Source organism: Coregonus lavaretus, assembly GCF_964263955.1.
Source record: "Coregonus lavaretus genome assembly, chromosome: 37".
NCBI classification, from domain to species: Eukaryota; Metazoa; Chordata; class Actinopteri; order Salmoniformes; family Salmonidae; genus Coregonus; species Coregonus lavaretus.
The window spans coordinates 29388916-29453091 of record NC_140024.1 but is presented as its reverse complement, the minus strand read 5'-3'; the positions used below and the strand labels follow the sequence as shown (position 1 = coordinate 29453091).

General features: G+C 45.0%; 3 protein-coding genes across 5 annotated transcripts in view; 2 read left to right on the top strand and 1 right to left on the bottom strand.

The window, feature by feature from the left end:
• The first annotated feature begins 3587 nt into the window (after nucleotides 1-3587).
• LOC311111797 (DEP domain-containing protein 7-like) lies at nucleotides 3588-15706 on the top strand. Its single transcript, XM_084154641.1, has 9 exons — nucleotides 3588-3691; nucleotides 8312-8771; nucleotides 10098-10228; nucleotides 10357-10549; nucleotides 12782-13002; nucleotides 13361-13503; nucleotides 13615-13740; nucleotides 14530-14608; nucleotides 14779-15706. The coding sequence occupies exons 1-9, from the start codon at nucleotides 3673-3675 to the stop codon at nucleotides 14991-14993; spliced, it is 1587 nt and encodes a 528-aa protein (XP_084010767.1). The 5' UTR covers nucleotides 3588-3672; the 3' UTR covers nucleotides 14994-15706.
• Nucleotides 15707-21016: 5310 nt separating this feature from the next.
• On the bottom strand, nucleotides 21017-38345 carry LOC311111796 (cleavage stimulation factor subunit 3). The gene is made up of 20 exons (XM_084154640.1): nucleotides 38149-38345; nucleotides 37155-37256; nucleotides 36877-36972; nucleotides 32292-32324; nucleotides 31412-31509; nucleotides 31132-31198; nucleotides 30978-31012; nucleotides 30756-30882; nucleotides 30541-30618; nucleotides 29373-29535; nucleotides 29083-29192; nucleotides 28832-28948; nucleotides 28160-28378; nucleotides 27718-27820; nucleotides 26836-26905; nucleotides 26543-26738; nucleotides 26176-26329; nucleotides 22129-22223; nucleotides 21681-21741; nucleotides 21017-21578 (listed from the first exon to the last, which is right to left on the bottom strand). Exons 1-20 carry the CDS (start codon nucleotides 38173-38175, stop codon nucleotides 21379-21381), a joined length of 2151 nt encoding a protein of 716 aa, XP_084010766.1. The 5' UTR covers nucleotides 38176-38345; the 3' UTR covers nucleotides 21017-21378.
• A 4500-nt stretch (nucleotides 38346-42845) lies between these two features.
• The window catches only part of LOC311111795 (homeodomain-interacting protein kinase 3-like), a 77085-nt gene continuing 55754 nt past the window's right edge, over nucleotides 42846-64176 (top strand). Inside the window, exons 1-2 of one of the 3 annotated variants that reach the window (XM_084154639.1) lie at nucleotides 42846-43200; nucleotides 64094-64176. The exon at nucleotides 64094-64176 is cut by the window's right edge and continues 1196 nt beyond it. In XM_084154639.1, the coding sequence (XP_084010765.1) occupies nucleotides 64096-64176 (81 nt within the window). In that variant the 5' untranslated portion in view covers nucleotides 42846-43200; nucleotides 64094-64095. Of the gene's footprint in view, nucleotides 43201-60321; nucleotides 60420-64093 lie in introns of those variants that run through there. The other 2 variants (XM_084154638.1, XM_084154637.1) reach the window with 2 other exon arrangements.

Below are 64176 nucleotides of genomic sequence, written 5' to 3'. Positions count from 1 at the left end.
TTCCATGTCTTTCTTCTTTGGAGTTTTTTTGTTGTCTTAATCATCCATCTCTCTAGAACTTTTCTATCTATAATCATCTAGGAAATGAGGTGACAAGGACAGGGAGGAGACTCAAGCAAATGCACCCCCCACACACATACTCTCTCTCTCTCACACACACACACACCCTCTCTCTCTCACTCACACACACACACACACACACACACACACACACACACACACACACACACTCACACACACACACACACATAAACAATGTTGGAGAATGTAACCATCCTCTGTCAAACCGGTTTCCCGCCGGCACAGTTGCCTTCTTTGCTCTTCTCCAGTATTGTGTCTTTGAGAGATAATCTGTAATATTCAGTCTTCCTTTCAGTACTCATGACGCACTGTACGCCTTGAGTTCACTGTATCACCTTTATGGATTTCCATGTCAGTGGATTATGTTTCTATAGAAATGGGTGCTTCTCCAGTGAGGATCTCAGTTTGTGGATCTATCCCCTTCAGACAGGATCTATCCCCTTCAGACTGGATCTATCCCCTTCAGACTGGATCTATCCACTTCAGACTGGATCTATCCCCTTCAGACTGGATCTATCCCCTTCAGACTGGATCTATTCTCTTCAGACTGGATCCTCCAGACTGGATCTATCCCCTTCAGACTGGATCCTCCAGACTGGATCTATCCTCTTCAGACAGGATCTATCCCCTCCAGACTGGATCTATCCCTTTCAGACTGGATGAAGTGTGTGTGGTTGTTTTTGTGTGTGTGTTTCTGCATGGGTGGGTGAGTGCCTGCCTTCCTGCATGAGCGTGAGTGAGTGTGTGTGGCCTCTCACAAGCTGCCAAACAATCCTGAGATTCCGACCACAATGGATGTTTACTAAACTGTAGAAAACATGTGGGCTGTTTTCAGTCACATCATTATGGCTGCTTTGTCACCTGAGGGTGTCTGTGCACAGGTGTTAAGTTTCAGATCTGTGTCTCTCTCTCTCTCTCTCTCTCTCTACCCGTTCTCTCTATCTCTCTCTCTCTCTCTCTCTCTCTCTCTCTCTCTCTCTCTCTCTCTCTCTCTCTCTCTCTCTCTCTCTCTTCTCTCTCTCTCTCTCTGTGTACGTGCTGTTTTATGCATGAGACTGCTGCTTCTGTTTCAGTTACTTTGGGTGACCACTCACCTCAGCCCTGGCACCTACCCCACACGTTAGAAACTGTTGCTGTCAACAGCATAAAGGTTTACATGACATGGTTGCAGTAGTTTATAGAAGGGATCTAGGGAGAAGGATTGACATGAGAGAAAGCAGACATGAAGTGGGGTATAGATACAGTCATCTGTCATTGACCTCATAATTACACAAAGCTGAGGCTATTCCAATGTAACCAGCTTGTTTACGATGCCTCCTTAAAACACTCTGACCTCAAACCTCACCTATAGGACTATATAATATTTTTACATTTACATTTTAGTCATTTAGCAGACGCTCTTATCCAGAGCGACTTACAGTTAGTGAGTGCATACATTATTATTTTTTATTTTGCATACTGGCCCCCCGTGGGAATCGAACCCACAACCCTGGCGTTGCAAACGCCATGCTCTACCAACTGAGCTACATCCCTGCCGGCCATTCCCTCCCCTACCCTGGACGACGCTGGGCCAATTGTGCACCGCCCTATGGGTCTCCCGGTCACGGCCGGCTACGACAGAGCCTGGATATAATATTGTAGCAACCTTAACCCAACACCTAGCGATGCGTGCATGTGAGGGACTTGGTATAGAGAAGCGTGGGGACACACTCTTCCGACGGAAGGGGTTTTAAGGTAGCGACCTTAACCCAACCCCTGGTGACCTTGTCGGGAGGTTCAGATCTGTTGGCTAAGGTGTTGGGTTGACAGTCGCTGGACCGGGGTTTGATTCCCGGTCGGGGCTACCCCCCAAATTTGCTACAATATCATGACTGTGGTAGTCATAAGTCCATCTACCACAGTATTTAGATTTGGAGGGTCTGAATCAAGGCTCATTCTCACTCAGTCAGCAACCCAAGACTTTAGAACTCCAATCCAAGACTTTAGGACTCCAACCCAAGACTTTAGGACTCCAATCCAAGACTTTAGGACTCCAACCCAAGACTTTAGGACTCCAACCCAAGACTTTAGAACTCCAACCCAAGACTTTAGGACTCCAACCCAAGACTTTAGGACTCCAACCCAAGACTTTAGGACTCCAACCCAAGACTTTAGGACTCCAACCCAAGACTTTAGGACTCCAACCCAAGACTTTAGGACTCCAATCCAAGACTTTAGGACTCCAACCCAAGACTTTAGGACTCCAATCCAAGACTTTAGGACTCCAACCCAAGACTTTAGGACTTCCTTTCTCCTTTGTTCCTTTTCTTCAACCTCTTTCTCTAGCTGTCTCTCCTCCTCAGTAACTATCCTCCCTCTGTCACCCTCCTGCTCTCTCTCTCTCTCTCTCTCTCTCTCTCTCTCTCTCTCTCTCTCTCTCTCTCTCTCTCTCTCTCTCTCTCTCTCTCTCTCTCTCTCTCTCTCTCTCTCTCTCTCTCTTTCTCTCTCTCTCTCTCTCTCTACTCTCTCTCTCTCTCTCTCTCTCTCTCTCTTTCTCTCTCTCTCTCTCTCTCTCTCTCTCTCTCTCTCTCTCTCTCTCTCTCTCTCTCTCTCTCTCTCTCGCTCTCTCTCTCTTTCCACTCAGTAGAATTAAATGGTCTTGTAAAAACACACAGAGCGGGGTGGCATCCAAGTGTTTTGCATGCTCCTGCTCCCCTCCCTACGCTCTGTCAAATAAAAATAGTGGTTGCTATCAGCTGTTCTGCTATCAGCGTTTTTATACTGTATGTTTAACAAGGTGAGGCTATGAGAGGGAGAGGGAGCACCACAGAGCCTGGAGACTGTAGCCAACCTCTGCACAGATTTTGCCTCAGTCTTTTGCCATTTGAATGGTTTGCCTTTATGGTGTCTAGGAGGAGTGAATGTGGTTCAGTGGTTGAATGTGACTGATTGTAGCTATAGCTGTGATTTCTCCACTATAATGTAATAGAACCACGGTGTTCATCTCAGATGCATTGTATAATGACTAATGCTTTCAGGAAATGAACTCTGTTCTAGGAAATACCTTTAGAAAGTTTGCTGATGGGAATTCTTTAGGAGGTAGCCTAACAATAGTTTATTGCCTGGTTAACTGCTGACCAAACATGTCTCTGTAATTTACAGGTGACAGGCTAAAGGTAAGATGTCAATTCAGAACATGTAAACAGCTAAAGTGTATAAACCTTTGGTCTCTGTTAAAGAATTTGAAACCTATACAATTAATGTGTGTGTGTGCGCGCGCGCGCGCGTGTCTGTGTGTGAGCGAGAGAGAGGGAGACAGAGAGATGTAACACTTTTAAAACATATTCTCGGTCTTTTCATAGGCTAAATGTCTAAAAAGCCAAAATACTTATCATGTAAATGAGGTTGGAGGTGGAGGCGTTATTTAACGTTGTAAATGTGTGTCCTAAATAACATTGAGAGAGGGAGGCGGTTTCGGGGTTGACCCTGCAGTTGCGTCACTGTGGTGCGAAAAGGGACTTCGGAGATAGCAAGAGGATAGACGTTAGTAGTATGAGCCAAATGATACGGAGGAAAAGAGAGTTAGCTGTTTAGCGCTCCGGGAACTTTTTCATGCTGCACAAACAACGAGGTAGGCATAATAATATATTTCCTCCTTTATGATAACTTTGAAATGTTTTATGTTGTTGTTACGAAATCATGCCACAGCTTTTGTTTCGTTTTCCAATAAGCCTATCAGAAAATGTTAGAGAAAGTGATTTGCTTTTGCTACAGTTTCAATGAATGTGTTCAATGAATGTGTTAATGCATCACTGTTTAGGCTATGGAGCTGAATAGATACAAATGATTTATAATTTAAATGTATCCTAAGCCTATGGCTCCGTTTTTAGTTGTAACCTAGATTGATCACATCCCAGTCAACTAGGCTATATAGCCTGTAATTGCTAAACATTGTATATATTGTTTCCTAATGTAACAGTTAACAGTTCATATGTTCAAATAATTAATTCATTACCATAGCTCTATTAATTATTAGACTACTGTGAGGGTATTTTTTTATTCGGAGGAACTACAGTATTTCTGATTCCCAAGGACGTATGGCAATGTAGCTTTTCAGCTCTTGTAGGCTAAGGCATATCCTGCCGTGAGATGTATTTAGATTCAAATTCAAACTGCATGGGTTTTAGATTTACATTAGTGTTTTCCTTCAGGCTCTATCAATTGTGACTAGTCTGAGCGCGTAAAGGAATGAACGTCACAGAACCAATCCAAGCCTACTTTCTGTCTGATGCCTGTTGCTTTTTGGCATTCTTCGAAATCTCCTTGTTGGTAGGCTATAAAAAATAAGCTATGTAAAATCATGAAAGAATCATGTAAAACTCCAAGGTCTTCTACCTGAGCCTAATTCTTTCCAATAGGTGCACTTACGGCTACAGCAAATAGTCTCCCCTATCAGTCCACAAGTCAACACGTTCCATTTGTGAGTAAGTATGCGGTGATACTGTTCCCATTGCGATTATTTACCTGCATGGTGTGCAAACACACCGCTCTTTGTCGCCCTTGAGCGAATTCCCACCTGATGCAACGCGCCCGCGGGAGGAGAGAAGCAGAGCTGGGGACTGAGGGAGGGAGGGGAGGTGGGATGTTTGGCGACAGCTATGCAAACTGGCTCCAATCTCAGTCGGGGCGGGCAAACCGAGGTGACATACCATTCCGATTCCCAGGATTGTTTTCATCCGCACATCGACCCTGTGACCTCTGTGATATAAGTCTATGACCTCCTAAACCTGAGTGATGCTGACATTGAGCAGATCCGGATTACTGTACCAGGACCCCCAGAAGGTTTTTCCAGATGGTCGCACTCTAATACCCCTTTCTTAACTCCCAAATAAAGGATTCCATCCTAATGCAGTTTAGTCATTTATCCAGTAATGGGGTTTTCTGGGTGTTAAACCAATTAATGTCTTGTAATCGTGTGTAATTGTATTTCAGCCTCATGTCTTTTTTAAGGCCTGCATTAGGCTAATATTACATGGTCATAAACATTAGCCTGTAGGTTCTTTGTTTTTCACTTCATCATTCTACATTTTAGTCATTTTGCAGACATTCTTATCCAGAGCAACTTACAGTAGTGAGTGCATACATTTTTGTACTTTTTCATACTGGTCCCCTGTGGGAATCGAACCCACAACCCTGACGTTGCAGGTGCCATGCTTTACCAACTGAGCTTCATCTCCCTCTGTTTGACATCTATTCAGTTGATATCTCTCATGCATAGTGTCCTATGATTTTGGTCCATAGTTTATGGATCAACCATGCTGTGATGGTCATGTCAGGCTATCAACCATGCTGTGATGGTCATGTCAGGCTATCAACCGTGCTGTGATGGCCATGTCAGGCTATCAACCGTGCTGTGATGGTCATGTCAGGCTATCAACCGTGCTGTGATGGTCATGTCAGGCTATCAACCGTGCTGTGATGGTCATGTCAGGCTATCAACCGTGCTGTGATGGTCATGTCAGGCTATCAACCGTGCTGTGATGGTCATGTCAGGCTATCAACCGTGCTGTGATGGTCATGTCAGGCTAATATATTTTTCTTGTTATTTTATCCAGAGTTGTGATATTATTCTGGCTATCAACTGTCTGTCAAACAGCTGTAGTGACTGGACAGTGTCTGTTACACCATAGGTCATTGGTTACATCCGTTATATGCAAAACCTTCCAAGCGGTACAGGATATTTTCTTGGCTGAGTGCCGTCCGAAGAGGGAAACTGTGTTTGACATCAATATCAATGGGACACATCAACCTATGGTTCATCGAGATATGATTCATCCAGCACACGCCTTCTTCCTTATGGACCTGTTTTGTTATGTGAATGAGAAGAAAGTGAATGTCTGCTCACTGCCTGCTACCTACGCTCCAGGTGGAAGGTGCCCTTTGACACAGATCTAGAATCAGATTACCATCCTCAAATCATAACCTTAACCATTAAGGGTGAAAATGTTATTAGATGATGTTAGATCAACTTAGGAGCAACTTTATCCTACTCCGTCTGGTGCTGTCAAGCATGGTCTTCATTGAGCTAGTAGTGTGTTTTGGGGTCATAATGGTCTTTATCAGGTCGTGATGTCATATGAGCCTGTAGTGGTGCTGTGAGGAAGTTATTTGTTGAGCTTCAGTCCCCAGTGTTCTATTCTCAGCTCCTTCCTGAAGACTACGCTAACATTTGCTTACCAGACTTGAAATGGTTCCCGCTGGGGGAGGCATGAAAGCCTCTCACAGACCTACCACACACAAACACAAACACACACACACACCCTTTTCCTTCCACAACCACCAGCAAAACCAGTGTCAATGACAGCAGCGGAGTAGGCAAGCTGTGGCCCCCCTTCATCTCAACGAGGACTTCACCAGCCCCTCCCCCCTTCATCTCAACGAGGACTTCACCAGCCCCTCCCCCCTTCATCTCAACGAGGACTTCACCAGCCCCTCTCCCCTCTTCATCTCAACGAGGACTTCACCAGCCCCTCTCCCCTCTTCATCTCAACGAGGACTTCACCAGCCCCTCCCCTCTCTCCCCTCTTCATCTCAACAAGGACTTCACCAGCCCCTCCCCCCTTCATCTCAACGAGGACTTCACCAGCCCCTCCCCCCTTCATCTCAACGAGGACTTCACCAGCCCCTCTCCCCTCTTCATCTCAACGAGGACTTCACCAGCCCCTCTCCCCTCTTCATCTCAACGAGGACTTCACCAGCCCCTCCCCTCTCTCCCCTCTTCATCTCAACAAGGACTTCACCAGCCCCTCCCCCCTTCATCTCAACGAGGACTTCACCAGCCCCTCCCCCCTCTCCATCTCAACAAGGACTTCACCAGCCCCTCCCCCCTTCATCTCAACGAGGACTTCACCAGCCCCTCCCCCCTATCCCCTCTTCATCTCAACAAGGACTTCACCAGCCCCTCCCCCCTCTCCCCTCTTCATCTCAACAAGGACTTCACCAGCCCCTCCCCCTCTCCCCTCTTCATCTCAACAAGGACTTCACCAGCCCCTCCCCCCTCTCCCCTCTTCATCTCAATGAGGACTTCACCAGCCCCTCTCCCCTCATCTCAACAAGGACTTCACCAGCCCCTCCCCCCTCTCCCCTCTTCATCTCAACGAGGACTTCACCAGCTCTCCCCCCTCTCCCCTCTTCATCTCAACGAGGACTTCACCAGCCCCTCTCCCCTCTTCATCTCAACAAGGACTTCACCAGCCCCTCCCCCCTCTACCCCCTCATCTCATTGAGGACTTCACTAGCCCCTCTCCCCTCATCTCAACAAGGACTTCACCAGCCCCTCCCCCCTCTCCCCTCTTCATCTCAACGAGGACTTCACCAGCCCCTCCCCCCTCTCCCTTTCTCTCTCTCCCTTCTGTTCCCCTCTCCCCCACTCCTCTCTTCTCTTGGTCCCTGTGGTTGGTGACATCAGAAAAACAAGCTGTTTATGGTGCAGTATTGTCAGTGCAGCAGTTGAAGTAGAGCCATGCATTGATGCACAGCGTATTGAGGTATACGTGTGGGTTACTGTGAGTGTCTGCCTGTAATTATATCTGCATGTGAAGATTACAGAAGGTTTTTGATGAGTTTGAAATGATTATCCTCACTGGTGCGATCTTATGATGTTCATTCTGTGTGTGTATGATGTGTGATGTGGGATACGGCCCACCCTGTTGATGTGGGGCTGGATAGGAAAGAGCATGCTGAGACAGCCCTGGAGACGAGGCTGACAATCTGATCATTGTATCAGAGTTGGATGAAGAGGGATGGGGGCGGCATGGTGTGTACATCTGGTTTGTGTGTGTGTTTATCTGTTAGAAGAGTGTCTGTGCATGTTATAGGGGATCGGTTGGGGTGGGACATTAGTCCCAATGGTGCCATTACAAGGCTTGTTAGAGCATTACACAGTGTGTGTGTGTGTGTGTGTGTACGTGTGTACATATTCCACATGTTGCAGTCCTTGTTGAGATGAAGAGGGGAGAGGGGGGCTCATAAATAACAGTGTAATGTCATGGCTGGTGAGTGTGCTATTGTTCTTGGCCTGCAACGTTCTTTACTTTGGAGATGTTGAACTGTTGGAAGAGCTCTGTAAATTCTACTACTCAGATATAAAGTGTGGACTTTAGAACACAGATCTGTGCTGAATGTACTAAGTGTCCAAACTGGCCTAACGTTCCATTGTCTCTAAACCCCCCTCTCCTATTCCCTCCCCCAGGAGAGCAGGGCATGGCCGGTAAGCCGTTCCGGGCCACCTTAATCTGGAGCAGCATCATCGCCAACCTCCAGCAGCGCGTCGAGGTCAAGCGCCACCGCCACAACCTCAAGACCTACTATGACTGTTTCCTGGGGTCAGAGGCTGTGGACGTGGTGCTGGCCCATGTCATCCAGTCACGTTTCTGCGGCGATGCCGAGGTGCCTCGCTCCAAGGCCGTACGCCTCTGCCAGGCCCTGATGGACTCGCGGGTGTTCGAGGCGGTGGGCACCAAAGTCTTTGGGAATAAGGAAAAGTGGCGTGCCACCTTCGAGGACAGTAGCTGTAGTCTGTACCGGTTTCTTCCGCTTCCGTCTAGTCCCACTACCATGACCAGCTCGCACTCGACGAGCACCATCACCATCGAGAGTGAATACGACTCGCCGAGCAAACACCGGAACAGCTATAGCCCACCTCTCAAACGGTACGGTAGGCTGAGTTTAAAGCTATGTTCATGAGTTGATATGTTTCGTAATCATTCCCAAATAGCGGATTAACAATGAATTAATTTTATGAGGGCTTTCATCCCAAAACTCAACTCATGTATCGCCAATGAGTATCAACCACTGTGACCTTGTTGTTACTCTCACTGATTGGTGCTTCTCAGTTGTCCAATCAAGGCTCTCCTTGCTGATGATTGTGATAATGTTCCCGTAAACCTAATTTGCATGGCTCAAACTCTTGATTCTTGCAGCATAATTCCTATGATTTTTTCTTTCTACCCAAACATGCAGTTAGACACTCGGTTAGAGAGCTCCTTTTTAGGCAGTGAGACAGGGACTGTAGGTTTTGACTCAGAGCTCTATAAGTGGTTATGGGTTTAGAGAGTTTGTCACAGAGCCTGCAGATTTGGCGCCGTTGGTCATTATTCTGGGAAGTCCAGAGATAAAGAGGTGATGTCAATGTTTTCAGTATGTGTTGTGGATGCTATGTGTCTCTCTTCTGTCTTTAAGAGTGTAGAACAGTAAGTAGCTATTCTCCATGAAACTTTTATTTTTTTCTGAAGAATTCCTTAAGGACACTAGAGTGTAGAGGACTGAGATCTGCACTGAGATCAACAGGAGAACTGAAGTGGTGTGAGGATAATATCATATGGCCGTTGGCCATGGTGGCTCTCTGGTCTCCCCCGAACCATGTAAAGTGGTCCTAAGTGACAGCTCAGGACTGTACCCATGAAAACCTGCTGCCTCCAATCTGTCTCACTGAGATGAAAGAGTGGAGAGAGATGGAGAGAGCGAGAGTAGAGAGAAAATGGAGAGAGAGTGAGAAAGAGAGGAGAGAGAGAGTAGCGAGAGAGTGAGAGAGAGAGGGTAGAGAGAGAGAAAGAGAGAGAGGAGAGCGAGCGAGAGAGAGGAAGAGAGAGAGTAGGTAGAGCGAAAAAGAGAGAGCGAGAGAGAGAAAGAGAGTGTTATTGTAAAGCCATACTTTAGGTGAACTGTGCTCCCAAGGAGTTTTATATAAAAACACACCAAGCACACTCTTGAGGCAAAGTATGATTGCACCAAGGACAGCGTTTAAAACGTAAAATGTAATGATTCTATCAAAATCCAAAGAGGAGTGTGGAGGTAAATTGGAAGATAGTTTTTGTTTTGCTAAATGTGTTTAACACCAATTTCACCAAGTAGACATATTCTGGTCACCTGTGATTGAAAAATAAAATTTTCTAAATGCTACTTTGGGTTCCGGTAATAACAGGTCTGTGATTGCTCCAATCATGTCCACTGATTTCTCTCATTATGTTCATCCTCAGTAAAGAGGATCAGTACTCCAACAACCACTCTCTGGTCAAAACAGACAAATCACTAGAGGACGTGTTGGGGAACCTCAACGTCACCTCAACCATCACCCCACAGATGATCAACCTCGGCCTCTCACAGGAGTGTAAGTGTCCATAGAAAATATATGTTGGCATGTGTCCCTGCATGATTATCAGTGTGTGTTTGTTACTTTGGATGTGTGTGTATCTGTGGTAAAGTCCCTATAGTGACTTCTCTTCCTGTCTTCCTCAGTGGTGGATGAGGTGTGGCGCCAGCAGACGGTGTTCAGGCTGCTACAGCTGATAGAGCTCCCCCTGCTGGAGAGTCTGTTGGAGGGCGAGGAGCGGCCCAGGCCTCCGCTGCACAGCATGGACAGTGACCCAGACCTGCTCTACACATCCAGCTACCTGGACAGAGAGGTCCTGAAGGCCTTCAGCGAAGCACAGTACGTCTCCTACTACTAGTCCTACTACTACTAGTAGTCCTACTACCACTACTACTACTAAAACTACTACTACTACTACTACTACTACTACTAGTCCTACTACTACTACTACTGCTACTACTACTATTACTACTACTAGTTATACTACTACTACTACTAAAACTACTACTACTACTACTACTAGTCCTACTAATACTAATACTAAAACTAGTCATACTACTACTACTACTACTATTACTACTACTACTACTACTACTACTACTACTACTACTACTACTACTACTACTAGTCCTACTACTACTAGTCCTACTTCTACTACTACTACTACTAGTCCTACTACTACTACTACTACTCCTACTAGTCCTACTTCTACTACTACTACTACTAGTCCTACTACTACTACTACTACTACTACTACTACTACTACTACTAGTCCTACTACTACTACTAGTCCTACTTCTACTACTACTAGTCCTACTACTACTACTACTAGTCCTACTTCTACTACTGCTACTACTACTACTAGTCCTACTACTACTACTACTACTTCTACTACTGCTACTACTACTAGTCCTACTACTACTACTAGTCCTACTACTAATACTACTACTACTAGTCCTACTACTACTACTAGTCCTACTTCTACTACTACTACTACTACTACTACTACTAGTAGTCCTACTACTACTACTGCTACTACTACTAGTCCTACTACTACTACTACTACTACTACTACTACTACTACTACTAGTCCTACTACTACTACTACTACTACTACTAGTCCTACTTCTACTACTAGTCCTACTACTACTACTACTACTACTAGTCCTACTACTACTACGACTACTACTACTACTACTACTACTACTACTACTACTAGTCCTACTTCTACTACTAGTCCTACTACTACTAGTAGTCCTACTACTGCTACTACTACTAGTCCTACTACTACTACTACAACTAGTCCTACTTCTACTGCTACTACTAATAGTCCTACTACTACTACTACTACTAGTCCTACTACTACCAGTCCTACTATTCCTACTACTACTACTACTACTACTATTCCTACTACTACTACTAGTCCTACTACTACCAGTCCTACTACTACTACCACTAGTCCTACTGCTACTTCTTCTACTACTAATAGTACTACTACTACTACTACTACTACTACTACTACTACTACTATTAGTACTACTACTACTACTATTACTACTACTACTACTAATAGTTCTACTACTACTACTACTACTTATAATACTAGTTCTACCTCTACTACTACTAAGACTACTACTACTACTACTAATACTAGTCCTACCTCTACTACTACTACTATTAGTCCTACTACTAATCCTACTAATCCTACTACCTCTACTACTAGTCCTATTTCTACTACTTATCTCCTTCTCCGTCTCTCTTTCCCTCCTTATCCCCCTACCCTCTTCCATTTAATAGTTTGTTCCAGGCATAGGTAAGGACAGTGAAAGGACACCTTCTTTAGCTACAACAACCCAAAAAATTCCCAGGCATGAGGCTGATTGACTGACTAGCTACAGTTAAAGCTTGCTGAGCACATTCAATAACTCTCTCGTCATACATAAAGCAGCCGATTTTGATCTCCATTATCTCTCACTCCCTGTGAATCATAGTCTATATATTTATCTGACTGGGCAGAAATGTATGGCCGGTAGTCTTGTTAAGCTTTGGTTGGCGTGTGTACTGTACGTCCAGCCTTTCAACATGTTGCAGCCAGACGCCTAGCGTAGCCTCTGTCACAGCAGGACAGTGTTATGTAATGGAGCTGGCTGGTGTGTGTGTGTGTGTGTGCGTGTCAGTGAGGGCCTCTCTCTGTATTGATGCTGCCCCCAGGGCTCTCTGGCACTCAGGGACAAATGGCTAACTGACTGCAGTCTCTGGGCTGTGCTTGTCTGAAAGTCAAGGGCAGCTTGATTGAACATATCTGTCTCTCTCTGATCTTTCTCTCTCCTCTCCTCTCTCTTGCGCTCTCTCTCTGATCTTTCTCTCTCCTCTCCTCTCTCTCTCTCTCTCTCTCTCTCTCTCGCTCTCTCTCTCTGATCTTTCTCTCTCCTCTCCTCTCTCTCGCTCTCTTTCTCTCTCTATTTCACTCTTCTCTCTCTCTCTTCTTCGCTATCTCTCTCTCTCCTCTTTAGATTGGCTTCATTTACATCATCACTTATAATCTCCCCCCCCCCCCCCCGCCTCTCTCAGGGCTGATGAGTGGTTGTCAGCAGCGGTGGACTGTCTGGAGTTCCTGCCAGATGACTTGGTGGTTGAGGTGAGCAGGGGTCTGCCCCGCTGTGGTGAGGACCAGGGCAAGTGTAAGAGACTGGTGTACGGGATCCTGGCCCAGCACTATGGAGAGACACAGCACCCTCCACTACTCAGCAACCACGTCTTCGACATCCACTCCAGCATCTCTGAACTACTGGGTAAGACAGCCATATACAATGTCTATGTGCTCTAGGGCATTTCCTGTGTATAAATGGGTTTAGACTTTTACATAATAAGTATTATGTAAGGGGTTCATTGAGCTGATTAAACCAGTACGTGAAAGCCCAAACGTCATGACTGGGGACAGAAAGGGGGGGTTCAGATTCCTCTACTGACTCTCAGCGAGGACGCCTCTTCTTCCAGTATTATCTAGTAAACTGAAGCCACACCTGGGTTTATCAACTAGTTTTGCTAAGATCCTCTCTAGCTATCTCTCTCATGAATTCACACAGCTGTGATTCCTCCCAGCCTGCCAGGGGCGCTAACACCTATCCTGTCCTCTCTGTGTGTCGATAGTGAATGGGAAGAGGGAGCAGGTTCTGGAGGCCCTACAGCTGTGTCTGAAGCTACAGGACTCTCGCAGTAAAGAGGAGCTACGCAGACTGCTGCGATTCATGGCCGTCGCTGCCAAACCACAGGAGGTCAAACTGCACAAAGAGGTGAGTGGTGTGTGTGTGTGAGAGTAGTGTGCCAAACTACTCTGAGGTCATATCTACTAGCAGCCACTCTCTATATATGTAGGTAGATGTGAACGTTGTGTTGTTTTCCAGATAGAGAACCGGATGGCGGTGAAGAGATCTTTCTCTAGTGCCATCGTCTACAGCATGAGACTGGCCAAGGGGAAGGTTGACCTACTGGTGCTGTTTATGGTGGAAAACCACTGTGACGTCTTCAAGGTGTGTGTGCACTAATCTTTTATCAGACGCTGTGTGTGTGAATAGGTGAACGGGTAGGCGTGAGTGTCCGTGTGTGTGTGTGCATGTACGTGTATGTGTGTGTGTGTGCATGTACGTGCATGTGTGTGGGTAGGTGGGTGATTAATATGATGTTTTGCACGTGTGTCTAAACTATATAGACTAAAGACCACTGGGTCAGTGCACTGAGGCTCTTGACACCATCTGTTAATAGACTGTTTACTACTCAAACAGTGGGATGGAGTTTGAATGGGACTTCATGAAAGACACTGATCTTAACACTCTTAGAAAAAAAGGTGCTATCTAGAACCTAAAAGGGTTCTTCGGATGTCCCCATAGGAGAACCCTTTGAAGAACCCTTCTTGGTTCCAGGTAGAACCCTTTTGGGTTCAATGTAGAACCCTTTCCACAGAGGGTTCTACATGGAACCCGAAAGGGTTCTACCTGGAACCAAAAATGGTTCTACCTGGAACCATAAAGGGTTCTACCTGGAACCAAAAAGGGTTCTATGGGGACAGCCGAAGAACCCTTTTGGAACCCTTTTTTTCAGTGTGTAATGCCTACATCTCAGCAGCATGAGGGTAGAGAGGACGCGATAGAGAATTGCAACACTAGAGCCTAGCCAAGCTGCCATATCTCTGATAGCTTTAATATTGGAGTCGAGCTCAAACAGTGACTACAGTTTGTAAACACAGAGTTCTGTGTGTGAGATTAAACAGATGAAAGCAGCCCTGATCACATGGTTTAACTTATTTGATCCTCTCCTTTCAGATTCCAGTGTCGTTGCACAAGCTTGTGAGCGATAGACTGACCAACATTGTGAAGGGGAAAGACCCACAAGTCTTAACAGGTATGTGAGCTTCTGGAAGCTGTTTGGTTTGTCTGTCTGTCTGTCTGTCTGTCTGTCTGTCTGTCTATACTATTATCTGACAAAGCGTCACCTACCTTCTGTGTGTTTGTTGTGGTGAATGAAGACGTAATGCCCTCTCCCTCTTCCTCTCTATCTTTCTCTTCACTCAGGTTCTACATATTGCAGGCGAGTCAATGGAAAAGCGTACATGGAGAGCAAGCAGAAGACTACCAAAGAGGAATTATGGGCTCTACTGAAGACAATCCACGAGAACCCCAAACTGTCAAACAAAGAGAAGAGACGCTTGCTAGGACAGTTCTACAAGGGGCATCCTGAGATCTTTGTCCAGTACTTTGGAAGCAGATTGTCAAGTGATGATATATAGCTAACTAAGGTGATATTTAAGTGAATAACTAATGTATTATTTGTAAAAAGAAAAGACAGACAGACAAAGGTGGTGTAAATGTTGTAAAAATGCAGTGTACAAATATATTTAATTTACTTCGCTCATGTGAAGAGATGAATGTGAAAGCTTGAATACAATTTGAGAATTGTTTTATAATTTCACGTGGAATTCTCTTTCATTTGGCTGTTACAGGGCCATTCATCTCTGATGACATTTTGATAATATAATTTCATGCTCAAAATCTAAGGATGTCAGCCTTATGAAGTAAAGATTGTCTCAGAAGGAAATGAACCCATTTGCCCTTTCTTCGAATGCAGTTGGGACATTCAACAATTTTTTTAGAAATAAGTTCAGAAAATTACAGTCCCAGACAACTTCCCAGAAATATCATTTAAATACACAATTTAGAGACTACAAGTGTCTGTCAAAATATAATACATATTATTTTACATTTCTATGGTTCCTATGGCAACAGGCTGAACAAAAAGTGTAATTGAGAACTCTAATTGTGTGACAGATGCACATGGCTTCTAGTGTTATATTCCTCAACAAAACCCTGGGTCTGCTGCCACTTTGGGAGAAGGTCAGAAGAAGTTCTGCGTATCCTGTTTCAATGAATGTATTCTTTCTCTGTGGTTACGCAATAGGGAGATGGTGTGGGTAATAAAGATGAAGGATTTCAGAATAGGCTGACGTGAGGCCGTCCAGTCTAGTCCACTCCCTGTCATGTGGTTCGCTCACACAATATCATTTAAAGTATAACAATGTCTGGAGATTGAGATCAGGCAGGAGGAAATTTGAAATCCCCAAGTTTGAGTCTTATTTATTTTCCCACTGTTGTAAACAGTCATTGAAATTCATATGGACCATCCCTCGGGGTCTTTCTGGTGTCTGTAGCCAACCAAGAGAGTAGCTCCTACCGTAATAGAGAGACTATTGTTACTCAACAGCTGACAGTTACATACCTAGATTCATTCATTCTCTGGGTTTCCATATCGCATATCGTCCCAATGAAGACAGACTTCTTAGCCTGCATTCCACAACGCTACGTCAATATCTTGTTTGTCAAGGCAAAAACAACTTGGCTTCAGGAGAAAGATTGTCAACCAGTATAGTTATGCCTAATTGGTTTAACAGGTTCTCTGATACTGATGTGACTTGATGTCTTAGTTTAGCCTACTAGATCAGGAATGTGCTTGTCACAGTTTTCAGGGTCCCTAACTGCATCTCACTAAGTTCATTTAGGCTACCAATAACTATATTTACACATGTAGACATATTACTTGCTGAACTGGACATTACCCAGAGTTCTAGGAAAACTTCAAAATGTCTGTGTCATCAGTATTCTTAGTGAAATTAGGAATCTGACAAGATATTCCCAGTCCACACAGTATTCATTTAGGTTAATTTACCAATGCTTGTGTTAACTCCAGTTGAAATATTACTTTTATAAATTGGACATTCACCAGATTTCGAGGAAAGGATATATATAATGTTCGTGCCCATCAGTGTTTTTAGTGAAGTGAAGAATCTGACAAGACCTTCCCAGCCCACACAGTACTCAGGGTTTCTCAAAGGATACTGTTGTCCATTCACAGACAGTATTCAGGGTTTCTTAAAGGATGCTCGTCTGTTCACACATACTCAGGGTTTCATAAAGGATGCTCTTGTCCGTTCACAGACAGTACTCAGGGTTTCATAAAGGATGATCTTGTCCGTTCACAGAGAGTACTCAGGGTTTCTTAAAGGATGATCTTGTCCTTTCACAGACAGTACTCAGGGTTTCATAAAGGATGATCTTGTCCGTTCACAGAGAGTACTCAGGGTTTCTTAAAGGATGATCTTGTCCTTTCACAGACAGTACTCAGGGTTTCATAAAGGATGATCTTGTCCGTTCACAGAGAGTACTCAGGGTTTCTTAAAGGATGATCTTGTCCTTTCACAGACAGTACTCAGGGTTTCATAAAGGATGATCTTGTCCGTTCACAGACAGTACTCAGGGTTTCTTAAATGATGCTCTTGTCCGTTCACAGACAGTACTCAGGGTTTCTTAAAGGATGCTCTTGTCCATTCACAGCTGCAGACAAGACAGATGCCTGTCATACCCCGACAACACTTCACATTTACATATTTAGAAAATTAAACATACGTCAAAGTCCACTACAGAATCTTGTTGCCAGTTTTAACTTGAGTCATATTCAGGTTTAGAGACATGTCTGATTAGTAGCAGGGGAAAAAGCCTAGTCTCATACCCTCTTGATAAAGCTACTGAATTCCACACATTGATGTTGGAATAAGCTCTTTTGGCCAATTTTAAAGAATTAACTAGCTACAAATGAATGGAACTAAACATTTTCGTAGTCATCCCGTGACCCATAAGTGGGTCCCAACTAACAGTTTAGTAACTACTAGGATACTGAATGCTGCATAACAATCCAGTTGATATAAGGGTCTGAATAGACAGCAGAGACATACAGTACCTACAGTGTTTGACACCCGGGTTACACAGCACATCCTGATATAGGATCTAAAGTCCTGTTTGAGTTTGAGACTGGACTCCTACAGACACTTCTGTTCTGTTGACTAATTAGCAGTCGCTTCAAAAGGAAAGGAAAGGATGTAGACTAGAGAGAGGATTGGAGGAGAGAGAGGAGTGGAGGAAAGGGAGGAGTGGAAGAGAGAGAGGAGTGGAGGAGAGAGAGGAGTGGAGGAGGAGGGGGTTAGAGGAGAGAGAGGAGTGGAGGAGAGAGAGGAGTGAAGGAGAAGGAGGAGTGGAGGAGAGAGAGGAGTGGAGGAAAGGGAGGAGTGGAGGAGAGAGAGGAGTGGAGGAGGAGGGGGTTGGAGGAGAGAGAGGAGTGGAGGAGTGGAGGAAAGGGAGGAGTGGAGGAGTGGAGGAGAGAGAGGGGTGGAGGAGAGAGAGGGGTGGAGGAGAGAGAGGAGTGGAGGAAAGGGAGGAGTGGAGGAGAGAGAGGAGTGGACGAGAGAGAGGAGTGGAGGAGAGAGGGGTGGAGGAGAGAGAGGAGTGGAGGAAAGGGAGGAGTGGAGGAGAGAGAGGAGTGGAGGAGGAGGGGGTTGGAGGAGTGGAGGAGAAGGAGGAGTGGAGGAGAAGGAGGAGTGGAGGAGAGAGAGGAGTGGAGGAGAGAGAGGGGTGGAGGAGAGAGGAGAGGAGGAAAGGGATGAGTGGAGAGAGAGAGGAGTGGAGGAGAGAGAGGAGTGGAGGAGAGAGAGGAGTGGAGGAGAGAGAGGAGTGGAGGAGTGGAGGAGAAGGAGGAGTGGAGGAAAGGGAGGAGTGGAGGAGAGAGAGGAGTGGAGGAGAGAGGGGTGGAGGAGAGAGGGGTGGAGGAGAGAGAGGAGTGGAGGAGAGAGAGGAGTGGAGGAGAAAGGAGTGGAGGAGAGAGAGGAGTGGAGGAGGAGGAGGAGGAGTGGAGGAAAGGGAGGAGTGGAGGAGAGAGAGGGGTGGAGGAGAGAGAGGAGTGGAGGAGAGAGAGGAGTGGAGGAGAGAGAGGGGTGGAGGAAAGGGAGGAGTGAGGAGAGAGAGGAGTGAGGAGTGGAGGAGAGAGAGGAGTGAAGGAGAGGAGTGGAGGAGAGAGAGGAGTGAAGGAGCAGGAGGGGTGGAGGAGAGGAGGAGAGAGGAGTGGAGGAGAGAGAGGAGTGGAGGAGAGAGAGGAGTGAAGGAGAAGGAGGGGTGGAGGAGAGGAGGAGAGAGGAGTGGAGGAGAGAGAGGGAGGGAGGATGAGAGAGGCGGACAACCTCTGTCTGCCTGCCTGTCTGTCTGATGCCCGTCTGTCTGAGAGAGAAAACCATTGAAACACCTGTAATAACTCCCTACCACTAACCTACCGTATACCGTATATACACTGAGTATACAAAACATTAGGAACAGCTGCTCTTTCCATGACACAGACTGACCAGGTGAACGCTATGATCCCTTAGTGATGTCGCTTGTTAAATCCACTTCAATCAGTGTAGATGAAGGGGAGGAGACAGGTTAAAGAAGGATTTTTAATCCTTGAGACATGGATTGTGTGTGTACCATTCAGATGGGGAATGGGCAAGACAAAATATTGAAGTGCCTTCAAATGGGGTATGGTAGTAGGTGCCAGGTGTAACAGTATTGCTTCCGTCCCTCTCCTCGCCCCTACCTGGGCTTGAACAAGGGACCCTCTGCACACATCGACAACAGTCACCCTCGAAGCACCGTTACCCGTCGCTCCACAAAAGCCGCGGCCCTTGCAGAGCAAGGGAAACAACTACTTCAAGGTCTCAGAGCAAGTGACGTCACCGATTGAAACGCTACTAGTGCACACCGCTAACTAGCTAGCCATTTCACACCAGTTACACTGGCGCACCGGTTTGAGTGTGTAAAGAACTGCAACATTCGTCAGTTTCCCGTATGTATTAAGAATGGTCCACCACCCAAAGGACATCCAGCCAATTTGAGACAACTGTGGGAAGCATTGGAGTCAACATGGGCCAGCATCTCTGTGGAAAGCTTTCGACACCTTGTAGAGTCCATGCCCCAACAACTTGAAGCTGTTCTGAGGGCAAAAAGGGGGTGGAACTCAATATATTGCACCTCAATATTAGGAAGGTGTTCCTCAGTGTAGTGTTTGAGTGTACCAACAGTGCAGTCTGCTTTTATCTGCAATAGATTGACTTGGGGCTACAGTAGGTGTCTGGTAAAGGGTTGATTGACTTGGGGCTACAGTAGGTGTCTGGTAAAGGGTTGATTGACTTGGGGCTACAGTAGGTGTCTGGTAAAGGGTTGATTGACTTGGGGCTACAGTAGGTGTCTGGTAAAGGGTTGATTGACTTGGGGCTAGGTTTCTGGTAAAGGTCCAGATGATATGACAACAACATGGTGTGGAGGGCACATTGTTAGTGTTATGATCTGTAATGGTACCTCTCCTTCAGAGGACAGTCAGTGTGAATAGGTTCAATAGAGCCTAGGGTAAGTGAACTGCCAAACAACACCGTCTCAGTTGATTATCAGCCGTAGTGGACACTATTGTGTGCAAGGTGGATAAATATTGATGTAACCCTGTTTTAATGAACAGCAGGTAGATTTCCTCTAGGAAGCATGTTATTGAGTGAGTCTTCGTGTCCTTGGTCACATTAAACATCACCTCTCCTCCAAACCACATGACTAGAGTACAGCCTGACAGTACAGCCAATGTACCAGTAAACAATGTATTCTAGTATGTATCCATGTGAAATGCACCAATACACACAGCTACATTCAACAACACTTTTTGATTGGCTAGTTTACCGTCCATATCGGAGTGTTACATAATATAAATTGTGAGGTTGTGTAAACAGGAAATAGCAGGTATTTATCAGTCCCCGCTCCACTTGTCATTATTCACATCATCTCTCACACACCCTTAAGGAATGCGGTCAGTGGGGATTTGGACCGGAAGGAAGAATATACTATTTTTAAACTCACTGACCAACTTGTCCCCTCTCAACACACTAGCCATCACGTTTACTTTTTGCTTTAGATGCTCTCCCAGAATATATTAAGTTAAGACAAATATAGGGCAGTTTAAAGACACTTAGATTAGCCAGTCTCTGGATTGATCTGATCTGGGTGTGATAGCGGCCTACATTGTACTCGTACGTAGATCACAGCCATGGTTACTAAGTTAATTACAGGCTGGTGGAGGTGACCAGAAGCCCTAACAGACAGGTGGGAGGTCTTATGATGGTCTGGTACTGAGCAAGTCCCAGCATCAAGGCAGGGAATATGATTAGATAGACGGAGACTGGTCTTATCAGGCTTCACTGCTGATGCATTGATACACACACACAGCTGGAAATCTCTGGTCTAGACAGCTCCATGCTGAACCCTAGTGGTGACTATTAAATATGCATGGCCAAAGTGGTTTACTGTAGACTTTTACCCCTCAAAACATGATTGACCTTGAAATAATATTAAGATAATCTAAGAGAACAAAAGTCATAATTTCAGTAAAACAAAAGACAGGAGGCAGTTTTGTTTTGGTTGTTTTCTCCCGTTTGTATTGGAAGGAAATGCTTTCTCTCAATTTGACTAGAAAAACAAGTTGATTCCATTTGTCCATCACCAGAGCTCACAAGGCCAAACAGCTGAGTGTCAAATTAAGGGTTGAATTAAAAACTTTGTACAGTATTAGTCACCCAGCTTTAAAAAATAAAACTGTTAAAAAAACACCAAGAACAAAAAAACATTAAACACGTGTGTGTGTAGAGGGACCAACGATGGTTGGATAGAAAGAACCTTCCAGACAAACTTCAGACGAGTCCATTTGCCCTAAAAGGTCGACGTAACGGGTTTACATTCCTGTACAGAGTCCATCCCAAGTGTGCGTGTGTGAGTGAGTGTTCACCGGATCCTCTTCTGCTGGCGAGCGCGGTAGATGTCGTGAACGGGTGGCGCCACAGCGCCCTTGTCCTCCTCTTCATCAGAGTCTGCGTTGGGTCTCTTCAGTGACTTGGCCATGGCATGGTTCTCCATGGAGCCGTTCCCTTCTCCGCCGGCATCAGGCTGCCTGCCTGTTATCAACTCTACTGCTGCGTCTACAGCTGAGAGAGAGGGAGGGAGGGAGATATTAATATTGTGCTATTCAGGCAAAGGGAAGTTTAAAAGAGGAGCTGGTGATTTCTGACAGTTTCAAAGTTACTTACTCTCTGGTAGTGTACATCTCCTGAAGCTCTCCATCAGTTCATCCACCTGCACAAAGGGCCCCTGTAGAAACACAACACCACAACATCAGTACAACACAACCACATGATATCACTAACAGTGAACGGTGGGGTGTTGGCACTGTGATATCACCAATAGTGAACGGTGGGGTGTTGGCACTGTGATATCACCAACAGTGAATGGTGGGGTGTTGGCACTGTGATATCACCAATAGTGAATGGTGGGGTGTTGGCACTGTGATATCACCAATAGTGAGTGGTGGGGTGTTGGCACTGTGATATCACCAATAGTGAATGGTGGGGTGTTGGCACTGTGATATCACCAATAGTGAGTGGTGGGGTGTTGGCACTGTGATATCACCAATAGTGAGTGGTGGGGTGTTGGCACTGTGATATCACCAATAGTGAGTGGTGGGGTGTTGGTACCTACCACGAAGCAGGTGGGTGGAGGCAGTAGCTTCATCAGGATGACTGCGGCCGGGGGGACCGGGAACACCCCTCCTGGAACAGGGTGCAGTCCTGGAGCTGTGGGGAGAGACAAGAGTATGTGAGTGAAGCTGGAGTGGAGCGGACTGTGCCCAATTTGACTAGAGGCTGGAGCGTCGGCCTTCTCACCCGCTCCAATTTCGCTCCAGTTGCGCTCACGTCATGAGCTCAGGGCATGCCCGACCCAGAATGCATTTGTAGGCTACTTGTGTGCTGCTATAGTCCCTTGCTATAGCTACTGTCATGGAGTTAGCTAAATATTTTCATTAAGAAACTGTTAAAACACAGAGGTGCAAAATCAAGGTGACATACAAAGATGTGAAGGACCAAGAGCAAGAGAGGGAGGGTGGTGATGTGGTGTCCACAAGAATCATTGTGGAATGTGAAAAGACACGTACAGTGGGGAAAAAAAGTATTTAGTCAGCCACCAATTGTGCAAGTTCTCCCACTTAAAAAGATGAGAGAGGCCTGTAATTTTCATCATAGGTACATGTCAACTATGACAGACAAAATGAGGAAAAAATATCTAGAAAATCACATTGTAGGATTTTTAATGAATTTATTTGCAAATTATGGTGGAAAATAAGTATTTGGTCAATAACAAAAGTTTCTCAATACTTTGTTATATACCCTTTGTTGGCAATGACACAGGTCAAACGTTTTCTGTAAGTCTTCACAAGGTTTTCACACACTGTTGCTGGTATTTTGGCCCATTCCTCCATGCAGATCTCCTCTAGAGCAGTGATGTTTTGGGGCTGTCGCTGGGCAACACAGACTTTCAACTCCCTCCAAAGATTTTCTATGGGGTTGAGATCTGGAGACTGGCTAGGCCACTCCAGGACCTTGAAATGCTTCTTACGAAGCCACTCCTTCGTTGCCCGGGCGGTGTGTTTGGGATCATTGTCATGCTGAAAGACCCAGCCATGTTTCATCTTCAATGCCCTTGCTGATGGAAGGAGGTTTTCACTCAAAATCTCACGATACATGGCCCCATTCATTCTTTCCTTTACACGGATCAGTCGTCCTGGTCCCTTTGCAGAAAAACAGCCCCAAAGCATGATGTTTCCACCCCCATGCTTCACAGTGGGTATGGTGTTCTTTGGATGCAACTCAGCATTCTTTGTCCTCCAAAACGACGAGTTGAGTTTTTACCAAAAAGTTATATTTTGGTTTCATCTGACCATATGACATTCTCCCAATCCTCTTCTGGATCATCCAAATGCACTCTAGCAAACTTCAGACGGGCCTGGACATGTACTGGCTTAAGCAGGGGGACACGTCTGCACTGCAGGATTTGAGTCCCTGGCGGCGTAGTGTGTTACTGATGGTAGGCTTTGTTACTTTGGTCCCAGCTCTCTGCAGGTCATTCACTAGGTCCCCCCGTGTGGTTCTGGGATTTTTGCTCACCATTCTTGTGATCATTTTGACCCCACGGGGTGAGATCTTGCGTGGAGCCCCAGATCGAGGGAGATTATCAGTGGTCTTGTATGTCTTCCATTTCCTAATAATTGCTCCCACAGTTGATTTCTTCAAACCAAGCTGCTTACCTATTGCAGATTCAGTCTTCCCAGCCTGGTGCAGGTCTACAATTTTGTTTCTGGTGTCCTTTGACAGCTCTTTGGTCTTGGCCATAGTGGAGTTTGGAGTGTGACTGTTTGAGGTTGTGGACAGGTGTCTTTTATACTGATAACAAGTTCAAACAGGTGCCATTAATACAGGTAACGAGTGGAGGACAGAGGAGCCTCTTAAAGAAGAAGTTACAGGTCTGTGAGAGCCAGAAATCTTGCTTGTTTGTAGCTGACCAAATACTTATTTTCCACCATAATTTCCAAATAAATTCATTAAAAATCCTACAATGTGATTTTCTGGATTTTTTTTTCTCAATTTGTCTGTCATAGTTGACGTGTACCTATGATGAAAATTACAGGCCTCTCTCATCTTTTTAAGTGGGAGAACTTGCACAATTGGTGGCTGACTAAATACTTTTTTCCCCCACTGTATCCTGAAAGCATGATATGTTCTACGTGCTAACAGAAAGCAACGAGGTGGGTAGCTAGCTAAGTGTGTCATTGTAGCAACAAAAAAACAGATCTCTTAAAAGTTTCATTACTTTTCGTTCTATACAACAGGCCATGGTTGATTTTGGCCCAATAGGCCTGGCATATTACCTCTTTCAAGGAGCTTTCTGTTTTGATTGGGTTATTTTACCTAAAAACCTTTAGGCATACCAATAGATAAACAAATAAAACTACTTGAAGGGTGTTTAGCATCCCCAGTGTCTCTGCAAGCGTGGAGAGGGTATTCTCCGCTGCAGACCTGCTCTCCAGTCACCATCACATGATCCTGAAGCCACAGACTCTGGCCAAACTCCTGTTTCTAAAAATGAATTCAAAGGCCTAATGAGGCATTTTTAATTTCATTTTTATTTAATTATAAGTAAGTCAATTTATAGACTATAATAAATTAATTCAACGAAATGTTGTTTAAATGCTGAGCGCTTAATGTTCATGCCAGCCTAGTGTGTCGCACTCACAAATGTTCACAATGTATTTCTTTGTAGGCTATAGCCTTTAATTTATTTTTTTTAATTTTTTTTTATAATAGGCAAATAATAATAATAATAACAACAACAATAACAATAATAATAATAGCCTAAATAATTCATTTGCGTTCCTTCTTAGGCTCCCTGTCTGGCTCCTGACCTATTTAGAGTGTTTATATGCTGTTTAATATGACATGTAGCCTATTTGAAATGATGAGTGCTTCTTACAGTCACCTTTTCCTGTTGTTTATTAAAATACTTTTCATTCAAATCATATGGTTTGGGTTCAATACTTCAAAATATACAGCAAATTTGTAATGGCAGTTTTTTTTCTTGTGAGCAAGGAGCGGTTTTTAGCAGAGCGGTTGGAAAGGACATGGATCCCGGCTCCGTAAGCGATGAGCAGGATCTCCAATCCGCTCACATACTCTGGGCAAGACACACCTTATTGCACTACATCACTTAGGGCAGATTGAGGATTAGAGACACTACTAAGACCATTTGGTGGTATACTAGGAGCTGGTTGGAGGGTAGAGGGGGGAGGGGGTAAGGTACCTACAGGTCAGGTGTCATGGCTGGTAGGGGTAGAGGAGGGGGTAAGGTACCTACAGGTCAGGTGTCATGGCTGGTAGGGGTAGAGGAGGGGTAAGGTACCTACAGGTCAGGTGTCATGGCTGGTAGGGGTAGAGGAGGGGGTAAGGTACCTACAGGTCAGGTGTCATGGCTGGTAGGGGTAGAGGAGGGGTAAGGTACCTACAGGTCAGGTGTCATGGCTGGTAGGGGTAGAGGAGGGGGTAAGGCACCTACAGGTCAGGTGTCATGGCTGGTAGGGGTAGAGGAGGGGGAAAGGTACCTACAGGTCAGGTGTCATGGCTGGTAGGGGTAGAGGAGGGGTAAGGTACCTACAGGTCAGGTGTCATGGCTGGTAGGGGTAGAGGAGGGGGTAAGGCACCTACAGGTCAGGTGTCATGGCTGGTAGGGGTAGAGGAGGGGGTAAGGTACCTACAGGTCAGGTGTCATGGCTGGTAGGGGTAGAGGAGGGGGAAAGGTACCTACAGGTCAGGTGTCATGGCTGGTAGGGGTAGAGGAGGGGGTAAGGTACCTACAGGTCAGGTGTCATGGCTGGTAGGGGTAGAGGAGGGGGTAAGGTACCTACAGGTCAGGTGTCATGGCTGGTAGGGGTAGAGGAGGGGGAAAGGTACCTACAGGTCAGGTGTCATGGCTGGTAGGGGTAGAGGAGGGGGAAAGGTACCTACAGGTCAGGTGTCATGGCTGGTAGGGGTAGAGGAGGGGGAAAGGTACCTACAGGTCATGGCTGGTAGGGGTAGAGGAGGGGGAAAGGTACCTACAGGTCAGGTGTCATGGCTGGTAGGGGTAGAGGAGGGGGAAAGGTACCTATAGGTCAGGTGTCATGGCTGGTAGGGGTAGAGGAGGGAGAAAGGTACGTACGGGCCATGTGTCGTGGTTGGTAGGGGATCATCTGGTTGGTGTCAGGTTTGGGATACTCTGGTTTGCGGTCAGCCTCGTCCTTTTGCGAGGGAGCAGATGGGGTCACCACCGTCTCCGTCTGGAGCAACGCCGCCAGTTTGGCACGGGACACGTCCTACACACACAGGTTAACATCATAGAATTATAAACAGTTATCCTTTCCCCTCACGATTGAAGAGTTGAACAAGACAGAAACACACAAACGGTCCACTTGTTTTATAGACATTGATCGATTTCTATTGAAGTCTTCAACCCTTAACAGATGACGCGGCCATAGCAGTCAGCATCATCTTTCTGTGTAACTGTAGAAACTACCAGTTGTACAGACCTTGTATCCGAGGGCTTTGAGCTCGCTGGCGGAGCAGGGGTACAGGTCCATGAACTTGTATCTGTCCACCAGCAGGGCTGTCTCCTTGCCTTCGTACTCGTCCTTGAAGGCTGTGAAACGCCGGCGCTCCACCTTCAGGATACTGGCCAGGTCCCCGATGTTACTCTCGAAGGCCAAGAAACGCGCCCAGATCTCACTGAGGGAGAGGTGTTGATAAAAAACACAGGACCGTCAATAACACAATAACAGACACAGATCTGATGTGGGTGTTGTAGGAATGTAATTCCTCATACCCAGACTTCTCTGGCGACAGGCTTCCCGAGGTGAGAACACGCTCAAACAGAACTCTGGTGTTGTTGTCCTCTGGAGGGGGGGGGGGGGGGAAGAGAGAGAGAGGGGGGGAAGAGAGAGAGAGAGAGAGAGAGAGAGAGAGAGGGGGGGGGGAGAGAGGGAGAGAGAGGAAGAGAGAGAGAGAGAGAGAGAGGGGGGGGGGGGGAGAGAGAGGAAGAGAGAGAGAGAGGGGGGGGGGGGAAGAGAGAGAGGGGGGGAAGAGAGAGAGGGGGGGAAGAGAGAGAGAGAGAGAGAGAGAGAGGGGGAAGAGAGAGAGAGAGAGAGGGGGGGAAGAGAGAGAGAGGGGGGGAAGAGAGAGAGAGAGAGGGGGGGAAGAGAGAGAGAGCGAGAGGGGGAAGAGAGAGAGAGCGAGAGAGGGAAGAGAGAGAGAGCGAGGGAGAGAGAGAGAGAGAGAGAGAGAGGAGGCATTCAAACTCATTAATCTACCATTATGTTACAGATAATGCCTCAGCCTCCCTCTCCTAACTTACAGCACAACAACCCCATATCTATATACGTCAATGAAATAAACAAAAACACCAGCGTCTATAGACTGCCTCTGCCTGGGTTTTATCTAGTTTGACTATACCAGTAATTGCATCGTCTATGGATGGTTCTCTATTTACTTTTGATAGAGGATGTCACTGGGTTTATGTCATAGAGAGAATAGAATCAGCATGTTTAACAAAGACTGATAATGGATCCTCTGTAGCCTTCCAACACCATCGCTTAACAACTATACAATCTCAAGAACTGTTGCCATGGCAACTACCCATGGTTGTTTTATTGTTACACAAGAGGGTGAATGACAGTCTCAATAAATGAATCCATCACTTGTCACTTACCATTAAGGTGTGAGAGGTAATCGATGTATGCAAGTATATACTCTGGAATGTCTCCATATTTCTTCAAACCCAGCTCAAATATCTTAAAGGCCACTGATTTGTCCTGTGAGGGAAGGTAACGGAAGACCAGTCAAACACTGAGAAACAGAATTTTCCCCCTTATAGTCAAACGCTGAGAAACAGAATGTTCCCCCTTATATTCTCTCTCAATGTTCCACTCTTGGCACGTGTTTAAGTCTAAGGCCGCAGACACACCAACGCGGATGAAATCGTATATGCATTCATCAATTGTCTGTCAAAAGTTATTTTCAAGTCAACTGTTTTCGGTTGTCCATCATCCGTCAAAGGATGACTCCCTCCCATTGGAACAGCCATTGGCTCAATACGGAATGTTCAGACACAAAATGTGTGTGTGGCCGTAGCCTATGTACAGTCCACCCACCTTACTGCAGTAGTACTCCATCAGGGCTGCAGTCACGTAGACGTGGTGACGCGTGCGCATGTCCTCCCGGGCCTTCTTGAAGATGATGCGGCCCGACTTGATGCCCTCGGCCCGCCTGCCAAACTTCATGTACTGGATGTAGACCAGGGTGGGGTCGATGTCCTCGATGGCCAGCAGACGGTTGTAGATGCTGTGGACCTTTTCATGCTTCATTCGACTCTGACAAGAGGAGAGATGTGGGTTCGCTCATTCATCAATTAAATGCCTGTCAAACATTTCCTGGACCTCTATTCAACATTCATTTACTGGCTCACACTCCACTCCACCACTTAACTCAACAAGACAGTAGGATTGCTCCGGAATAATCAAATCAATTAATCTTAATAGGAATTAGACGAGACAAATGAATAAGTCTGCAGTAAGAGATGCACTAATCACTTATGGATGACAGTCAATTATATCAATCTATCAATTTTTCTATAAAGCCTTTTTTACATCAACAGATGTCACAAAGTGCTATACAGAAACCCAGCCTAAAACTCCAAACAGCAAGCAATGCAGCTGTAGAAGCATTATACATTTCCTTGCCAACTTTGACATCATCATATTACGACCTCATGTTTTGTTTTGGCAAGTGGTCCGTGACAGATGATTGGTGTTTGTGCAGCTCACCTCCTCATAGTCAGCGAATGAAAAGTACAGCAACATGTTCTTCTTCAGTAGAGTTCCGATGGCGCGCTCGTAGATGTTAGCTGCCTCGTCACTGAACACCTTAGAGTTGTTCATGTCCTGAGGAGAGGAAGAAAGAGTTCAAGGAGAAGTTTGGCATTTAAAAACCATATACCAGTAAGGTCTAAAATAACAAACGTGGAGCAAACCCAGTTCCCATTAGGATCCATTGTGTCATCAGTGGCCTTGCTTACCCCCTTCTCTGCCAGTAGTTTACTGGACTGGTCCAGATACTGGGCAGCCTCATACCACACGTCAGGGTGATGACCCAGCACCAGCAGACACTGCTCATAGGCAAACATCACTGCAACACGGAGCACAATTACTAAGTTAGGGCTGCAATGCTAGCAAAACCTCGACGCAACACTGGATATGTATCAACTTTACTGTGCCTGTAATATCAGTGATGGCATGCTATATCAAGTTCACACACACAACACCCTTAGCTATAGGAATCACTGTGCCCCCCCCACCACACACACACCTCTCTTAGTGATGAGTGTCTGGTCCTCCGTGCGTAGCGGGTTGCTCTTCTCCCATTGGATGTACTTCTTCCACATCTCTACCTGCACCGACTCTTGGGGGGAGTTCTGAGGGGGCACCGAGGGGGCGTTCCTATCCAGACCCTTCATCACAGTCTCATATTCCTGAAGAGACAACATCAGCTCACAATCATTCATGGTTTACCAGACAGTATGCATCAGTTCCCCTCCTCATAGTGTGTTTGCGAGTACCTTACCTTGGCCACTCTCCTAGTGTTCATGGTTTACCAGACAGTATGCATCAGTTTCCCTCCTCATAGTGTGTTTGCGAGTACCTTACCTTGGCCACTCTCCTAGCGTTCATGGTTTACCAGACAGTATGCATCAGTTTCCCTCCTCATAGTGTGTTTGTGAGTACCTTACCTTGGCCACTCTCCTAGCGTTCATGGTTTACCAGACAGTATGCATCAGTTTCCCTCCTCATAGTGTGTTTGTGAGTACCTTACCTTGGCCACTCTCCTAGCGTTCATGGTTTACCAGACAGTATGCATCAGTTTCCCTCCTCATAGTGTGTTTGTGAGTACCTTACCTTGGCCACTCTCCTAGCGTTCATGGTTTACCAGACAGTATGCATCAGTTTCCCTCCTCATAGTGTGTTTGTGAGTACCTTACCTTGGCCACTCTCCTAGCGTTCATGGTTTACCAGACAGTATGCATCAGTTTCCCTCCTCATAGTGTGTTTGTGAGTACCTTACCTTGGCCACTCTCCTAGCGTTCATGGTTTACCAGACAGTATGCATCAGTTTCCCTCCTCATAGTGTGTTTGTGAGTACCTTACCTTGGCCACTCTCCTAGCGTTCATGGTTTACCAGACAGTATGCATCAGTTTCCCTCCTCATAGTGTGTTTGTGAGTACCTTACCTTGGCCACTCTCCTAGCGTTCATGGTTTACCAGACAGTATGCATCAGTTTCCCTCCTCATAGTGTGTTTGTGAGTACCTTACCTTGGCCACTCTCCTAGCGTTCATGGTTTACCAGACAGTATGCATCAGTTCCCCTCCTCATAGTGTGTTTGTGAGTACCTTACCTTGGCCACTCTCCTAGCGTTCATGGTTTACCAGACAGTATGCATCAGTTTCCCTCCTCATAGTGTGTTTGCGAGTACCTTACCTTGGCCACTCTCCTAGCGTTCATGTAGTCTCTGCTGCGGTCCTCAATCATCTTCTTGGCCAGATGTACGTTGATGCCCTGTTTGTACAATACCAGGCTTCTTAGTACCACTGACAGATTATATATATCAATGGCACATAAAAGCAATGTTCTGCTACCCCCCCATGGGGTTCATTATTCAGCCCTCCATAAGGGTCACAGGTCATTGGTCTTACCTCCTCATACTTGCTGTAGTCTCTCCAGAGCTGCTCGATGTTGATCATGGGGTTCACACAGCCCCTCTGGTAGACCCTGCGCACCGCTGTGATTCTCTGGTTCTCAGCGTACGAACCAACAGCCTCACTGGAAGGACACAAGGGTAGGGAATGAGGGACTTTTCCTTGAAGTACGTACTTTTTAATGGAAAAACTAAGTATTGTGTGAAGAGTAGTACTTACACTCCTTTGAGGAAGTTGATGTAGTCCACCCATATCTGAGGGGAGAGCAGAAGAATTAGAGGTCATGGCTTGGAACCCCATTTCAGCCTACCAGATTGCACATTTTTTACTAACTCGTTTTAGATCATTTAATTGCCAATATGCTTTGATTTACCTGGTAGGACATGATCTCCATGCCGATTTTATCCAGCGCAAAGTCATACGCCTGCGCCATCTTCTCTCTGGTGATGGCCAAGCAGGGCTGGGTTAGGACTTGTGTTACATCACAATATCAAGACATGCACTGGGAACATTTGTCAAAATAGGGTGTTGTGTTATCACTGTGAAATGCATTGCTGAATGGTTAAGATGGTGTGTGAGCACAACACGAAGAGCCCCTGGCCCTCACACTCTGTCCCCCTCCAATTCCTTTCCTGGGTAATAGGTGAACCTACTTGTAGCTGGGTAGCTTTCCTTTGGTCTCTCGGACGTAGGAGAGGTAGCATTTCCACAGGTCGATGTGCAGCACTTTCATCAGACATCTCTGAAACAACTACAGCAGGAGGGAAGGGACACGTTTCAAGTATTGAAAAACATATCAGTCTACTGAAAAGTAATGCTTCAGACAGAGAGTGCACTCAATCATTCACAACTGTCATACTGTTGGGCACTGAGAAATAGACATGCTAGGTGATTTGTAGTGTGTGTGTTTCTGTGTATAAAAGGGGAAGTAGTGGATTCCCTCTATGGAGGGCTGCCTAATGGATAGTGACCTAATGCCTACCCAGGCAGGAGAACCAGCAGAACACAGCTCACTGATAGACAGCTGCCACACTACCACGGCTGGAGATATAAACAGCAGTGTACACAAGGGCTTTGCAACACGCTGCTGCTGTTAAAGACAACCTACCCGTGGTGAAAACGAGAGAACTACTTTTCCCTTCAGTTTCAGGTGATGGATAACAGACAGCAACAACACAGTAAAAACATCTGCATCAGATGGAATAGTTTATGCTGCTAAGTGTTTAGTGTTGCCTGTGACTTAAACAAGTGGCAATAAACAATCATTTGCCACTCTTGTGAATTGTAGATTTTCTGTTGTACTGCTGTAAAGCATGCAGCTACATTTTATGGGTTTGGCTTGATCATTGATGTATTACAGTGGTGACTTAAATGGCTTTTTCAGTTGTTAAGGGCAACACTGGATGAGTCAGAACCATGTTGGTTTCCATCCAGTGACAGGGAGGTGGACCCTCCCTCAGAATCAACCAACCATGGCAGTCTCAGTCTCCTGTAAGGCCAATGGGAGGGGACTTTGGTATGATTTGCACTCACCTTTTCTACCTTGTCATAGTTTTTTGCCTTGATCTGTGGACAGAGTGTAAACGAAGTGTTAATTCAACAGGCAGGTGTTTCCATTGTATATATGGACAAACATGCATGCAAACTCCCTCTTACACACACACACAGTCCCTTTCAGATCAACAAAGTGAATTTCACACAAGAAAGACCATTTCAAGATCAATTTTGTAAGATAAGGGATTTATTCTCATTGTACATCATGGACCATACATGAGTCACATGATCAGCCAGTTGTAAGAAAAAATGAGTTTTGATGTCTAGACATATTGTTCCATGGGGTAAAGAAAAGGGCTGTGAAGGAATCTGTGAATACCCACCCTTCCCAATAAACTGTAGCCTTAGAAAAACAAGCTAAATAAAAACAGTTTCATCAGCATATAAAAAGCTATCGTATATTAGCCCCTTCACTACACTGGAAAAGACCACACTCGTGCCAATCACTAAACACATTACTGACTGTCAGCCTGGCCAGGCATCAAGGTGACTCATTGACTGACAGTGGCAGGAAAGAGGCTCCACACCGTCAGGCAGCTGATGTTTGGTGGGAGAGGGAGTCCTCAATCCGTTCTGTCCCTATTCCAAGCCCTGTGGAGTTCCAATCCTCCCTCTACACAGGCCTGCCAGCATAGACCAGTGTCAGCAAAGCAGAATGAGAAACACCAAGCTTTACTGGCGCTACCGGTTGGCCTGGCCCTGACAAAAGGCCTGTTTGTGTGTCAGGCCCAGGGCTCCCAATGCAGCCTAGCTGCATGTACTGTACTGTACTGTAGGCCTTCTGTTGTTGCAACTGCAAGGCTAGTAGCTCCTAAAAATATGACGACAAAACAGTAACAAGAAACATTCAGGTGTTTGAATGGGAGAATACAGTTGAACTTGGAATGAATCCTGCCCCGATAATTCTAAATCTGCTTCTTTCCTTCATCCATTCTAAGAGCAATACAGCGGAATGTCACTAAGCCCACAGGTTGGCTTTCAGCTTATTGTTGTGAAAGCCACTTAAGACAATCACTGATTAGAGGGGCTATCAAATAATCTGTCAATGTTAAACATAGCCTAGGCCTAGCAGCATAAAGCTTGAACAGAAGTACTTTTTCAAGATTAACAATACTCAGTGCAAGAAAATAACTAATTCAATATGTATACATCTAGAGGTGGGAGGTATCATTGCAAGATCACAATGAATAATTTCACATTTGTTCAAAGAGTCAGATCCTAAAGAGAGAACTAGGCCTATGGCGACTATAGCCAATGGCGACTATGGCATTGTAGTGATAAACATGAAAAATAACACTAGTTTTACACAGACAACATGAAACAAAATTGTTTATTACCAATGATTTATTGAGGTAAATCAACTTGAGATAAAATCAACATAAAAATAGCACACAGAAAATGTAACCCCAGCCTTGACAGCTGCATGCTTAGAAAAGTACATCCCTGTGACAGTGACATAGCTTTAGGTAGGCTATATCGAAAAAATCTCACCTCGAGGGCAGACACACACACACACACAATCTGTAGCCAGCATACATTGTCATTGCATGCATCTACAGCACCCCATGGCTTTAGCACTCACTACCAATAGTTTGAGCGTCTCACTCAAGGTTGTTATAGCAGCTACATGAGAACCAGACCTGAAGACACTACAAAAGAGACAGTTGACTAAAGCACTTCTGTTCTATTTCGGTGCAGGCAAACCAGTCGGGTGGGGAATTAAATTAATATCAATCCATCCAATTTTGTCTAAGATGATTATCTAAATCACATCAACCAAATAAAATACATTCTATTAGTAATATGGCCTTTTATCAGGATGTCACAACTATCTAGGCTACTTGAAAGACCCAGGCTTAAAAACCCAAGAGCAAGCCCATCAACACAGGAATACTTCCTTATGCACATTTGTAACATATCCATAAAAATAGCTTCCACAACATTAAACACTATTCCAGTTCTCCATGCTACCATAAGTTCGCTACCAAATAAGCATTCACTTTACAAGCACACCATCACTAGGCCTACTACCTAACACGCATTCAGCAGCCAACAAAAAAACTGAATTTACTATGAACTAGGAAGGTGACGGGCAATTTCTGTGGGATAATCAGAGGGCCATGCCTAATGCTTACTTTAAAATGGGATTAGTTATGGGGAAAGGAGGAGGTTGTTAACTGGACTGCAGTAACCATCAACACCATAAAGAAAAGATGCAATAAGTCACAGTACAGAATTCTGGTCATTTGTTTTATTAAACAGTATGCAATTTAAAATCACTTTCTCAACAAACCGCAGGGTACAGTCAAATTGAGTACAACGCAAGTTATGCATTTCCTTATGCTTCTGCATGCACAGACCAACCGCTTGAGAGTTCCCCAAGGTGAGTGAAACTGTATTGAAACGAACACAAAAAGCACAACGTAAGTGTGAAATGTGCCACAAAAAGTCAAATCTGACCCAGAACCAAGACAATGGTCCCCTAAGCTGCACCTGTATGTTAGTGTCTTGCAATGTGTGAATTCACACAAGTGAACGCCTGAATTCCCAATAGTGGATTGTTAGTGTATAACTCTTTCACAAGCACATGTTATTTTCTTGAAAGGTTAGTGGGAAAAGGTCAGATATTCAAACGTATGATTCGTTTTCTACACATTAGCAAAAAAGATGGGGGACTCAAAACTAATAAATTAGATCCAAACTAGAATGTTGATGTTACTGCAGCAAAGAACAAGGCAGCAGCTACCATACTATTTGACAGGTTGCTGTTAGAAGAACTCAACTCAAAACAACCAAAGCTTAACAAAAATAGTTAATTTTTTTCCAGGTTACTCACTATGTTGAGGCAAATGAAACTGGGCTAAAAAAAGAATATGGCAACCTCGATTTGACTGCAGTCTAGATATAAATCAAAGGCTATCCAAACTGGAAGGGTAAAACAAAAAGGATAGTTTTAATGCAAATGACCAACTTTAACTATGGTACATAGTTATAAACAAATGAAGTCAACAGGTGGTTGAACTTTTACAGAATGACCTACAGGCTGTGCTAAATTGTGTTGAATGAGGCCATTCTAACTAGGGCAGCAGTGTATAGAATGGGAGAGCTTCTAGACTCAAAAACAATGTGCCCAACTCCTCACGGATGTGCACGGTGCAAATACCCCACGGTTTAGTAGGATTGTATTCCAGTCACTATGCACCTACAAATAAGGTGACGGTCTGAACATTTGAGACTATTAGCCAATCTGGTATCAATCAACTCTTAGACAAGGGGTGTCCAATCCCAGTCTTGTAGGGCAGCAGTGTCTGCAGGCTTTTCCCCTCTAGTCCAGCACCACCACACCTGGGTCACATTCTGTAGCCACAATTAACAGGAGAAAATAATGTCATCTTATTTAACACCATGGAATCAGCTGTATTTGCACTGGGCTGGAACAAAAGCCTGCATACTGCAGGACCAAGATGGGACACCCTGTACTAGTCAACTCCTGTAGATCTGAAAGGAAGCTGTGGGTGTAAAAAGGGAGCTACACAGAGCATCACCAGTTCACATACTTCCACTCAATACCTTCAGACCTACAAGTGAGGCTTGGGCTTGATTTTAAAATGGACACATGAGCTGCTCTCCTCCCCCAGACTTCCATTCACCTGCTGTAGACAGCCCAGGGCCCAGAGACTAGTTGGGATCAGAGCTGTGTGTAGCGGGCATCAATTAAGGCACAATAATAAAAATGAGGCTTGGTCAGTCATGCTCTTAACTCACATACTTACCCACTTTATCCCCCTACAATAAGTGGATTACAAGCATCCATGTGTATGTCTAAAACTAATGGAATACTAATTAAATGATTGAGCTTACGTATGGATGGGGGTTTAAGGCTCATCTAAGATGTAAGCACTATTGCTTGGTCAGGGTAGTAGGCAGGAATGGGAGCAGGTACCACCCACAGAAATAAAAGGTAAGGAAACCAATGTAAGTTTGTAATTTGGGTGAACTATCCTTTTAAAGACATATTGGCGTAATGTGGATTCTTTGCTGGGTCAAAACCAGGGTGAACGTCAGCCTATATATAAACGGGGATATACAATATTACAGCTTTGGACGTAAACATAGATGGCCTGTTGGGGGTAGGGGGGCACACCTGTGCTGGGAAAAGTGTTAAGTTGGACACAACATTCACTCATACGGTTTATGATCAAAAACAAAAATGACCTCAAAGAAATGACACAGGAGGCAATAAATAGACACGACAAGTGAATAAAAGGCTAAAGCACTCCAATACCATTAAAAAGTTTTAATGCTGTTGCAGATCAAACATGCAACAAATGCACCTAACCCCATTTAAAGACGTAGAAAATAGATGTTCTTTAACCGAAGAACATACAGTCTGCTTCCTGAAAAATAAATGGTTAAGATTGTAACCTAAACCCCTCGTACTTTAAAAAATATATACAATTTAGATGAAGTGGACCTATTTGTTGTGTGAAAGTCACATTGTTGATCCTGTTAGGATATGCACACCCATGCACACGTAGTTGTGAGAAATTGATAAAATATTAACCTCCGCTTCAATGAATAGTTTCCAGAATCTGCCCGAGCTTGGGAACTGGGCAACAAGTCGTTCATATGTCTTCCTTGCTTTGTCTATAGGCTGGTTCTAAAAGGGTAGAATGCATTCACATGTACACTTGTTGACAAACAAGTTGAAACAGTCCTATATGACACATTTGTAATTGTTCTGTTAGATCCCCACCCACCACCCTGTTGATCCCCACCCTCTCCCTCCCTTGACCCGATCGATTACCCCAGGTAAGAGGAAGCAACCCTGAGTCACTAAACCTGTGCTTCTCGAATCAGAATGCTCCATGCGTCAAGGTCATATGGGTTTTCTTCCAACTTCTTCTCTGCTTTCTTAACCTTCTCCGGGATATACTCAGCTGCCTGCAAGACGTAAAAAGATGATTGGGGTTACAGACATGCATACACTGCAACAATAGGTGGCTTGGGAAAATCAGTCAGTGTGCCAATATTATAGACAATTTTAAGAGTACATTTTAGAAGAGCTCGTTTATAATAGACCTACTACACTTGTTCCTTAACAGTTTGGACTTTCTTTAGCCACATAAAAAAAGCGAGTAAAACAAAGGCAAACACGAGGCAGTGCTTGCTTGTTTACGTGGTTAGCTAGCTAGCTACTAAGGTAGGTAGCTAATCATGTAAACATGTTACACAATTGCACAACTTCTGACATAGCTAGCTTATTGAGTGAACGGTGCGCTCAACTGTTGAAATGCAATACGATGTGCACGCATTGCATACGCTTTAACTAGTTAGCTAACTAGTGCAACAAAAAAGCGCGGCCCAACTTCAACAGTAATTTTACCTAGGTAGCTAACGCTAGCTTGCAAGCTAACTAACTAGCGTGTTTATTCTCAACAGGCCAAACGCTAACTAGCACACGATAACTAGTCGTGTTAGCATGAAGTTCTTTCACACGCAGACCATATCAGGTTGTGTTACCTATACTATACAAGTTAGTTGACGTTAGTTAGCCGTTTGCCATTAATTTACGACCAAAATCATTGGCAGGTTACCTAGCTAGTACGTAATTAGCTTAGCCGCAGATATCTCTCAAAAGGGAAATGTAATTGATTAGTTAACTATTTCCACTAAAATATTGTCAAGAATTATGGTAACTATGTAGAAAGCGCTCCCAATCTACATTAAACGGTATCTAGAGTGTAGGCCTAGCTAGGTAGTGAACCATCATGCAACACGAGTGAAAATGTAGCTAACTAGCAACCGTTCGCTACAAATAACTGAAATGATCTACCTGGTCGGCGGTTGCTTCCGTGGACATGACTGGTTACGTTTAGTGTACCTATATTACAAATTGCAATAGCAACAGTATTTAAACATACAAATATTTAATTAAAAACAGCTATATCGCATGATGCACGATGACTCCAGTAGCTATGCACACAGTCTGCCCGCTGCTGTGACTGGACGTTTTCTCAAAATGGCGTATGTGAACGCTCACTTCCTTATGTTCTGGAGGAAGTCACCTCTACAGACAAAAAAAAAATCACATTTGAGATTGCTTTGTACAGTATTTGAATGTTTTATATATCTATGTGTATGGATGAGACCAATATTTAGAACAAAATGTTTAATTGCATGTGCATAAAAAAGCCATTGAATTAACACATTTTAATCACTAATGTAATATCTTTGATAGGATGTCTGGGTCATTGAATTAACACATTTGAATCACTAATGGTATGAATCTCTTTGATAGCTATGACAAAGTCAGTACAGTATTAAGATAGGCTAAAACTGCTTCTCCAATAGAAATCCCCGATCACACTTGGCACGTCATGGCGACGTTGAATAGCAAAGACGTCCATTCAAAGGCACTCCTTCGATATAAAGTTGTTTTTGAGGAAAATTAAAACGTGTCAGTTTGTCACTTTCACAAGTTGAGTAATAACATGTTCAACCACTTAAGACATTGGTTCGATTCTAGATTGTACCTTTAGATTTCGAGAAAATGAACAACTAAGGAATACTTTTTCACTTTTCTAATTGGTCTGTTTCGCAAGCGTTCCCGGAAGTCTCGCGATGCGCCTCTGGGTTTAGAAACTGTGGCCATGACGTCTGGATCCGAAAATTGTCTACATAGCTAGTTGTTGTAATATATTTTTCAGACAGCAGAGGGGGACAGAATGCAAATCAACACTGTGACTACATAAACAGACCATATCAATCGAGCCCAGAGCTCATCATCATACGTACACATTCTGCTAGAATAGTAATAGAAAAACATTATTTGCACTTACTGCAGGCATTGCAATGCTCACTTTAGGAATGATTACCGAGAGCAAGTCCATAGGGTGACTACAGGGTGTGAGACGACTGACTTCTTCTTAATGATTGAACATTTATTTGCTTTTGATATTTTTTCTTTATTTAACTTGGCAAGTCAGTTAAGAACAAATTCTTATTTACAATGACGACCTACACCGGCCAAACCCGGACGACGCTAGGCCAATTGTGCGCCACTCTATGGGACTCCTAATCACGGCCGGTTGTGATACAGCCTGGAATCAAACCAGGGGGTCTGTAGTGGCGCCTCAAGCACTGAGATGCAATGTCTTAGACCGCTGCGCCACTCGTGAGTCCGAGTTGTTGGCAAGTTTGGGGAGTGATTGATTACGTAATCAGTTACATTTAAACCTATTACAAAAAACTGTAACTAATCAATTAGGTCACCAGCAAACATATTGTAATCAGAACAGATACTTTTGAAAAACTAGATGATTACTTGTTGGATTAATTTTAAATTCAGAAAGGATGTTTGCGGGAAAAAAATACATTTACAACACCTTTCTGTTTTCTCAATGACATTTAATTCAGCATTGAAAATAGGCACACATTTAAGTTTGTTCAACTTCAGTGAGTCTGACCACAAGTCAGGGACCAAAATGATGGCACACCAAATGCGTTTGATGGATCCTCTTAAGGGGAAAGTAATCCAAAAGTAACTGAATGTAATCAGATTACGGTACTACGTTTTTGGGTAATCCAAAAGTTACGTTACTGATCATCATTTTGGACAGGTAACTAGTAACTGTAACGGATTAGTAACCAACCCTGTATGTAGGCTATATCATTAATTGAATTGAGTGCTATTTATTGGCCCCTAGGCTTGTTAGTGTGGTGCTACAGTGACCATAATATGGCCGAATTCCCTGCAAAGACTGGGAGCTAAAGCAGCTGAACAGACATATGCAAGGCTTACAGGGCAGCGAGAGCGGAACCCTATAACCCTCCTCACACCTGTTGCCTTCACCAGCTGAGGCCACTAGTCGAGCCAAGCCAGGCCTGGGGTTTGGTTTGGTTTGTCCCCAAGGATGGGGCTGGAGGCAGGGACAGGAGCTGTCGCTGCCAGAGATGGGGGCTGGGGCTGACAGTTGCCTGTTGTCGGATTAGGTTACGGTTGAACCCCAGTTGGCCACCTCAGACAGTGAGGACTGTCGTTGTCAGGCTGGTGCCTCCAGGCTGTTTGTGGATGTGCTGTGTATTTGCTTGTCGCTCTTAGGAAGAAAAAAAAATATCTGCAAGATTCCACATCGTCTTCAGATCATTTCAAATGGCTGCTTTGGGTGGGCTTCTGCATTCAGACTGCGTGTGTGACATGAATGTTCTGAATTTCTGAAGAAACTGAAGAATAAACTTTTAGGGATAGGATTGTGCTTTGTCTAAGTTTTGGCTCCGGGGTGAATGTATTTACTTAGTCTTGGGTTATTGTACACCACTGAATCTTCTATTTTTATAGATCTATTTTTGTCTATGACATGTCAGTCATTAACCCAAACAGCAGAGACACAGTTAGTAAGGATGAGCTGTAAGTCTAATCAGACAGATTGGTTGTCCATTCAGCCTTAAGTTCAATCTCCTTACCTCCAGACAGTGGCTCGCCATACTATAATTCAGTGGCTTTCAGCTCCAATACACCATACTATGATTCAGGGGCTTTCAGCTCCAATCCAAGAGGGACTCGATGCTGGATCCTATTGTCCTCTCATCAGCATTTCATGTGGAATGAAGTGCCAGGTGACATAGCAATCTAGCACATCATGAATTAGTTAGTTATGTTGATCTAGGTCTATAAAGTGTTGAGTAGAGTGAACCAGCATACATTGTGGCCCGTGAGTGAGAACAGGACTTGAAGGCCGCCTATAGAACGGTCATTGCTGTTTAGAAATGAATGAGCCATTAGCTGTTGTTGATGATCAATTCTCCCCTACAGGACAACCCCCTTTGCCGGCAGTGCCTGACACATGGATGATCGGACAAAAACTCAACCAAATCAGACTTAGCCAGGCTATACTCAGAGCTTTTATTTCACATGCCAGACCAGATGAGGCAAGAAGCTGGTTGTGTCACTATCCAAATATATTTCCAAATAGGCTGTGACAACTATGAAGCCATTTGGCCAACCATGTGTGACCAGCTGGCAGTAGACTAATCTTTACCACCTCCAGTCAGGTCATTGTGGGATCAGGAGATGGCGAACTTTTAAAAGTCTGTTAACCCATTCAACACTAAGTCCATAGAACACTTATTTTGTCCAATATCAATCAGTGCAACAATTATGTCAGCTGGAATGCATGATCAAAATAGAGATTTGTTAAAGGGAATTGTTATTTCATGTTGCCTCACTTTAGTTTGGTGTGGGGAATCTGCAGAATCTTGGACAGTTTTTTGTGAATGGCTTTTTATGCTTTATGCAGTTCCTTACAGCTGGACAGAGCAAGATGCCTGAGACAAACAGGAACAGTTGCTATGACAATCACATTGTCCATGTGCCCATATTGTGTTATTGTAAGGCAGCATGTCAGATGTTTGTAGATTTATATCTCACTGCCTTTTGTTGGTGTATCTGCGGTGGTTTATGAGGAGATAATTTGAGTTGTTGTCAATGACATCATGCAGAAAGAGTGGGCTTCAAGCTATATTTTGTTTTGCTCCCTGTGACCATTTCCAAAACAAGCCCAATTGCAAGCCAACATGTTTCTTTAGGAGAAAATACAATTTTAGAGTATTTCCAACCCCTGAAAGCATTCTTTCCCTGCAGTGTCTCGTGTGCTGCGGAGATGGTCACTGTGGTAATGGCAGCCATTGATATTTGTCAGCGTAACTCATTTTAACAGTTTCCATTACGTACACTGAATTCCAAATAAGGAACCATCGACAACAACACATCACATGTTCTATAGAAGGACCTTTTGAGAAAGAAGAAGGCCGTTTCCTTGGTAACTTGCATATCAATGATCCCTCCTCCAATGAATACCTTGGAAGAAGATACAGTTGGTGAACATTAACAATTTGTGGATTATTGTACAGTACGACCAGAAGAAGATAACCGCACATTACACAACAACTTCAACTTCAGTTATTGCTTTACCGGTGAAGTTTTATAAAAAATAAGTGTGAACATTTTGTTGGAATTTAGAAATACAAAAAAGTATGAATATCTCTATAACATGTCACAGTTGTAAACCTTGAACTAAATCAGCCATACATTCACAACTGTTCTGAACAAACATGAGAATGGAATTTGAGAACAAGTGACTAATAGTCCCATTGGAATAGAAATAGATTAGAAATATTATGAAACACCTTCAGACAAGCTTTGGAAATATTTTTCTTCAGTATGTATAATATTTGAATACGTATCAGTATGGACAATTTTGAATTTAATGACATTTCTGTATTACTTGTCTTGAAGCATATTACTTTAAACAATCTTTAAACAATCTAAGAATCTAATGTTATTTTAGAAGAAAATATTTTTGCCTTAACCGCTGCATCTCCACACCCTACCCTTGAGTGCCCATTATAAAAATGTTGACAGCTGCCACATTGTGAACGCGCTTTTCATTGGGCGCGCGCAGCTCGACTATTGATTCGTCTAGTCTAGCTCCAGGCCATCAACTCACATACATTTCTCACACAGCCTAAGCTAGACAGAGCAGAGGGACATGTTGGAGACAGACGTAACGGGAGGATCGTTCGGGATATAGGGCTAACAGACGCCCTTTCAGAGATGGGCTTTCTCGCCCAAAGAGGCAGGAGAATAACTTGAACTGCATTGTTACATCCTGGGCTAAATTGGTGTCATTGAACGTTTATATGCTCAAGTTTTTTGAAGTTTAAAATGTGGGAGATGGTGGTGTTGTCGAGAGCGAGGTCTCCCCTCCTGTTGTCCAGGACAAGATGGCAGCAGTGCAGGCAAACTGTGCATGGTATGGGTATATAGCTAAGTCCACAACATGTTCAGAGAAGCCCTGGATTCTACTTATTGTTACTCTATAAGAAGGTAAGCAGTCAGTTCTATTACCTTTGATGTTATTTGCACAGATAACAATGTCGTAAAACGAGTTGGCACATTTTTATGATTACAATTATTAGTTAGCTACTGTGACTAGCTATATACAAATTATGGCAAGACAGCTAGGAAGCTAGGTTTCTGGCGTACGTTGTCTGCAGTTCCTGAATTTTAGTTGTTTGTTATAGTTAGTGCTTTTTTAGTAACGTTAACTACAGTAGTTAGTTAGCTACAGTAGCAAGCTAGAAGTTTGTCGACAGGAAGACGAGCCACCAACGGTACTAGTTAACTGTTGGCTAACTAGTAAGTGTTGACATGTTCATCAATGTAAAGTTAGCCTATAGCTACAATACTTATCAGAATATTGACAAGTTAACCATTTGCTAATGCCTGTAATGTTTACATGTATTTGAATACCGTAGTAGCTAGTTAGTTAACTCACATCAACTGTTATTTACACAAGTCTGTCTGTGTGTGAGATTAGGCTAACAACATGATTTGAATGCATCTTCAAGTTGTTTTTATTCTTCAGACAGTTGGTTTCAGACAGTCAGCTACCTAGTTTCACCCACAGCAACCACCTTAGACGTCACCAGCCTTTGCTGTTTCTAAGGAATTATCTAATGCAGAAGTAGTCAACAGGGTATCGTCATGTCTGCCATTTGAGAACAGAGCAGGGACCAATTTATATTCACTGTCACTGGGAAAATCCGAGGTTGAAATAGATGTAAATGTGTGGGATTAGCCTACATGGTAAATTGCAGTTATTTCCTCACTCAGTTTGGCCCCCTCCCCCAGCCTTGTCCTGTACCTGGCTCAATGCCACCTTCAAAACAACCAACCCACTCACCCAAAAACATCCCGGTAGACGTTTCTTGATCCTGTGTTGACACACATTCTGAAAAATTGCACTTTCATGACCATTCTTGTTTTATGGCCTAGCATTCTTCTGCATACTTTACATTGAGCCTGCCAGTCTGAAGCCTTTATCTGTTCAAACTCACCACCACTCCACTTGTAAAAACACAAACATCTTGGTTGAAGGGGCTCTGCTCTGTGACTTACTTGCCAGCACTTTTTTTGTACTAAGAGATTCACTAATGAAGGCACTAAACGTACCACAGTCCCAGGCTTGTTGGTGGTGTAAGAGGCATTGGACGGAGGCTGAATGAGCGTTTTTTAAAGGCCAGACAATCTGCTCTTGGCAGGGTTTGAGCCAGCCAACCTTTTCTGGGGAGAGTGATAGCTTGAGAGTTTGGACAGGGTGTCCAAACAGTCTTCTTGTCTCTGAGTGAAGCGTTCTCACAATGTGCTATTTCATGCAACAGCAAGAGCTAATGAATACCCAGATTAATCATTTAAGGTGATTAGTGTGTGTAGCAACATTAACCGTTGCTATAAGCCCTGCTGACACATACATACTCAACCACCTACTGCGCACCCCCAATAAGTCAAAATCACATTTGTTTCTTTATTTGAGTAATCTGAAAGCAGTGCGTGAGTGGATGCACAACTTTCGGGGGAGTGAGAGAGGGATGATGTCTTGACCACCGTATCGTGGTCTCCTGATTGAAGCAGTATACTTGATTAAGTTGTGGTACTCATGTGATCTTGCTTTGAGTGTGCTCGTTCAACCCTGCCCCTCTATCCCCCATCGGGCATTAATGCAAGGAGGCTGTTTTTTTTTTTCTTACCCTGAGCTCATTCTGGGATGAAGTCAAACACAGTGGCTTAAGGAAGTAGACACATGGTGTGGACACAGGGCAGCCTCTGTCTTCAAATCAACGTTTATTGGTCGCGTACACAGATTTGCAGATGTTAATGCAGGTGCTTCGAAATGCTTGTTTCTAGCACCAACAATGCAGTAATACCTAGCAATAATAAATAAAACTAAATACACACACAATCCAGAAATATCAGAATGAGCAATGTCAGAGACCGGAATATAAATATATTGGCCTATACATATAATGTATGTGTAGATAGATAGATATAGTGCATTCGGAAAGTATTCAGACCCCTCGGCTTTTTCCACATTTTGTTACGTTACAGCCTTATTCTAAAATTGATTAAATTGTGTCCCCCCCCTCACATCTACACACAATACCCCATAATGACAAAGCAAAAACAGATTTGTATGAATTTTTGCAAATGTATAAAAATAAAAAAACTCATTTTACATTTACATACACTACCAGTCAAAAGTTTGCGCACACCTACTCATTCAAGGGTTTTTCTTTATTTTTACTATTTTTTTACATTGTAGAATAATAGTGAAGACATCAACTTTGAAATAACACATATGGAATCATGTAGTAACAAAAAAGTGTTAAACAAATCAAAATATATTTTATATTTGAGATTCTTCAAATAGCCACCCTTTGCCTTGATGACGATATTATAACCGCGATCGATAATAGACAGTACTGTGCAGCCGTCTTCATCGACCTGGCCAAGGCTTTCGACTCTGTCAACCACCTCATTCTTATTGGCAGACTAAATAGCCTTGGTTTCTCAAATGACTGCCTCGCCTGGTTCACCAACTATTTCTCAGATACAGTTCAATGTGTCAAATCGGAGGGTCTGTTTTCTGGACCTATGGCAGTCTCTATGGGGGTGCCACAGGGTTCAATTCTTGGGCCAACTCTTTTCTCAGTGTATATCAATGATGTCGCTCTTGCTGCTGGTGACTCTCAAATCCACCTCTACGCAGACGACACCATTTTGTATACATCTGGCCCTTCATTGGACACTGTGTTAAATAACCTCCAAACGAGCATCAATGCCATACAACACTCCTTCAGTAGTCTCCAACTGCTCTTAAACACTAGTAAAACTAAATGCATGCTCTTCAATCGAACGCTGCTGGCACCCGCCCACCCGACTAGAATCACTACTCTCGACGGGTCTGACCTAGAGGATGTGGACAACTACAAATACCTAGGTGTCTGGTTAGACTGTAAACTCTCCTTCCAGACTCACATTAAGCATCTCCAATCCAAAGTTAAATCTAGAATCGGCTTCCTATTTCGCAACAAAGCCTCCTTCACTCATGCTGCCAAACATGCCCTCGTAAAACTGACTATCCTACCGATCCTTGACTTCGGCGACATCATTTACAAAGTAGCCTCCAACACTCTACTCAGCAAATTGGATGTAGTCTATCACAGTGCCATCCGTTTTGTCACCAAAGCCCCATATACTACCCACCACTGTGACCTGTACGCTCTTGTTGGCTGGTCCTCACTACATATTCATCGCCAAACCCACTGGCTCCAGGCCATCTATAAATCACTGCTAGGCAAATTCCTGCCTTATCTTAGCTCATTGGTCACCATAGCAACACCCACCCGTAGTATGCGCTCCAGCAGGTATATCTCACTGGTCATCCCCAAAGCCAACACCTCCTTTGGCCGCCATTCCTTCCAGTTCTCTGCTGCCAATGACTGGAACGAATTGCAAAAATCTCTGAAGCTGGATACTCTTATCTCCCTCACTAACTTTAAGCATCAGTTGTCAGAGCACATTTACATTTACATTTTAGTCATTTAGCAGACGCTCTTATCCAGAGCGACTTACCTGAGCAATTAGGGTTAAGTGCCTTGCTCAAGGGCACATCGACAGATTTTTCACTTAGTCGGCTCTGGGATTAGAACCAGCGACCATTCGGTTACTGGCACAACACTCTTAACCACTAAGCTACCTGCCGCCCTGGACCGATCACTGCACCTGTACACAGCCCATCTGAAATTAGCCCACCCAACTACCTCATCCCCATATTGTTATTTATTTTGCTCATTTGCACCCCAGTATCTCTATTTGCACATCATCTCTTGCACATCTATCATTCCAGTGTTAATACTAATTGTAATTATTTTGCACTATGGCCTATTTATTGCCTTACCTCCATAACTTGCTACATTTGAACACACTGTATATGTATTTTCTGTTGTATTTTTGACTTTATGTAACTCTGTGTTGTTGTTTTTTTCGCACTGCTTTGCTTTATCTTGGCCAGGTCGCAGTTGTAAATGAGAACTTGTTCTCAACTGGCTTAGCTGGTTAAATAAAGGTTAAATCTTTATTTTTATTTTTTTTATGACAGCTTTGCACACTCTTGGCATTCTCTCAACCAGCTTCATGCGGTAGTCACCTGGAATGCATTTCAATTAACAGGTGTGCCTTCTTAAAAGTTAATTTGTGGAATTTCTTTCCTTCTTGATGTGTTTGAGCCAATCAGTTGTGCTGTGACAAGCTATACAGAAGATAGCCCTATTTGGTAAAAGACCAAGTCCATATTATGGCAAGAACAGCTCAAATAAGCAAAGAGAAAAGATAGTCCATCATTACTTTAAGACATGGAGATCAGTCAATACAGAACATTTCAAGAACTTTGAGCGTTTCTTCAAGTGCAGTCGCAAAAACCATCAAGCGCTATGATGAAACTGGCTCTCATCAGGACCGCCACAGGAATGGAAGACCCAGAGTTACCGCTGCTGCAGAGGATAAGTTCATTAGAGTTACCAGCCTCAGAAATTGCAGCCCAAATAAATGCTTCATAGAGTTCAAGTCACAGACACATCTCAACATCAACTGTTCAGAGGGGACTGTGTGAATCAGGCCTTCATGGTCGAATTGCTGCAAAGAAACCACTACTAAAGGTCACCAATAAGAAGAGACTTGCTTGGGCCAAGAAACACGAGCAATGGACATTAGACCGGTGGAAATGTGTCCTTTGGTCTGGAGTCCAAATTTGAGATTTTTGGTTCCAACCGCCGTGTCTTTGTGAGACGTGGTGTGGGTGAACGGATGATCTCTGCATGTGTAGTTTCCACCGTAAAGCATGGAGGAGGAGGTGTTATGGTGTGGGGGTGCTTTGCTGGTGACATTGTCTGTGATTTTATTTCAAATTCAAGGCACACTTAACCAGCATGGTTACCACAGCATTCTGTAGCGATACGCCATTCCATCTGGTTTGGGTTTAGTGGGACTATCATTTGTTTTTCAACAGGACAATGACCCAACACACCTCCAGGCTGTGTAAGGGCTATTTGACCAAGAAGTAGAGTGATGGAATGCTGCATCAGATGACCTGGCCTCCACAATCCCCCGACCTCAACCCAATTGAGATGGTTGGGATGAGTCGGACGGCAGAGTGAAGGAAAAGCAGCCAACAAGTGCTCAGCATATGTGGGAACTGTTGGAAAAGCATTCCAGGTGAAGCTGGTTGAGAGAATGCCAAGAGTGTGCAAAGCTGTCAGCAAAGCAAAGGGTGGCTATTTGAAGAATCTCAAATATAAAATATATTTCGATTTGTTTAACACTTTTTTGGTTACTGCATGATTCCATATGTGTTATTTCATAGTTTTGATGTCTTCACTATTATTCTACAATGTAGAAAATAGTAAAAATAAAGTTAAACCCTTGAATGAGTAGGTGTGTCCAAACTTTTGACTGGTACTGTGTGTTATATATATATATATGTATAGAGTGAGGGAAAAAAGTATTTGATCCCCTGCTGATTTTGTATGTTTTCCCACTGACAAAGACATGATCAGTCTATAATTTTAATGGTAGGTTTATTTGAACAGTGAGAGACAGAATAAAAAAATAAAATAAAATAAAAACACATGTCAAAAATGTTATGAATTAATTTGCATTTTAATGAGGGAAATAAGTATTTGACCCCTGTGCAAAACATGACTTAGTACTTGGTGGCAAAACCCTTGCTGGCAATCAGAGGTCAGACGTTTCTTGTAGTTGGCCACCAGGTTTGCACACATCTCAGGAGGGATTTTGTTCCACTCCTCTTTGCAGATTTTCTCCAAGTCATTAAGGTTTCGAGGCTGATGTTTGGCAACTCGAACCTTCAGCACCTTCCACAAATGTTCTATAGGATTAAGGTCTGGAGATTGGCTAGGCCACTCCAGGACCTTAATGTGCTTCTTCTTGAGCCACTCCTTTGTTGCCTTGGCCGTGTGTTTTGGGTCATTGTCATGCTGGAATACCCATCCACGACCCATTTTCAATGCCCTGGCTGAGGGAAGGAGGTTCTCACCCAAGATTTGACGGTACATGGCCCTGTCTATCATCCCTTTGATGTGGTGAAGTTGTCCTGTCCCCTTAGCAGAAAAACACCCCCAAAGCATAATGTTTCCACCTCCATGTTTGCCGGTGGGGATGGTGTTCTTGGGGTCATAGGCAGCATTCCTCCTCCTCCAAACACGGCGAGTTGAGTTGATGCCAAAGAGCTCGATTTTGGTCTCATCTGACCACAACACTTTCACCCAGTTCTCCTCTGAATCATTCAGATGTTCATTGGCAAACTTCAGACGGCCCTGTATATGTGCTTTCTTGAGCAGGGGGACCTTGCGGGCGCTGCAGGATTTCAGTCCTTCACGGCGTAGTGTGTTACCAATTGTTTTCTTGGTGACTATGGTCCCAGCTGCCTTGAGATCATTGACAAGATCCTCCCGTGTAGTTCTGGGCTGATTCCTCACCGTTCTCATGATCATTGCAACTCCATGAGGTGAGATCTTGCATGGAGCCCCAGGCCGAGGGAGATTGACAGGTCTTTTGTGTTTCTTCCATTTGCGAATAATCGCACCAACTGTTGTCACCTTCTCACCAAGCTGCTTGGCGATGGTCTTGTAGCCCATTCAAGCCTTGTGTAGGTCTACAATCTTGTCCCTGACATCCTTGGAGAGCTCTTTGGTCTTGGCCATGGTGGAGTGTTTGGAATCTGATTGATTGATTGCTTCTGTGGACAGGTGTCTTTTATACAGGTAACAAACTAAGATTAGGAGCACTCCCTTTAAGAGTGTGTAATCTCAGCTCGTTACCTGTATAAAAGACACCTGGGAGCCAGAAATCTTTCTGATTGAGAGGGGGTCAAATACTTATTTCTCTCATTAAAATGCAAATCAATTTATAACATTTTTGACATGCGTTTTTCTGGATTTTTTTGTTGTTATTCTGTCTCTCACTGTTAAAATAAACCTACCATTAAAATTATAGACTGATCATTTCTTTGTCAGTGGGCAAACGTACAAAATCAGCAGGGGATCAAATACTTTTTTCCCTCACTCTATATATACACATACAGTGGGGAGAACAAGTATTTGATACACTGCCGATTTTGCAGGTTTTCCTACTTACAAATCATGTAGAGGTCTGTAATTTTTATCATAGGTACATTTCAAAATAAATTACAGACCTATACATGCTTTGTAAGTAGGAAAACCTGCAAAATCGGCAGTGTATCAAATACTTGTTCTCCCCACTGTGTGTGTGTGTGTGTGATATATATATATATATATATATATATACAGTGGGGAGAACAAGTATTTGATACACTGCCGATTTTTCTGGTTTTCCTACTTACAAAGCATGTAGAGGTCTGTAATTTTTATCATAGGTACACTTCAACTGTGAGAGACGGAATCTAAAACAAAAATCCAGAAAATCACATTGTATGATTTTTAAGTAATTAATTTGCATTTTATTGCATGACATAAGTATTTGATCACCTATCAACCAGTAAGAATTCCGGCTCTCACAGACCTGTTAATTTTTCTTTAAGAAGCCCTCCTGTTCTCCACTCATTACCTGTATTAACTGCACCTGTTTGAACTCGTTACCTCTATAAAAGACACCTGTCCACACACTCAATCAAACAGACTCCAACCTCTCCACAATGGCCAAGACCAGAGAGCTGTGTAAGGACATCAGGGATAAAATTGTAGACCTGCACAAGGCTGGGATGGGCTACAGGACAATAGGCAAGCAGCTTGGTGAGAAGGCAACAACTGTTGGCGCAATTATTAGAAAATGGAAGAAGTTCAAGATGACGGTCAATCACCCTCGGTCTGGGGCTCCATGCAAGATCTCACCTCGTGGGGCATCAATGATCATGAGGAACGTGAGGGATCAGCCCAGAACTACACGGCAGGACCTGGTCAATGACCTGAAGAGAGCTGGGACCACAGTCTCAAAGAAAACCATTAGTAACACACTACACCGTCATGGATTAAAATCCTGCAGCGCACGCAAGGTCCCCCTGCTCAAGCCAGCGCATGTCCAGGCCCGTCTGAAGTTTGCCAATGACCATCTGGATGATCCAGAGGAGGAATGGGAGAAGGTCATGTGGTCTGATGAGACAAAAATAGAGCTTTTTGGTCTAAACTCCACTCGCCGTGTTTGGAGGAAGAAGGAGGATGAGTACAACCCCAAGAACACCATCCCAACCGTGAAGCATGGAGGTGGAAACATCATTCTTTGGGGATGCTTTTCTGCAAAGGGGACAGGACGACTGCACCGTATTGAGGGGAGGATGGATGGGGCCATGTATCGCGAGATCTTGGCCAACAACCTCCTTCCCTCAGTAAGAGCATTGAAGATGGGTCGTGGCTGGGTCTTCCAGCATGACAACGACCCGAAACACACAGCCAGGGCAACTAAGGAGTGGCTCCGTAAGAAGCATCTAAAGGTCCTAGAGTGGCCTAGCCAGTCTCCAGACCTGAACACAATAGAACGTCTTTGGAGGGAGCTGAAAGTCCGTATTGCCCAGCAACAGCCCTGAAACCTGAAGGATCTGGAGAAGGTCTGTATGGAGGAGTGGGACAAAATCCCTGCTGCAGTGTGTGCAAACCTGGTCAAGACCTACAGGAAACGTATGATCTCTGTAATTGCAAACAAAGGTTTCTGTACCAAATATTAAGTTCTGCTTTTCTGATGTATCAAATACTTATGTCATGCAATAAAATGCAAATTAATTACTTAAAAATCATACAATGTGATTTTCTGGATTTTTGTTGTAGATTCCGCCTCTCACAGTTGAAGTGTACCTATGATAAAAATTACAGACCTCTACATGCTTTGTAAGTAGGAAAACCTGCAAAATCGGCAGTGTATCAAATACTTGTTCTCCCCACTGTATATATAATTAGTATATATGAATAAAAGGTGTGTACAGCATAGGATGAGCCATTATTAGAATACAGTATATACAAGTAGGTAAAACAGTATGTAAACATTTATTAAAATGACCAGTATTCAATGACTCTATGTAAATAGGGCAGCAGTCTCTAAGGTGCAAGGTGGAGTACCGGGTGGTAGCTGGCTAGAACAGTGACTAAGGTTCAGGGTAGGGTAGAGGGCGGAGGCCGGCTAGTGGTGACTGTTTAACAGTCTAATGGCCTGGAGATAGAAGGGTGATTCTCATGAAACCAGTTTTAAACATGTATGTAGCAAATTGAGTTACAAAACCATGATGCATCAGCAAAATTCAACTATCATTCTCAGGATTAAGATATATAGTTTTTGGCAAAGTGTCTTTTTTAAAATACATTTTTAAATGTTGCCTTAATTTTGTGCATTTCCACCCCAAATAATCATTACCTAAATGCGTGCTGATTAAATTCTTGGGTAATTTTATACAATTTTATTTTAGAAAAATCTAACTTATTATAATAAAACACAATGTTTGTCCGTAAATCATAAAAAATTGTATACTAGTTAAAGTTTACATTAAACTATATAATAATTATTAGATACAAACACAGTGGACATATCTCAATTCCAATCAGTTTTTTAAATAAATGTTTATTCACCCATGATGCATCACTAGAGGAGTAGTAGAAGTTAATTTATTTGCTGATATGCCTTCAGAATGAGGTTTTAATACTCAAACACCCCCTTTACCTCACTTGGCCTTCTCATTACCCAAATGGCTAAAAAGCTCAATTTGGGAAAAAGTCAGTTTTATTTTATTTAATACGAATTTTAAATATTTGTATTTTCAGTGTTTATGTTTAACTGAGGTCTTTTCGTTAAGGGAGAAATGTTAAAACATATTAGAAATTGATTTATTACTTTTTTGGACTTTTGCAGTAATGAGATTTTTGGGAAATTGTGGTAAAATGCATAATATCTGATCCAAAAACATACGATTTATGAAATAGATAAGTACAGATCCTAATCTCAGTAATCAAAGAGGACATATTGTAAAAAATGACTCTTGAGAATTTTTGGGTCAAATGTCCGTTTCGTGAGAATGACCCAGAACTTGTTTCTCAGTCTCTCGGTCCCAGCTTTGATGCACCTGTATTGTCGCCTCCTTCTATATGGTAACGGGGTAAATAGGCCGTGGCTCAGGTGGCTGATGTCATTGATGATCTTTTTGGCCTTCCAGTGACACCGGGTGCTGTAGATGTCCTGAAGGGCAGGCAGTGTGCCCCCAGTGATATGTTGGGCTGACCACACCACCCTCTGCGGATGGTGCAATTGCAGTACCAGGCTGTGATGCTCTCAAGGGTTAATCTGTGTAAGTTTTTGTGGGTCTTTGGGGCCAGCCAAATTTCTTCAGCCTCCTGAGGTTGAAGAGGCGCAGTTTCCCTTTCAGCACGCTGTCTGTGTGAATGGACCATTTCAGGTTGTCAGTGATGTGCACGCAGAGGAATTTGAAACTTTTGACCCTCTCCGTCGACGTGGATGGGGGTGTGCTCTCTCTGCTGTCTCCTGTAGTCCATGATCAGCTGCTTAGTTTTGTTGAGGGAGAGGTTATTTTCCTGGCACCACTCTGCCAAGGCTCTCACATCCTCCCTGTAGGCTGTTTCATCGTTGTTGGTAATCAGGTCTACCACTGTTGTGTCGTCAGCAAACTTGATGATTGAGTTGGAGATATGCGTGACCACGCCGTCATGGGTGAACAGGGCGTAAAGGACGGGGCTGAGCACGCACCCCTGTTGGGCCCCCGTGTTGAGGATCAGCTTGGCGGAGGTGTTGTTGCCTACCTTCACCACTTGGAGTCGGCCCGTCAGGAAGTCCAGGACCCAGTTGCACACGGAGGGGTACAGACCCAGCTTAGTGATGAGCTTGGAGGGTACTATGGTGTTGAAGGCTGAGTTGTAGTCGATGAACAGCATCCTTACATAGGTATTTCTCTTGTCCAGGTGGGATAGGGCAGTGTGCAGTGCAATGGCGATTGCATCGTCCGTGGATCTGAGGCGATATGTGAATTGTAGTGGGTCTAAGGTGTCTGGTAAGGTGAAGGTGATATGGTCCTTAATGCGTACAAAAGCTCCACACCCACCAGTGTCTACATAAGCTGCTGTAGGTTGAGCATTTGACTGTTCTCTCCCCCTCCCGTTGAGGCAGATCGAAATTGGTCCAGTGTGTCACCGCACTGTATTGACCTGCCCTGCACTCAATTTGTTCGCCTTCCCTGTCTCTAAGTGGGGCATGCTGTACGCAGTTTGTTGCGGATCAGCTTTTGTTTATCCATTAGCGTTTATCAGCCAGTAGTAATACATTTTTGGAAGGGGCTTGCTGCTGTGTTTGCGCCACGTGACCACTCACTCACTCAACACACGCCACGTCATTCTGCTGTGTCTGTTGAATATGATCCTCCATGTTGTTAGATAAAGGGCCCTCTATGTTCTGGAGCACGGGACCTCATGATGCTTTATCTCTGCCCTAAAGGCTGGCCGTTTTAGGAGTCCTCCACTCACAAGACAAGCCCATAAAAAGACCATGTGACCATACTCTTGGAAGAGGCATAGGGCACATGCTCGCCCAGACCCTTAGTGGTTCACTCCTAATTAGTGAAGAGAGACAGAGTTTGGAAGTCTAGTAGGTTACTCAGAAATAGATTTTCAATTCAAATGCAATACTTAAATTCTAATTTAAATTCAAAGAGGATAGATAGTGGATAGATAACCCAACTTTGACTGATAGGCCTAAATAACCCAACTTTGACTGATGGGCCTAAATAACCCAACTTTGACTGATGGGCCTAAATAAGCTGAAAGTGGTTGTGTAACCGATTAGTCCTTCTTTAGTTGTTTTGTAGTTGAGGTAGTCACTGCTGGGGTGTCCAGGTGCTCCATTTCAGGTTACACCTAGGATGCTGAGTAGTGTAGAGTTACTGCACCTGTGTCCGTGTGTTGGGCAGCCAGCCAGTAAGCATCTGGAGTAGTGTCAGCGGTGTGACGGATGGCCTCTGAGTCTCTGCTGTCGTGCAGCAGATGGATGGTCTACAGGCAGGATAGTCTGTCTGAGCATGTGGTGCTGACAAAGGTACATTTGGTGCACCAAAATTAAATCCACCATGGCTTGACCCTGGGTTTTTCAAAGGGCTTTGCCTTTATGATCACGTGCTGAACTTGAGTCCTAGCCAAACATGGTTCCGAGGTGCGAAACCCGTTTTGCGTTATGTTAAGCAAAAGCAATGTACAAAGTCTGAGAGACATCATGATAACATTTGCCCTTCAACTGACATGGGGAGGCCAGGGATATCTTCTGGGAATGTATCAGGTTGTCATTCTCTAGTCACTCAAGGTTGAGCTGCTGGACAGTTGTTGATCGACTATCCCCTGAGAGAGAATGTTTTTAGCCTCCACGATGACACAACTGAAATGTTCCTCCAGTCTTTTATGAGAGGAATTCTTTGAGACTCCTGCACTGTTTCTATGCTCTGTCAGGCCCACTATCTTATCTCCTTGATCCTGACAAGATGCTGAAAGCCCCTAAGGCCTTTACTAATGAAACACATATTTATATTGTTGTTTTTATTGTTTACAACCTATAGAAAACATCATAAAGAAACATTTTATTAGATAGATCCAAATGGAGCCAACTTTTGGAGGAATTGTTTTGGTCTCTGGGTTCCCACCCCCCCCCCCAAAAAAATGACAGCCTCTTCCTGTTTTCTCTGTTCTTTTGTTTACTGCTGAAAGGTTTGGCCATTTCTTTGTATCCTCAACCGCACATGCATTATGGAGCCAGGGGTAGGCTGGATCCAGGGGTAGGCTGGATCCAGGGGTGGGCTGGATCCAGGGGTGGGCTGGATCCAGGGGTGGGCTGGAGCCAGGGGTAGGCTGGAGCCAGGGGTAGGCTGGAGCCAGGGGTGGGCTGGAGCCAGGGGTAGGCCGGATCCAGGGGTGGGCTGGAGCCAGGGGTGGGCTGGAGACAGGGGTAGGCTGGAGCCAGGCACCGCTTGACCTGTAGAGTTGGAGAGCCAAATTTAGTTTTACTCTGTGGCAGAACTGTGTACTATACAAATTCTTCCCCAATCACCAGGTCCACTGACATGTTGGTTGTGTTTGCAGTATCACTGATGTGCGGGACAAGCAAGAGAGATGTGTTTTGTATATGCCTAGATCCCCAAATGAATCAAGCCTCCAGGAAGCCGATGTGGAGAACATATCCCCTGGGGTAGGTTTTCCTGAGTCGGGGTGTCTTTGCACCCTGTTAATGCCTCAATCCCAACTAAGCCTACTTACGCACCTTAACATGGCAACGTTTTATTTTCCACAATTTGTTTTATTCGTTTTTCCACCGGTATCGGCTGTTATAGGTCTCGCTCCCTGCTCCTTTTCGCATCTTGGAAAAAGCAGTTTCTTCCTCTCCCCACACTGGGGCATTTGGTCTGAGGACAGGTGTGCTCTCTTTATTTTATTTTTTTTCACTCCTCAATTGAACTCCCGTCCGGGTCAAAGGTCAACCATGTGCAATTACTTTGTGCAACCCAGCAGCTCTGAGTGATGTAACAAGACGACCGGGGGAGTATCGGGCTTCAGGAAGTAATAATAACCAGGGCCCTGCAGCTGACACTGCAGGCTCTGCTAAATGAAAGGGCCTCAAGTCGTCATGTCGCCTTTTGTCCCAGAGGCCCTCGACCACTGTTAGAGGGGAAGGGTGTTTAAGAACGGGAGGATACACTGTCCACTTATAGCTCTGCTAGCTTATCAGTTTGAAGTTTCACACAAAAAGCCCATTTAGAGAGAAATGGCCTGGTTCTCGGTGCCCTGTCACCAAACGGCACCATAGGGCCTGATTGTGTAGAGCAGTCAGAGGAATAGGACAAGCCTTATCTGCCTGCTCAGAATAGGGGCTGGAGGGGCTCACAGACCTACCGCTGTTATCAACACAGCCTGTGTGGTGCTTTCCGTTGAGCAGATTTTCTGGAGGAGGCTGGGCCCTCAACAGTGCTTTGCGACAGCCCCGCAGTTCCTGTGGTCGGACTTTACGCATGTTTTCTTCACTCTAAATGTCTGCCTGTTTCTTGAAGTGGGATTTTGGAAACTTTGTTGTCTGAGTAACCGGAAGCCAGGGGATTTGAGCAGCCTGAGTGCAGCCAGGGAAGTGCTGTGTTTTTCCACCACATGGTCTCATTCAGACCGGGGAGACTGGAGGCTCGGCTGCTCATGTGAAACGGTCAGTACTTTGTCTAAACTGACAGATAACACAGGCTACTTCTTTTAGAGGAAAGACATCATTTAACTCAACTCTGTCAGCTGAGAGTGATTTTACCATTAGGCTAAATTAGGCCTTGTGATTGATAGTTAAGCCTAGCATAAAATGTTTTGGTTTACCTGAGACCTTTGGAATGTTTAGCTTTTATTCCTTGACTTTATTTGTGTCTTTTAATCTCAACAGATCCACTGTTCCGCCACAGTGGTTGAGAGTTGATTTGAGGAGCCCAGTTGTGTTTCCTATGTTCTGTGTTTTTGTGCAAGCAGAGCAGCTATTTGGCCTCTTGTTCCCTCTGTACCTCTCCAGTCCCTGGTCTCGGTCAGACAAACACTGGGATGGCCGCTGGGTTAATATTTGCGCAGCGTGGGCTGCTAATCAGGCCAGTAAACTGGACACCACCCTTCCTGGAGCGCTATCTATCTTGCACAACAGCTACTACCTCAGCCTCCATAGCAGTTCAGTCTCACCCGTGCATCTGTTTGCTTTCTCTTTCATCCTTCGTTCAGGCTTGCAGTAATGGTCTGCCGCTGTCAGCGACCGGGCGCAGGGAGACAAATGTTCTTTAGAGAAATGGAGAGGTTTTGTTTGTTTGTTTGGTTTTCTTCCAGAAAGCACCGCCGACCTGTCTGCTCCTGCCCCGGGGGGCTAAGTGAGGAGAGCAGCACCATTCCCTGTAAGCTAGCGCTCTTCTGCCTGAGATGGATGTGATGGCCTATGCAATACTCAGTGGGCCTGTGCACAGTCACCTAACCCCTGCAGGTTATGACTAGCCTCCCCCTTCTCGGCAGAGCAGAGATCATGTATAGTATGGCGGTAGTTTGTCTATGGCTGGAGTTGAATGAGGAAGGAGGGTAAAGGTTGGTTAACCTTTTAGATAAGCTTATCTGTATCAGAGTTTGACTGTGTGTCAGTTGCTGCGGTCTAATGTCTATCCAACGTCACCGGCTGACCATACAGAACATTAGGAGAGTGGAGCGGCCAGTATTGATGTTTTGCTGATTACTGGGTGATTTGGTAGGACTGTAGGAACAGCATGACATGCTGCACACAATGATGAGTGTTCTCTGTGGTGACACAACACAACTGCCTCTTTCTGTGGCCAAAGCAGAGAGCTCTATGGCTTTCTCTTAGGACCAAACTGGTTTCTGCCAGTCATGACAAGCAACAAATCAAATCAACTTGTATTTGTCACATGCGCCGAATACAATAGGTGTAGACCTTACAGTGAAATGCTTACTAACAAGCCCTTAACCAACAATGCAGTTTTAAGAAAGAATACCAAAAAAATACAATATAAAATAATACGAAATAAAAGTAACAAATAATTAAAGAGCAGCCATAAAAATAACAATAGCGAGTCTATATACAGGGGGTAACGGTACCGAGTCAATGTGCGGGGGCACAGGTTAGTTGAGGTAATTGGGGTAATATGTACATGTAGGTAGAGTTATTAAAGTTACTATGCATAGATAATAAACAGAGAGTAGCAGCAGCGTAAAAGAGGGAGGGGGGGGGGGCACTGAAAATAGTCTGGGTAGCCATTTGATTAGATGTTCAGGAGTCTTATGGCTTGGGGGTAGAAGCTGTTTAGAAGCCGCTTGCCGTGCGGTAGCAGAGAGAACAGTCTCTGACTAGGGTGGCTGGAGTCTTTGACAATTTTTAGGGCCTTTCTCTGACACTGCCTGGTATAGAGGCCCTGGGTGGCAGGAAGCTTGGCCCCAGTGATGTACTGGGCCGTACGCACTACCCTCTGTAGTGCCTTGCGGTCGGAGGCCGAGCAGTTGCCATACCAGGCAGTGATGCAACCAGTCAGGATGCTCTCGGTGGTGCAGCTGTAGAATCTTTTGAGGATCTGAGGACCAATGCCAAATATTTTCAGTCTCCTTAGGGGGAATAGGTTTTGTTGTGATGTGGACACCAAGGAACTTGAAGCTCTCAACCTGCTCCACTACAGTCCCGTCGATGAGAATGGGGGCGTGCTCAGTCCACTTATTTTTCCTGTAGTCCACAATCATCTCCTTTGTCTTGATCACGTTGCGATGCAGTGCCTTAGACCACTGCACCACTACGTTTGTTTGATGACCTGTCTTAATTCTCTGACTGAAAGCCTTTGTGGTGTCAACTGCAGTGCCACCGTCATTCAAAACTAAACACATCCCTTTCTTTGATTACTTGTTTGATTACATAATCATGGATTGTACTGTTAGGAACTGGGTTAGTCTCAACTTGTAGGCCACCAGGACCAAAAGCCATTTCCTGTGCTCACCCTACTGCTCTAGTTTGAGCTTGTTCTGAACACTGTGTTGATGGAAAAGTGTTGCTTGGTCTTATTCTGACCAACCTTACCCTTATCTATGCCTCATTTGCACGTGTCAAACTCATTCCACGATGGGCCTAATATCTGGGGGTTTTCCCTCCTCCTTTGTACTTGATTTGAAGGATTAAGGTCCCCCTCACCTGTCTGTCTAGGTCTTAATTGAAAGGAAACACTAGGCCTTCCATGGAATGAGTTTGACACCCCTGCATTAGTGACTGTAAGATAGCAGCACACTATTATGAGCAATATTTTGAATATTCCCTCAACGATTAGCCTACTAACAAGGCTAACTTCTGAATAAAGCTAAAGCCTAAAAGGTGAGCGTAGAAAAGCTGAAACAACAAGCCTTTCAGAAGCTACCCAGTGTTGCCTGCCTAGTCAGTCTGGCGAGGCAGGAATTGGCAGCCTCCCCTCTCTGCGAGCACGTGATTTCAGCCTGTTGAATAGTGCGCACTTCTGAAGTTCCCTTTGGCTTTGCGCTGCTGCTGCAGAGCACAACCCAGACAGACTGTAAACCGTAGCTCTCCGTCCGTCCTCCTAATAACTCACATGGGAGGGAATCATCAGGGTGTGCCTCACTGAACTTCAGAGAGAGGACAACATCTCCTATCATGGAGGAGAATGAGAGTGAAGACAGGTAGGCAATGACTAGGCAAGTTAGTTCTGATACTTTGCTATTGAGCTGCCTGTGCCTGCTATCGTTGGGGACTTGAGAGCGAGGCGTTTGTTCTCTCATTTGGCACCTGTAATTATAGCTCCCTCCACTAAATCTTAGAAGGTGTAATTTGGGAACCGTTTTTTTTTTTGTCTCATTTAGGAGAGGCGTTTTCTACTCTACAGTGTGCCCCTGTCTCACCACCCACAGTCTTGTTATTTGTGAGACAGGCGATTGTCTTTTGGAAGCTCTAGAAGTCTAGCGACAGGGCTTTGGGACGAGGCATGCTCTGCGTGTAAATCCGTTAAAGTGAATGCACCGTTGATTTAAAGTCAAAGAGCCGTCAGGGAAGAGCCACTTTGATGTCACTGGACGGGCTCCAGATGAAAGGAAGTAGGTGGTGGGCTCTCCGGCAGGGCACACAGACAGCCATTCTGATAAGGTCACTGTGCCAGGGCTCCCTGCCGCCTGCCACAGCTGCCGCCTCTCTCTTTAGGCCACAGAATGATAATAAAAACGTATCTCGTTATCCTAGTCCCTCACCAGCCCAAGCCGAAGACATCATCCAATTTCCAAATGTTTGACATGGTATTCGCTGGGATAGCGTCGCTTCTTGTTTTTCTGTTTTCTCTCGAAATGAGAAAGGGGGGGGAGGGGGGGGGAGGGAGCATTCCTCTCTGAGCTGTGTAATGTGAGAGGGGCTGGCTGGCATGCAAACCTGATGCTAGGGCTGCCCCCCCTTCTCTCTCTGACTCTCTCTCTCTCCCAACCACTCTCTTCGGTTGCCTAGAGACTCGCTGTGGGATGCATGGTAACAGCAGGGAAAGGTCATCCAAACCTTTGAGAAGTTAGTCATCCCCTACAGTGGAGGTAGTAGGGGGGCTCCAGTGGAAGGTGGTAGGGGGGCTCCAGTGGAAGGTGGTAAGGGGGCTCCAGTGGAAGGTGGTAGGGGGGCTCCAGTGGAAGGTGGTAGGGGGGCTCCAGTGGAAGGTGGTAGGGGGGCTCCAGTGGAAGGTGGTAGGGGGGCTCCAGTGGAGGTAGTAGGGGGGCTCCAGTGGAAGGTGGTGGGGGGGCTCCAGTGGAAGGTGGTAGGGGGGCTCCAGTGGAAGGTGGTGGGAGGGGCTCCAGTGGAAGGTGGTAGGGGGGCTCCAGTGGAAGGTGGTAGCGGGGCTCCAGTGGAAGGTGGTGGGAGGGGCTCCAGTGGAAGGTGGTGGGAGGGGCTCCAGTGGAAGGTGGTAGGGGGGCTCCAGTGGAAGGTGGTGGGAGGGGCTCCAGTGGAAGGTGGTAGCGGGGCTCCAGTGGAAGGTGGTAGGGGGGCTCCAGTGGAAGGTGGTAGGGGGGCTCCAGTGGAAGGTGGTGGGAGGGGCTCCAGTGGAAGGTGGTAGGGGGGCTCCAGTGGAAGGTGGTGGGAGGGGCTCCAGTGGAAGGTGGTAGGGGGGCTCCAGTGGAAGGTGGTAGCGGGGCTCCAGTGGAAGGTGGTGGGAGGGGCTCCAGTGGAAGGTGGTGGGAGGGGCTCCAGTGGAAGGTGGTAGGGGGGCTCCAGTGGAAGGTGGTGGGAGGGGCTCCAGTGGAAGGTGGTAGCGGGGCTCCAGTGGAAGGTGGTAGGGGGGCTCCAGTGGAAGGTGGTAGGGGGGCTCCAGTGGAAGGTGGTAGGGGGGCTCCAGTGGAAGGTGGTGGGAGGGGCTCCAGTGGAAGGTGGTAGGGGGGCTCCAGTGGAAGGTGGTGGGAGGGGCTCCAGTGGAAGGTGGTAGCGGGGCTCCAGTGGAAGGTGGTAGGGGGGCTCCAGTGGAAGGTGGTAGGGGGGCTCCAGTGGAAGGTGGTAGGGGGGCTCCAGTGGAAGGTGGTAGCGGGGCTCCAGTGGAAGGTGGTAGGGGGGCTCCAGTGGAAGGTGGTAGGGGGGCTCCAGTGGAAGGTGGTAGGGGGGCTCCAGTGGAAGGTGGTGGGGGGGCTCCAGTGGAAGGTGGTGGGGGGGCTCCAGTGGAAGGTGGTAGGGGGGCTCCAGTGGAAGGTGGTGGGAGGGGCTCCAGTGGAAGGTGGTGGGAGGGGCTCCAGTGGAAGGTGGTGGGAGGGGCTCCAGTGAAAGGTGGAGGGGGGCTTCAGTGGAAGGTGGTAGGGGGGTTCCAGTGGAAGGTGGTGGGAGGGGCTCCAGTGGAAGGTGGTGGGAGGGCTCCAGTGGAAGGTGATGGGAGGGGCTCCAGTGGGTGGAAGGTGGTAGGGGGGCTCCAGTGGGTGGAAGGTGGTAGGGGGGTTCCAGTGGAGGTAGTAGGGGGGCTCCAGTGGAAGGTGGTGGGAGGGGCTCCAGTGGAAGGTGGTAGGGGGGCTCCAGTGGAAGGTGGTGGGAGGGGCTCCAGTGGAAGGTGGTGGGAGGGGTTCCAGTGGAAGGTGGTCGGGGGGCTCCAGTGGATGGTGAGGGTGTTCTAGAACACTCCACTGGAGCGTATCTTCTTCCCTCAGCTAGGCCCTTGATTGGTCAGCTTGGTGTCTCTGACTGTGGTGGGAGTGGGGTTTCTTTCTGCAGAGGTGTTTGGTGGGGGGGTTGTAACGGGCTAAAGGTCAGCAGTGATGTCATCCCAGGAGTGATGCAAGTGTCATTGTGAGAGCAGTGTGGGCGCTTCTGCTTGTTTTTGCTGCTTTGGAACCACACGATTCTCTTCTATTGTAGTCACCTTTGAACTCTGCAAATATAACCAAGCAACAACACAGCAAAATCTTGCCAATGCACTTATCTCCATTTATGATGTGGTAATGGAAGGGCTGTGTTGCTGAATTTTGTGTTGCTATCTTATGCAAGTGCACATGCAAACGTTCAGAGTGAGCAGGCTTTGGAAAAAATATCCCCCTCCCAGTACTTTTCCAACGTTCTCTTGAGAAATGGCACCACGGTGTAAAGCCTTCCAGGACGAGCACAGATGCAGAAGTGAAGCTGTTCAAGCTTCCGTCTTGTTTTATGAAGAAAATATTTAAGCAGAAGGATAAAAACAGGAGAATATCTGCACTTTATTAGGCTAGCCTGTATAGTGAAGAGAGTTTGTTACCGTGTGTGTGTGTGTGTGTGTGTGTGTGTGTGTGTGTGTGTGTGTGTGTGTGTGTGTGTGTGTGTGTGTGTGTGTGTAGCTTGTTCAGAATAAAACTGTAAAAGAAAAGCCTGTATACTGTAGGTCAACTTTCCTTTTCACTATGGAAATCAATCAGCCAATCTGCAGCATCCAGTCATTTGTTGACATGGGCCTTTTTTCTATCACCATGCAGACTGGACTTTCTCATCAAACAGTAATAAATGATAATAGACCTACATTTATTTAGGCCCAGTGTCATTTTATTTGAATTGACATCCCTTCATAGCCACTTACCTCGTTGACCTTACTGAAATCAGATTGTTATGCCATGTCCATGGTGAATTTGATTACCATAGGACATTTTGACCTTTCACTTGAACATTGCTCTTTGAATTAATGCTGTAGATAAGAACCTTTACCGTTCGCGTTGAATATTTTCAAGATTATGTTGTGTGGATGTGAGCATCAAAACAACATTCCATAAGTAGGTTGATCATGCGTAGGTTGATCATGCGTAGGTTGATCATGCGTAGGTTGATCATGCGTTGATAATATGCTAACGTTGTCTTTCTCCTCTCTTTTGAATTGTTCTCTGTCCAGGTATGGCCTCACAAGTCTTGATCTACCCACCACACATTTATCAAACCCAGACTAGTGCCTTTTGCAGCGTGAAGAAACTCAAA

Bases quoted from the DNA above. Each gene is read 5' to 3' on its own strand.
- LOC311111797 (XM_084154641.1), top strand. The intron at 10,550-12,781 runs GTACGTCTCCTA...CGCCTCTCTCAG, and splicing joins AAGGCCTTCAGCGAAGCACA to GGCTGATGAGTGGTTGTCAG. The intron at 13,741-14,529 runs GTGTGTGTGCAC...CTCTCCTTTCAG, and splicing joins ACCACTGTGACGTCTTCAAG to ATTCCAGTGTCGTTGCACAA.
- LOC311111796 (XM_084154640.1), bottom strand. From the start codon at position 38,175: ATGTCCACGGAAGCAACCGCCGACCAG. The intron at 31,510-32,291 runs GTGAGTGCAAAT...CTCCTGCTGTAG, and splicing joins ACTATGACAAGGTAGAAAAG to TTGTTTCAGAGATGTCTGAT. The intron at 22,224-26,175 runs GTACGTACCTTT...CTCTCCCCACAG, and splicing joins CCAACCACGACACATGGCCC to CTCCAGGACTGCACCCTGTT.